The sequence below is a fragment of the Papaver somniferum genome, unplaced genomic scaffold (assembly GCF_003573695.1).
Source record: "Papaver somniferum cultivar HN1 unplaced genomic scaffold, ASM357369v1 unplaced-scaffold_114, whole genome shotgun sequence".
Lineage (NCBI taxonomy): Eukaryota > Viridiplantae > Streptophyta > Magnoliopsida > Ranunculales > Papaveraceae > Papaver > Papaver somniferum.
In genome coordinates, this window is record NW_020620381.1 from 97725 (window position 1) to 169813 (window position 72089).

General features: G+C 37.0%; 3 protein-coding genes and 1 pseudogene across 8 annotated transcripts; 3 read left to right on the top strand and 1 right to left on the bottom strand.

Annotated features, from left to right (window-relative positions):
- Positions 1-17833: 17833 nt before the first annotated feature.
- Positions 17834-22009, top strand: LOC113328906 (serine/threonine-protein kinase rio1-like). Of its 6 annotated transcripts, none has more exons than XR_003349599.1 (14): positions 17834-18032; positions 18340-18456; positions 18730-18822; positions 18925-19004; positions 19270-19383; positions 19651-19724; positions 19898-19974; positions 20125-20208; positions 20294-20386; positions 20476-20583; positions 20679-20735; positions 20818-21197; positions 21433-21670; positions 21772-22009. XR_003349599.1 is itself a non-coding variant. In XM_026575899.1 (14 exons), the coding sequence occupies exons 1-13, from the start codon at positions 17847-17849 to the stop codon at positions 21566-21568; spliced, it is 1599 nt and encodes a 532-aa protein (XP_026431684.1). In that variant the 5' UTR covers positions 17834-17846; the 3' UTR covers positions 21569-21571; positions 21772-22009. The 6 variants fall into 6 exon arrangements, 4 of the variants coding, with proteins under 4 accessions (XP_026431684.1, XP_026431683.1, XP_026431685.1 ...); XR_003349600.1 differs by having other exon boundaries at positions 21446-21571; XM_026575899.1 differs by having other exon boundaries at positions 21433-21571.
- A 10976-nt stretch (positions 22010-32985) lies between these two features.
- On the top strand, positions 32986-42974 carry LOC113328683 (annotated as a pseudogene).
- Positions 42975-43249: 275 nt separating this feature from the next.
- On the top strand, positions 43250-44104 carry LOC113328951. Its single transcript, XM_026575951.1, has one exon. It carries the CDS (start codon positions 43300-43302, stop codon positions 43813-43815), a length of 516 nt encoding a protein of 171 aa, XP_026431736.1. The 5' UTR covers positions 43250-43299; the 3' UTR covers positions 43816-44104.
- A 183-nt stretch (positions 44105-44287) lies between these two features.
- On the bottom strand, positions 44288-51088 carry LOC113328903 (beta-amyrin synthase-like). The gene is made up of 18 exons (XM_026575896.1): positions 50882-51088; positions 50605-50799; positions 50425-50514; positions 50124-50321; positions 49910-49994; positions 49632-49798; positions 49343-49534; positions 47060-47173; positions 46833-46955; positions 46451-46573; positions 45701-45799; positions 45559-45615; positions 45381-45427; positions 45120-45263; positions 44848-45025; positions 44687-44761; positions 44502-44585; positions 44288-44413 (listed from the first exon to the last, which is right to left on the bottom strand). Exons 1-18 carry the CDS (start codon positions 51086-51088, stop codon positions 44288-44290), a joined length of 2304 nt encoding a protein of 767 aa, XP_026431681.1.
- Positions 51089-72089: the final 21001 nt, after the last annotated feature.

The window sequence follows — 72089 nt, forward strand, 5'->3', positions numbered from 1 at the left end:
TAAGTGATACTTAATTCTTCGCATTTTCAACTGTTAATTGATATGTGTTTTAGAATCATTTCATCATTAAATATTAAAAACATTTTTTTTATGAATTTCTAGTTAGAACGGAACCGGAACAAGTTTTAACTTGAAATCATTTTTGATTAGTCTACGTGGATCTATTACAGTACTACCTCATAAATTGGTTAACTAACTCTGACCTATTTCCCATATCTATTAGTTCGGACATTCTTCATAATTGACCGGAAATCACAAACATGACATTGGCTTAATTCCTTTGTTTTCGTTCAGAATCACTGTCGCATTATCCTAAGGCGTATATGACATCAAGTAAAATCCTAAAATAAGGTTTGGAAAAAATTTCAATATCAGATAATGATGAAATTGGATAAGCTTTAGATTGGTTAACTTATTCTTTGAAAGATAGAGCAATTGATTTGTATTCTAGACGACCTAATGCTCATGGGAGTCATCTATAATTATCAATAAATTTTTGACTTATCCCTCATCGAAACCATACATTTACTAACCATCTCCTACCTCCCATATGAGAGGTGTTTTTTTCATATGAGAGGTATTTTTGTTTAAGGAAATCGAATGAGCTAATAATTATATTTTATATAATTTGCATATGCAAGGATTGCATATATTTTTTTGGTTAAAATTTAATGAATAAGTTAAACCCATTTTACAACACTTCTTAGATAAAATCGCGACATTTATATTCCAGTCGTGTTTTTAATGCATGGAACAAATTATCCTAATTAATTTTATCTTTTTTTAAGCAAGATTTATCGGTATACGAATATAGTAAATACATTTGGATAAATATTTATAAGAATATAGTAAATAAATTTGGAATTTTTTTTTCTCAATCGTATATACCACCATGATATATGAAAATCGATTGATTAAGTATCTTGGTTATTGTATACTGTATTAGATTAGATTATTTATTATTAAATAAAACTTAAAGGAGAACACAATACATGTACAAATAATTCAAAAATTAATATTTTACCTATCGACAGGGTAATAGATTTTCTTTTTGAAGAGCGTTATGCAACTAATCAATTTAGCACACGTACGACATTCTTAAGTTCAGAACTAGAATTGCTAACAATATGATTATTTAGTATCTTACTTAGCTGAAGTAAATGGTGTTTTACATATTTTGGATCCTTTTATTAATAATGGTGTTCGTATTACTGACATGTACAATTTGTAAAGTCAGTGTGTTTTATCATCATTGTCAACAAATAGTTTCTCTTGAACAATGTTTTTTGGAAACACCATTTTGCATTGAGATTGATATTTAAGTTTTCTTTTACAATGTAGCTAGTTAAAAATATATTTGATGAGTATTATAGATTAAGTGTAGGGAAGACTCGTTGACATTTTATTGGATCCACAATTATCGTTGTAAATAATTCATCCGGATCTTACATGGCTACATACAAGTTTGTAACTTAATGTAATAAAGATTTAAAAAGAAAAAAAAACTAAACAACGCATATGAAAAACACACTAACAACCCGTTTGAGAAATTTTTGGATAACATATCCAATCTTTTTTTTTTTTTTGATAGGCTAGTAATTTCTTTTACTGGACAACATTTCCAATTATAAGCAATGCCAGGGATAACAAACAGCGAGAAACTCGGGAAAAAAAATTTAAGTCCACTCTTTGCGGTGTATATTAACTTTAATATTTTAGAACTAATTATTCATTAGACATAAACTTATAATGTGATGCAAAAGACTAGTACTTGAGAGTGACTATCAATAACTAGTTAGCATCTTCAACTTCTAAATATTGGCTATCCCATGGAAAACTCAATTAGTTTGCATCTTAAACTTTGAAATATCGACTATTGCATGGAGAGTTTTACATATATTTGAGGATATTCAGATCGGTAAGTACCCTTACATCAAACGAGATGCCAATGATATGGCATGCATACGTGTGTTCTCAAAAATCAATGTAGAGTTTTCTAATCATTAAGCTACAAAAACAAATATCTTCATACGTACCATCTCATTCAAATAACTGAAGTTAAAGGGAAAACAAGTTTGCAAATCATTCCAATGGGTTGCTCAGTGGAAACAATTTCTCACATTTTAAGAACAACATTATAACAAAGTAATTAATACCTTTTTCACCAAGCACTCAATTAATACAACATTGAAATATGACATTTCATAGGAAAAACCCGATTGCAGTACATACCACAATCTGTGCATACGATATCCCAGATATAATATAGTATAATAATTAATATTGCATGAGATCCAGTGCTATTTATAATATTGAAAATCCCGCTAATAATAATAATTCCAATTTCCCTAATGATAAATTTGCCATATATAAAATAATATTGCACGATCGCCAGTGCTACTTACAATATTTCGAATCCTGCTAATAACATATAATATTGTTAATAAAAATGAGCATGCATTAGAGCATGAAGTTGAATTCACTGAATAATCCTTGAAGATTAAAGATTGAATAATATCGAAGACATATTTGTGAGGTGATGAGTGCTAAAAAGTGCATATTTCTATATATTTTTCTTGGCATTTAACTCATCTTTTGTGCATTAATTCTACATTTTATCCCATATTCTGTGTTTTCGTTGTTTTCAAGAATAAATACTTTTCTTAATTAATTTTGCATTTTTAGGTACTAAATAAAGCCTGGTTAACTCACGGAGCGAAAAGAGCAAAGGAACGGCAAAGACTCTCGATAGGAGGAAGCGAAGAATGATGTTTGCAAGAGCCGGATCAACGAGAAGTGGGATTGAAGAGGAAGAATTGTTCTTAAAGAAGATATGGTCTTGGCATACCCAAGACCCAAAACCCTTACCCAAATCCATTTCCATTATCCATACCCATTTCCATGAGAGCCGTCAGATTGGATCCATCTCATCATCCAACGGTCGCCTCATCATTGTGCATCAAAATCCGAAGCTCCTGTCAAACACTATAGTACCTAACTCCATCTGAAGCCGTCAGTTTTGTTATATCTCATCATCCAACGGTCGCTTCTATCGCGCCGTTGGATCATTCCATCACCTTTTCATCCTACGCTTTCGCTTCGCTAAGCATCAACCTTTGATACACCCGCCTAACACCCTAGCATCGGAACCTATACCCTTCACCCAAACACTCCCTTCCCTTCTTCCCATCGATCTTATCTTCCTCAAAAACCTTCTTCTTCCCCCGACAGTTGCAGTCGAGCTCTGCTCCTGCCTCTCTTCCATGTCCACTGCCACCCTGTGCCTCACTACCATCTCCATACCCCGACACCACCTCAATCACCATCACTTTCCCCAACTCTCTAGCCTAGTTGCTTCTTCAAACCCACATCTCTCTGAACCCTAGGTGTGGAGTTGATGAAACAACTCGAGCTAGGGTTGCAGTACATCAATTGGAGCAGGAAGAGCATCAGAGGGACATCAACAAGCATGGGTCGAGTCTATTTGCATCAGAGGGTGAGTTAATTTTATTTATCGAAACCCTAATCCTGCTGATTTGGGGATTTTCAAATTAGGGTTTGTAGAAAATTTGGGTATTTTGTTGTAAGCTATAAAAGGGAAACGATGTAGTGTGTTGTAACCAGGCTGGATTAGCCAGAGCTTCACCCAAGAGGACTGGACTAGCCAGTTCCTCAACTTTTGGTTCATTTGTTTTGTAAATTTTCAGTCATGTTTTGTTTGATTTTGCTCTTATTATCATATGTGATGAATGTTAATGTTGTTTATATGTTGAGCATGAGCTAAATTGTTGCAGCTGAGGTTTAGATGAAACCTCAGTGCACTGTCTGATAGTGAATGCTAGTTTAGAGCCTTAGTGCATTGTTTTGATTGAGCAATGGGAAGAGACTAATGCTCATAGTGCCTGTGATTGATTGTTCTGTCAAAAGACAGTCAATACTAGGGGCAAACTAGTGAGCAAATTAGTTTTCCTCCCATTCTAGATGTATGCATAGGATATTCAACTCAACCTAGGATCACATTGTTTGGCTAGGACACAAAGGTGGACTCTAAGCCTTAGCTTAGACCACAATACCTTATTTCAGTCACTTACAATTTCAGTCTTATTTTGCTCCCTGCTCAACTAAATTTCTTAGCTATCTTGCTGTTTATTTCTTGTATTTTGAAGCCTGTTGTGCATTGAAATCAGTGCACAAACTCACCCCTGCCCTTGGCTCACAGCCTTGGTTCCATGCTGTTTTGTCATCTTTGCTTTGTTAACTGTTTTGGTTCTTTGCAATTGCCATATTACTTTGCCTTGCTCACTGCCATAGTGCCTTGTCTCCATTGCTATCTTAGGAAAATTTCTTGTATGCTCCCACTCCCTGTGGACTAATCCCTTGCTTACTCTCTGTACTAAAACTTGGCCTTGTATACTTGCAAGTCTTTTGTGTGTCGTTCCCAAGCACACCAAGTTTTTGGCGCCGCTGCCGGGGACTTGGCTGCCATGTTTTTGAAGTTTTTCTTGCTGTTCTTTGCATATAGTCATACCTGCTGTGTAGTTCTTGTAAGCATCTGCATATTAGTGTAATCATCTGCATCTTAGTATAAGCATTTTTTTTGCATTTCTTGCTGTGAACTGCTGTGAACTGCAGCCCATTTGCACCTTTGTTGATGGTTCTTCCTTGAACCTGGTGTTGCTGCTGCTGGTGCCAGAACTGCTGCCTGAAGTCCTGCTCTGAACTTGTGGTGCTGCTGCTGTGGAGCTGGTGCTGCACTATTGTTGCTAGAACTTGTGCTGCTGTGGTGCTCCTGCTGGTGCCAGGCCAAGTCTGCTGCAATCTCTGCTGAAGCTGCTGCAGCTGGTGTAAGATAAAGCCCAACTGGGCTTGTGAAGTGAACTGATTTGAACCAAGCCCAACTGGGCTGTAAGCTGCTGAAGGAGAAGAAAGACCAAAGCCCAACTGGGCCTTGAGTGTTGAAGCCAAAGCTTAGGATGATCCAAAGCCCAACTGGGCTTTTGCAACCAAACTGAGCAGCTGGGCTGTGCTTCAAAGGTAAGCCTAAACCCATTAAGAGAACCCAACCTGTGGGCTTCCATTTTTAATCTGTGGGCTTGTAATAATTTTTTTAATTTTATTTCTTTCTTTATTTGGGATTGTAATAATTTTAGTTTCATTTTTATTTTCTTTTTTTGTGGGTTTGTAATAATTAGTTTTATTTTTATTTCTTTCTTTATTTGGGCTTGTAATTTAGTTGTTTGTTAGGCTTGTAGTTTCTTTTAAACTAAAATTTGGGCTTCAAAACCCAACCAAAAAAAAAAAAAAAATTGCTCCTAATTTCAAAAACCAAATTTTTAATCCCATAAAAACCAAAGTTTTCAAAACCCATAAAAACCAAAATTTTCCCATAAAAAACCAATTTTTTAAAAACCCTTTAAAACCAAATAGTGGGCTTTGTGTCTTTTCAATATGGGCCAACCTAGTGCTCTCCATGAATACATGTATCCCACAATAAAAATTCCATAATCATGTATTGTCTTACCTCAAACCAATAACCCTTTTAAAATAAATGCAAGCATGATACAAATACTTCCTATATTTCGAGGGTTCGATACTGAGAACCCCTATACTCATGTAAGAGAGTTTGAACAAATTTGTCGGACTATGCAACCTGGACATATGTCCGAAGACTCTCTGAAATTGTGTTTGTTTACATTTTCTCTAAAGGAAAGGGCCAAAACATGGTTTTACGGTTTGAGACCACAATCAATCAACACTTGGGACCAACTCACAGATCTATTTTTTAAAAAATTCTTTCCACATCATAGGACCATCTCTATTCGTCGAAGTATTAATTTTTTTGTCCAGTTAGATGGAGAAACACTTTTTCATTATTTGAACGATTTAATGATTTGTTGTTTGAGTGTCCTCATCATGGCCTCGAGAAGTGGAGACTGGTCGCCATTCTTTATGAGGGACTAGACTTTAAGTCTCGAGCCTTGGTTGAATCTATGTGTAATGGTGAATTCATTGATAAAACTGTGGACGATGCATGGTTATTTCTAGCTGAAGTTGCAGAGAAAACCCATCAGTGGGAAACCTATAGGGAAACTAGGACCATGCCACATGATATGGGTAATCACCATGAGTCAGATGTTGATTTTCCCAATGAGCTTAATTCTGGATATAGTGTTTCATACCCTATTGCTGAAAATGTCAATCCATGTTCACCTATTTTAGAGGCAGATGTATGGACGAAAAACACTAATGGTCTTGACAAAGTAGGATCTTCATGTATTTGTGATGATGATGATTATGATGATGTTATATTAGAATAACATGTCTATGCTGAAAATGTTATGGAACCTTTGGGTTCAAATACATTAGGCTTTTATGCCCCGACCTTCATGAATGATGTTTCTTCTAGTATTCCATATACATGTGATGAGGCTACTAATTAGATTGTGCAGTTATCCTGTGAAGAGCATGACTTAGGTAATGTTCTTCTGTTGACACTAATGATCCTATGCATGAAAATATAGTTGATGTGTCTGATTCCATACCTAAGCCACAATATATTGCTTGTTTTGATGTTAATTTGGATATTTCGGATAACCATGATTCTGAATTTGGACTTGTGAAATTGTGTTGTGATGATGAGCATGCTACACAAATTGATTATGATTTAGAAAAATGATGATGTGACTGAATATTGGTACTTTTGATCTCATGCATGTGAGAAACTTAGATGTCACCTTCTTTCCTAAGTCACAGATTGAGATTATTCCACCCAACCTAGATTTGGTTTGTAACAAAATTTTAAACCAACTTTTCTGAAGATTCCCAACCTAGGATTGGAACTGTGTGCCTCTCAAGTCCTCTGGACTATTTTGCATCTAAATACAATACTTTTAAGGAGCCACAGTTGGAATATGCATGTTTGTCCATCCCAAACAAAGTCCATTTTGAGTTAGACCTTGTGAATCCTGCACCCCTAAAATGGAAAGATTTGTGCTTAAAAGTAAACCTGCTGAAAATTACAGGTTTGGGGGTGATTCATCCGGTTTTTCACTCTCGCTCTCATTTCAGTCCAATTTTAGTGTTTTGAAACTGTCTATGTTTCAACACTTTGTCTTTTGGGTTGATCCTCAACTCTTTAGATTGTTAGTGTATGGTGAATTTTTGTATATAATCCAGTAGATAAAATTTCTTAAAAACCTTTTTGTTCCTTTTGTATATTTTGCTAATCCAATATGATCTCGGCTGACATATGTTGGATTCTTGCCTTGAATAACGGAGTTCTATATTGCTTTCGCCGAAATCGGGTATTCTCTTTCCTTTTTCTCTACTCAACATGATCCTCTTCATATGTTGTATTATAATTTTGTTCATATTTTGAAACATTGAGGACAATGTTTAGTTTAGGTTTGGGGGTGAAAAGTAGATACTTTGATAATATGCCATAATTGAAAACAAGAACTCCTTCTTTTGAAAAAAATTAAAAATGAAAATAAAAAATTAAAAATTGAAAAGAAAAAAAAAACATCAAAATGGAGCCTTTACCTTGAATGTTGACTCTTGTGCAAATATGTAATTATTATGAGTCTTAGTCTAGATATTTAGGCACCCTGATTCTAGCACAATTCACATAGTGATAAGAAATTTGCACGCGCACGATCTACCAATACATATTAGCCTCGATCTTCAAGGTGTTTGATAGGAAGTCACGATTGCCAATCACTTTAGAATACTGAACGAAACTTGACTAGCTTGTTCTTTGGTTGGTTGGGATAGAAGGTGGAGGTTACATTAAGAAAGACAACCATCGAATTTAACTGGGTGCATCAAAAAGGGCTACCTCTTGCAAAGTGTCATGTAATCTTTTGTTTCCTTTTGTATATGTATCAAAAGTGTTTCTTTATCAAAAAAAAAAAAAAAAAAAAAACGATGTATATATTCAGAAAAAAATATCAGAAAAATACAAAAAAAAATCAAGTATTTATCAATTCCATCATCTCTTGTTCCAAAAATAAAAGAGAGTAGTCAATGTAAATAAGAGTCATGTAAATAGTCATTTTGTTGTTTCATTGTAATAAGCAAGGAGGGTGTATGACATTGATGTACAACGCGAGTAATTGTGAAATACCTCCAACTCATTCACAATCCTCGTAAAGTCCGGACAGCTAGCTAGATTTCGACCTTGGTTCTTAGCCTGAGAAACTATCTCTTGGTGATTAGTAGTCATAACATCCGATCTTTCTTTACACATGTGTAGATACAATTTACACTCTTATCACATGTCTTTATTTGTTATCAGTGCTAGGATTGTGCCTTGGATAGCTAGATTGACATCTCCATTTTGCTGTGAGCTTAAACTGACTTGCACACGTCACATTTGATGGAATCTGAGCTTATATTTTGACCTAGAACTTTGTAGGTACGTTCTAAGCAAACCTTCACGAGACTTCACTCGTCCACTAGGGACACTTAGTGGTTTAAAAGGCTTATTGCATTCGCTAAATGCAATCGAGAGACCAGCGACAGTGGTATAGGTAGGATTTCCTTAGTTTTTTTTACTTGAGGACAAGTAAAATTCAGGTTTGGGGGTATTTGATGAGTGCTAAAAAGTGCATATTTCTATATATTTTTCTTGGCATTTAACTCATCTTTTGTGCATTAATTCTACATTTTATCCCATATTCTGTGTTTTCGTTGTTTTCAAGAATAAATACTTTTCTTAATTAATTTTGCATTTTTAGGTACTAAATAAAGCCTGGTTAACTCACGGAGCGAAAAGAGCAAAGGAACGGCAAAGACTCTCGATAGGAGGAAGCGAAGAATGATGTTTGCAAGAGCCGGATCAACGAGAAGTGGGATTGAAGAGGAAGAATTGTTCTTAAAGAAGATATGGTCTTGGCATACCCAAGACCCAAAACCCTTACCCAAATCCATTTCCATTATCCATACCCATTTCCATGAGAGCCGTCAGATTGGATCCATCTCATCATCCAACGGTCGCCTCATCATTGTGCATCAAAATCCGAAGCTCCTGTCAAACACTATAGTACCTAACTCCATCTGAAGCCGTCAGTTTTGTTATATCTCATCATCCAACGGTCGCTTCTATCGCGTCGTTGGATCATTCCATCACCTTTTCATCCTACGCTTTCGCTTCGCTAAGCATCAACCTTTGATACACCCGCCTCACACCCTAGCATCGGAACCTATACCCTTCACCCAAACACTCCCTTCCCTTCTTCCCATCGATCTTATCTTCCCCAAAAACCTTCTTCTTCCCCCGACAGTTGCAGTCGAGCTCTGCTCCTGCCTCTCTTCCATGTCCACTGCCACCCTGTGCCTCACTACCATCTCCATACCCCGACACCACCTCAATCACCATCACTTTCCCCAACTCTCTAGCCTAGTTGCTTCTTCAAACCCACATCTCTCTGAACCCTAGGTGTGGAGTTGATGAAACAACTCGAGCTAGGGTTGCAGTACATCAATTGGAGCAGGAAGAGCATCAGAGGGACATCAACAAGCATCGGTCGAGTCTATTTGCATCAGAGGGTGAGTTAATTTTATTTATCGAAACCCTAATCCTGCTGATTTGGGGATTTTCAAATTAGGGTTTGTAGAAAATTTGGGTATTTTGTTATAAGCTATAAAAGGGAAACGATGTAGTGTGTTGTAACCAGGCTGGATTAGCCAGAGCTTCACCCAAGAGGACTGGACTAGCCAGTTCCTCAACTTTTGGTTCATTTTTTTTGTAAATTTTCAGTCATGTTTTGTTTGATTTTGCTCTTATTATCATATGTGATGAATGTTAATGTTGTTTATATGTTGAGCATGAGCTAAATTGTTGCAGCTGAGGTTTAGATGAAACCTCAGTGCACTGTCTGATAGTGAATGCTAGTTTAGAGCCTTAGTGCATTGTTTTGATTGAGCAATGGGAAGAGACTAATGCTCATAGTGCCTGTGATTGATTTTTCTGTCAAAAGACAGTCAATACTAGGGGCAAACTAGTGAGCAAATTAGTTTTCCTCCCATTCTAGATGTATGCATAGGATATTCAACTCAACCTAGGATCACATTGTTTGGCTAGGACACAAAGGTGGACTCTAAGCCTTAGCTTAGACCACAATACCTTATTTCAGTCACTTACAATTTCAGTCTTATTTTGCTCCCTGCTCAACTAAATTTCTTAGCTATCTTGCTGTTTATTTCTTGTATTTTGAAGCCTGTTGTGCATTGAAATCAGTGCACAAACTCACCCCTGCCCTTGGCTCACAGCCTTGGTTCCATGCTGTTTTGTCATCTTTTCTTTGTTAACTGTTTTGGTTCTTTGCAATTGCCATATTACTTTGCCTTGCTCACTGCCATAGTGCCTTGTCTCCATTGCTAGCTTAGGAAAATTTCTTGTATGCTCCCACTCCCTGTGGACTAATCCCTTGCTTACTCTCTATACTAAAACTTGGCCTTGTATACTTGCAAGTCTTTTGTGTGTCGTTCCCAAGCACACCATGAGGACTTCATTAACAATGGTATGTGAAGACCGACTATCCTATTTACTCATTATTTTTATCATTATATTTACTGAGAGAATGTCGTACGGATTTACTATAATTGATGAATTGCAACGAAGAAATTTTTTTGCACTAGATTAACTCAAAGTATAATTTAAAGCAATAATGTTCATAGCTTTATCACTTTGTGGCCTAGTTCATGCAGGAATTGTAGCAAGACATTCCTAGTTCATGCAGGAATGTCTTGTTGTAGCGAAAAAATTGCTAGATATTGTTAGGGTGTTGGAGTTGATTCTCCAATCTGTGCGTGTATGGTATAAATGATACTATGAAACACCTTTGAGCTTGCTAAAAGAGTTTGTCGGGATTTCGACACCAACTTAAAGTCAGGTTGTTTATAGTGTCGATTTTTAGGAAAACATGTAAATTAGTAATTTGTAAAACGGAAATTTCTCAAATGCTTGCTTTTCTTTCAATATATTGAGAAGTTTAGTTTTCTTAGGATCAAAGTAATTCGTAAAACATGTAAATTAGTTCACGATTTGCCTTGTTTGTAAGAAACCTATCCTTGTTATCATTATAAATAAATGACTCTCTGTAACCTAGAATCTCAATCCTGTCAGTTTGTGGACTAATTGTGTCTTGATACGTTCTCTACAAACCTAGGTTTCCTCGAGAAATATATTTAGGATACGACTTCTGAAGTCTTCAATGAGGGATACCTTTTAAAAATGCATGCGGGAGTGTCTTCCCATGAGTGACAAACTTGCTAAATATTGTCAGGATGTTGGAGTTGGTTCTTCTTTCTCTGCGTAAATGATAATGATACTATGCAACACCTTTTCATTGACTTTGAGCTTGGAAAAAGAGTTTGTCGGATTTATAATGTCGATTTTTAAGAATCAATGATCTTTTTTTCCTGATTGGAAATCCTGGCAATAAACCCGACAATTGTCAAATTATGAAAATTGGTTTTACTCTATGACATTCATGAACAGTTAATTAACCATGTTTTTGGAAAGGTGCAGATGCAGGTGAACACAGTGATTATACATTTTCATAAATAATGGTCACACTTAAAGGTAAGAACTCATCATACTTCTGATGTTGTTTATGCAGTAACTAATCAAACAATACCCTGAAACCGTCCCATTAATCCTTTCATAATATATAGAAATTAATTTTAATGCACCTTATGTTTTTGATGCATCTTATAAGTTTAGGTACAAAGTTGCTTTTCCAATATTGTGTTGTTAATAAATTTACCTTTAATAAAAGAAGTCGATCAGTTTAGTATAAAATTTCAAAACAATTTTGTGAAGCAATGGTTCTGATTTCTGTTTCTGACATTTATATCTATTATTCAAATATGTTACAGGCTATAACAATTTCTATTTCAAAACGAGCGCGAAATTTTAAAATAAATAAATATAAAGAAATCAAAAAATAAAATAAAATAAAATTAGAATAAAAATAAAATTACTTTCGAAAAAAAAAGAAAAAAAAATCTTACTTCTCCGAACTTCATACATACATACACCCCCGTTTGAAGGAAAAACCCCCAAACACCTCGTAGTTTCTCGTTATACTTTCGCCTCGGCTTAGGTTTATGAATCCTCTCAAGATCCTCTCATTTCCATCTATTTTCGCCCATCAATCCTCATTATCAACAGCATTTGTTGGTTATATGGTTGATTTTGATGGAACCAATTTTGGTTTCACTCTTTAGGAAGAAGAAAATGTCAGAGCAAAAGCACTTGCATGTCTGTCACTCATTAGGAATATGTTTTCTTGGACTTTTTCAGACATGTCAAGCACTAGGAATGAAAGGTGGTAGTGCAATTGAAGCGTTCATCGACAAAATGGAGTACGGTGTACAATTTTTATTCGTTCCGTTGCTGACAGCAGTTGGAGATGGGGTATACCATTGGACACTGCTAGCTTTTGATACTGAAACCGCACAATTTTCTTACTACAACTCCTTGGCTTCCACTGAAGAAGAATGCAGGAAAAGTACTGAAAGCATGAGACAAAGAATAATATCAGCATTTTCACAGCACAATACAAAACTCCCCCGTGACGAGCAGACAACTCAGCCACTACCATACATTATGCACACACCTTCATATTGTCAACAAATATGGTAAGCTAGACCAATCATCACTTATGTTTTGGAAGTTCGGTAAAAAAATTTATTTATTTATTTGTGGAAGTTTTAAATATTAAATATTGAGACATTTTTTGGTTGTTTCAGGAATGATTGTGGTCTTCATGTTTGCTATTACATGAACAACCTCTTGAAGGGAAACATGGCATTTCCTGGAGATGATATTTCAGAAAAGGTGCATGAGATGAGACCAAAGTTGATGTGTAAGATCCTCCTTGATGCATGAAGTTTCATGAGGAGAATATTTCAGAAAGGGTGGAAAGCATGAGAGCAAAGTTGAATGGTGAAAGTTCCTTTTGATATTCCAGAAATGGTTTCAAAAGACATAAAAATCAGTATAATCTATCGAGTATTTGTAAACTTATAATAGTTTTTAAAAGGTTTAAATGTTGAATGAATGGTGTCAATTAGAGTATTTTTTTTTTAATGAAATCCACTTTAGCAGTAAATTTTGCCTATAAACCAAAAAGGGTTCCACCATATTTTGATGGAAAATGGGTCATACCACGGCTTGGTTAAAAATTTAACGTTAAATTTCCGAAGACTTGTTAAAAATTTAACGTTAAAGTATTTTGAAGTAAAGGAGTCTAATTACATTAAAGTATTAAATTATAATAGAAAACACACCAAGGATAGCCTAGCGTTTCGACAATCTACGCAATGGTAACAAGTCTTGGAAATAATTTATAACACAGCAAAGTTAAAGGAAAACAATTGGGAAAACTCAACAATGCACAATTACAAAAAGCAGTGATCTTACCAAAAAAAGTTCCAACCTGTTTTGGTTATAAAATAACAGTAGAAATGATGAAACCAAAAAGGGCTCCAACCTGTTTTTGTTACAAAACAACATTAGAAATGATGAAACCAAAAAGGGTTCCAACATGTTTTAAATACAAAATAATAGTAGAAATGATGAAACCAAAAAGGGTTCCAACCTAATGCAGGTGGAACCTTCAAGGAAAACTTAATATAAATGAAACAAAATAAAAGTAGAAATCAAACATGTTTGAACTGTAAAAAAAATGTTGACAAGAAGATAAACGAGCAATAACAGTCAAATACTCAAAATGAATTCTCAAAATGTAGACTAAAGCATATTGTAGTCTAAACTAAAACAGATACTCGAAGTTTACGAACTGTATGCGAAATGCTAATAGAATAGAAGAAGTCTGAACTAAAAGTAAAAAAAATCAGTCTCAAAAAAACTTCACATCTGCTTCTTAGGGCACGTCCTTCGATTATGAGTACTCAATTCATTATACCCACCGCAAGTTCTCATATTCTTCTTGGAAATTGAACCTGTATTAGGAATCCTTTTCTTCTTACTTGGACATCCTGATTGTGGTAAAACTTTAGGTCCATGAACAACATACTTGGGTGAAATTGTCGCAGGCCTTTCAACTGTGTGAACTGGATGGATTGGTCGTGAGTACGACTCTCGATAGAACTTAGTGGTGAAGTAGTCTTCGACATATTCATAAGGATCTTCTCCATTCCCCATTATACACCTAACATCATGGGCGCAAGGGAAGCCATTGATTTTCCAGCAGTTGCAAGAGCACGTCTTTTCTTTCAAATCAACCATTTGTTTTAGTGAGACATGAACTTCATACACAAATTCTCACGACTTGGTAACAGTGTAATCACGGCTATGTATCTTATTGTTATAGAGTTCAGTTTCCATTTTTGGACACAAAACTCCTCGCCAATCGAACGATTTCACAGATTCTTCACGACGGGTGCACATCATTTCCATAAGCTTCGGTCGTAACCATGAAAACAATAGGCATCTCCCTCTCTTCCTTAACCCAACCATTCATACATTCAGAAACATTTGAGCACAACTCCCCATATAGACAGCCCGCGAAAAAAAAACTAACCCATTTATCAACTGGAGCTCTACTAAGATATTCTTGTAACTTCCGATTTTTAACTAGCATCAAGTCATCCCAACTCTCCTTAAACTCTACATGTGTATTCGCATATGCACATTTTTCAAAAAACTTCAATACATAATTGTTATATGTCTTCGCTGACTTAGACAAGCATGCATTAACATTGTTTGTCATGTGCCAGTAACACCACCCATGATATGCACCTGGAAAAACAACGGGAATTTGGTTGACTAAACGACTACCTCGATCACTCACAAATGTAAGTTGTCTTTGATGAGAAACCACTCCCCTAAGTTGCTCCATAAACCATTTCCAGTTCGCATCAGTCTCAAATGAAACCACGGCATAAGATAAAGGGTAAATTCCTGCAAAAATCAAACAAAAACAGAAGAAAAAAAAATGACAAAAAAACACAGCAAAAAAATGATGAAACCAACAAGACAGAAAAAAGGTTTCATCAAAAAAAAAAAGATAAAAGAAACCAACAAAAAAAAGTTTAAGAAACATTACCATTATCCCTGTTTAGTCCAGTTGCTGCCATCATGTGACCGAGATATTTACTCTTTAAATGTGATGCGTCCATGAATATCAAGGGCCGGCAGTAATTAAATCCACGGATACATGCTCCGAAGGCAATGAACAATCTCACAAACTTTTGACTCGCGTCAGTTTCCAAAACAACATAGGATCCAATATTGGTTTCAGACAATTGCTTTGTAAACCACTGCAAGTAAGCAAATGACTTCTCATCCTCTCACCATGCCATATTCAGTGCATATCTCTTCCCTGCGTATGCATAATAACGACTTATGTCAAAGACATATTCTCTTCTAATTTGTTCCATAATATCCTTTGTCTTCTTCTTTGGGTTCTGTTTTATCTCATCCTTGATCAAGGAACTTATTAGCTTCTTCGATACATGTGGTACGTTAATAAATCCACCGTCACAAGTATGCTGATTATTTAACTCCTTGATAATAAATGGACTTCCTTCAACACCGTCGCAAGAAACAACATACATGTGCCAATTACACTTGTTCTTCTTGTTGTTAGCACAACAAGCAGCGATCCACAACTTCTCGTTTCTTGTTACCTTATATGCATAGTCATTTGCAGCATGGTACTTCATCAAATCTTCACACACTTGGTTCACACCTCCTGGAAACACTTGTTCAACACTGTGAAAAAAACCTAGCCAACGAGCGGATTTCAACGGTTCTTTAACTACGTTAGGGTCATCATAATCAGTGACACTGGTAACTACTGGTGATTAACAGGTACAACTTCTGACCTATGGCATGTGAACTTGAACTCTCACCTATGTGGCATGTAGAAATTGAACTTTCACCTCTATGATATATAAGTCTAGTGTTGGCGACTTGTTAAACAGAGAAAGCACAACAGCTGATTGGAGATCAAAATCAGACTGAAGAACCTTTTGCTGCTCACCAAATTTTTGAATGATTTCAATAGTGAATGAAGATAGTTGAACCCAATTTAAACAAATATTATCCTTCAAATCCATAAGAGTTGATCGTAAACCAATACAAAACGACAATGAAGCTTCATTGTGACATACAGATGCAATAACAGAGTCCATATCTACAAGAAAAAAAGTATGGAACCAAAAAAGGTTTCACTTAATTTAAACTGAAAACTATATGACAACTTAACAACAAAAAATTTCCATTCATACAGATTTCACTATTAACAACAGAAAACAAACAAAATCAACAGAAGCAAATCTATTTCAACACGAACAACAAATAAAATTGTAACATTATTGTATCTTCTCTATTGAAATCAACTAGAAAATTCAAAACAAATCAAATGAATAAAAATACCTGGAAGTTGAAATCGTGATCCTGGTGAATATGATCAGACTACTCCAACGGAAGATTACAGACTCAAGATGACAAATCGAAGGATTAAATTGTTACTTCTCTTATTTTTTCGAAGAAGATGAGAACCTAAAACCAAAATAATTGAATTTCTTCAACAATACATATCAATCTTCAGATTCGAAGGATTGAAATCTATGATCTCTTCTGTTATTCAACTAAATTGAAATAAAACCGAGCTCGGAAAATTGGTTTCTGAAATAATCAGAATCGAACCGGAGAAAGAGATAAAAATATAGATCTGGTTTTGATTTTTCTAGATATCTCTATAAAGATTCTGGTAGAGAATATACGAAATCAAACCCTAAAATCTAATTAGAGGAAGATTATGATAGAGAAGATCTTCAGTCCTCACCTCCGATCTTCTGAAATTGTATTTCCCCCGAAAATTTCTATTTTGAAGAACAAACTGTATATATGGTTAAGGGTACGATTGGAATTATCAGATCTGTTAAAAACTAAATTTAACTAATTTGAATTGAAATGGGGTTTTTGTTCCATTTTCAATGGATACGGTTTTCATTTGGCCCAAATAATATGGATGGTGTTTGTGTAACTCTAAGAGTATCACCCTGGTTTTTTAGAGCTTAATATGAATTAAAAAAGAAAAAGAAAAAGAAATCTTACTTCTCCGAACTTCATACATACATACACCCCCGTTTGAAGGAAAAAACCCCAAACTAGAGGTGGCAACGGGCCGAGTTAGGGTCAACCCGTGGCGGGTTAGGCGGGTTCCGGGTTGTCCTATATCAGCCCTTACCCGACCAGTTTATTCATACGGTTTCACTATCTAAAACCCTAGCCCATTACGGGTTAACCCGCGGGTTGCCGGGTCAGACCTAGGAAATTAGGTGCAACTAGTTTGAGCTATTTAATTGCCAAAAAAATTAAGAATTTCACGAGGATCGAACCGCACGTACCGATTAGATGTACAACATAACAACCACTGCGCTACAACTTAGTTGTTGGTGTTATATTTACAAATCTCAAGGATATGAGTGAATCCGTAATTTAAATGTAGATTTAATTAGATAATCTTCTGAATTTGATGGATGGTTGAGTGGATTGGGAGGAATTAGATCCAATATGTTTTTATTTAGTATTAAGCCATAACAGTGACGATTTCCAAGATGTACTACAGTATTGACGGGTTGGCGGGTCAACCCGCGGGTTATGCGGGTCAGACGTTGATGGGGGGTCCTAAAAGCTCAACCTAACTCGGCCCTAGTAACCAACAAGGGTTAGGGTCGGGTTTAGACGGGTCGGGTTAGGTCCAACCGCGGGTTGTGACCCTAATTGCCAGGTATTATGAAGCCTCTCCGAAGAAGCCCCTAAAGCAAACTGGTTCAAGAGATAGATTAGAAGAAACCCTAAAATGGATTTGGAGGAATTTTCAGAAGCTTTAGATTTTTTGGATTCTGCTAAAGATGATGGAGCTGCAATTCATCTATACTCTAGAAGACCTAATTCTCATGGAGGTCATCTTCTACCAAGAACTTTTCAGCCCCTCTCTAATCGAAACCAGAAGTTCAACAGACATCTTCGCCCTTCACCGTTAGAGGTACTCAAAGTTTGTTCAATTTTGATGTTTAAGGATGGAATTGATTTGAATTTGGTGAATAAAGTATGGAAAAGAAAATTGGGTGAATTTTTTTTTGATGAATAAAGTTAGGGTTTTAGTTCATTTTTTCAAATTTTACTCTGGTTCAGCTGGAATTTTGTGAATTTGGTGAAATTTTGATGAGTAAAGTTAGGGTTTCGGTTTAATTTATCATAATCTACTCCAGTTCAGCTGGATTTGGATTTATTTCCTTACTCTGGATTATAATGTCGTGATATTTTGTTCTGTTCATAATTTGTGAATTTAGAAGTGGGAAGACAAGGAAGATATGATCATTCCCAATTCTGCTACAACTGCTAATCGTCAAAGTCTCACTTGTAAAACTAAAACCACCGACAAGAGAGACCGTGCTACTGTTGAACAGGTTAAGGATTTCATCTGTTTCATGTAATTCTTCTGTTTTGCTTTGTTTTCCCATAATGAAATTTATTATTCGCTATTCAAAATAACCTGACACTCATATGTCTGATTAACTCTATCAACGTTCAAATGTACTGAAGATTAACTTTACTATGTTTCAACTATCATTGTTACACAGGAAACAAATATATCCTGAAGGTTAACTTTGCTATTTCTGCTTAACTCTTTCAGCCTATATCAGATCTAACGTTTTGTTTGGATTTGTTTAAATTAACAGGATATTGATCCAAGAACTCGTATGGTGTTGTTCAAAATGCTGAATCGTGGTATATTTGATGACATAAATGGCTGCATTTCTACTGGGAAAGAAGTAGGTGTCATTTACTATCAACTACCACACATTTCTTTTTTCTAATATTCTCAATGAAGTTCTTCTCCTTGTAAAGCAATTCGTGATCCCTTTTATTGACAGGCCAATGTTTATCATGCGACAAAAGATGATGGACAAGAATTTGCAGTAAAGGTCTATAAAACTTCAGTTCCAGGATTCAAGTAAGTCCACTCATCTTTTCAGCTTGGTTTCACTTAATCATGAGTCCTGTGCCACAATCGATTTTAATCGACCAACCAAAAGAAAAATAAAAAATTCTTGGGCCTAAAAATGTCGTAAACTGAAGATATTTGTTCGAATTTTGAAGTAAAGTTTAATTGATTATTATTATTTGTTTACTAAACTGCAACTTTTCGTGATTTATGGAAGAGTGATAAGAAATTTATGATGATGATGGTGATGTGATCTTTTACATTGCCACTTCAGGGATGGGGATCGTTATATACAAGGGGATTATTGTTTTCGGCGTGGATACTTGAAGCACAATCCCAGGCAAACGCCTAAGAGTTGGGCAGAAAATGAAATGAGGAACCTTATGAGGTAAAGCTCACTAAATTTTTGCTGTGATATGGTTGTTGGACAGAGGCACTTTTTATAGCCTACAAAAAATGATGTGTAGTTGGTTTTCCTGTGCCTTAGACTTGAAATATTAGTTATAAACTTGATCTCTTGAGAATCGTAATTGTGAGGCCTAATATTGCATGCTTAATAGGGAAAAGAAAATCTTGTCTTAGTAAATGTGAAAATGTGATCGCAGTTCAGAATTTGTGATGCTACTTGTTAAAGCTCTCTATTTTCTGAATCCAGGCTAAAGGCAGCAGGGATCAGGTGCCCAACTCCAATATTTTTGAGGCTTCATGTTTTGGTTATGGAATTTATAGGTATGATTTCTTATTCTTAAATTCCTCGTGAGTTAATATCTGATTGAAGTCCTTGAGGGGTAACCTTTCTTCCATCCACTTTGTTAAGTTGAAGTGTCAAATGCATATGATTCTCGTCTCCTCGAACGGTTTTAGTGTTTCTGGAGATTTAATTTGAAGAAATTAATTTACAGGAAAATCAGGGAGGGCTGCTCCTTGTCTCAAGGATGCAAATCTATCTGAAGACAAGATGGGTGAATGCTATGTACAGGTGCATCAACATCCTTGGAAATTCTAGAAAGAATATTGCTCTTCAGAGTACAACAGCAGACAAAATTGACTGTGTTTCACTGTTTTTGTTGCTATCTTATTGCCACCAGAGATGATGTAAAATTAAGTTTGTATTCTTTATAATGATCAGTTGATTATGGTGATGCGAAATTTATACCAAAAGTGCAACCTGGTGCATGGAGACTTGAGCGAGTATAGTATACTCTATTACGAGGTGAGTCCAATACCCTATGTTCCATTGATCTTTTTTTTAAAAAAAATTCTTGATCATCAAGCAACTTTTTGTGATTTCTCTGCAGGGTAGCTTGCGCGTTATTGATGTTTCCCAATCTGTGGACCTTGACCACCCTCTTGCCTCATACTTCTTATGTTTAGATTGCAAACATGTTTCTGTAAGTTGGTTTATGTTACAATTATGCACTGTTCCCTTAGATTTTATCTTTAAACAAACTGATGATATCAACCAAATGGTATTCTGCAGGATTTTTTCAGAAAGAATGGTGTGAAAGTTTTGAGCACACGAGAACTGTTCGATTTTATAGTAGATTCATCTATTACTGATGAATCTGTGCATTCTTATTTGGAAGAGGTTTGATTGATTCTCCATCATCCGTATTGTCATGTTCTAACCCCCTAAACGGGGCGAAAGCATCGTCTGTCTTAATGCATTTACAATGGTTACAGGTTCAACGGGAAATTTTGGTTTGGAGAGATGCGATGTCCAGGCTGATCTCTGTGGAGGTAAATAATCTCGCATCAAGTTCATTTTCAAAGTAAAGAAGAAATTCGAAAACCTTACAACTCTTATCTGGTGTCTTTTCAGTCGGACATTCTATGGGGCCCGGACACCGTAGGTTTGCTTTATCTTTCCCCAGCTCCAAAACAGTTATTAAAGCTGCCAGAGAAATCGGGCACGAATGATACCTCTACTGGACAAACGAACAACTTCGGAACCGAATCTGGAACAGATGAAGACAAGGAGGAGAACAATGATGATGATGATTCTAGTGATTCAGAAGGATTAGAGCCATATGATACTAGGAAGGAGGGTACAAGGGAGGCAATAATCCCTGCAGATAAAAAGGCAGCTCGAAAAGAGAACAAGAAAAAAGTGAAAGAAGAGAAGAGAGAAGCTCGCAAGACCAAAACCCCAAAAGCTGAGAGGAAAAAGAAGAAGAAGCTGTCCAAAAACATCAAAGCCAGGTAGTGTTATTAGTAGCTTCAGTCCCCTAATTTATAGAACTGACCAAAACATCAAAGCTGTGTAAAAAAGTTGGGATCTGTATTCACGTGTTCACTATCTATAATTATGCTATATACTTCTAGATAGTTACAATGGCTATGCCAATGGATTTTTTTGTTATTGTGAACGGCAAGGAAAAGATTTATTTCCTTCCACGTATCCAAATCCCCTAACTGATCTTCTTTCCCATGGAAGGATACTTTTTCAGGCCATTTTCTGGGCTACAAATGCACTAGGGTCGGCAGTCATGGTGTTGGCGTCAGTATTGATCATGTTGAAGCACGATGACGAACGACAACAATTGAGTACTCAACAACACCCTATGCCTTGAAAGATAAGCTCTTGACCTCCCTCCGATTCAAGATGCACCTGATTTTTTCCATCAATGTGCATTTTAAACCATGTTTGATTGATTTTAGGTGTAGATGCCTAGGTACTTCTCGTCACTTTGCATTATTCCGACTCCTAGAGTCCCAGTGCAACTGTTATCTCTTGTTGCCTCTCCTTAACACATCCATCTACTGCAATATGCAGATCGTTTGCAGCCCTGACCAACGCGAGTAACCCTGATCATCACATTCTGAAGGGTGTTGATTGTCTGCAAACATGAAATGGCCAACAAGGGGAGCAAACTTACTGAATGGCTGATTCATACTCTGTAAATACAGGAACAGTGCAACAATTCATTCCATAATAACACTACAAAATCACCTATCATTGACTTTGTGAGGAGTAATAGAACAGATTTAACTAATAACAATTTTTTATCAAAGTATTCCCATTTAAATTTTACCTCTGACCACAACCTAGCTTCAATTGTGTACAGCTCTTTTCCTAGCTTCAATATGCCAGTTTGTTGATCTAGATTTAGGTTATCGATCACTGGTTCCCTTGTATATGCCAGTTGTGTTGACATTAGTTAGACCAGTATCTCAATCCATAAGGATAGGTTCGTTTTGGCAGTGGCCTTCAGACAGATATGAGAAACACCGTTCACCTAGTCAACATCAAAACCATCTATGTTTTTCTATATCCATCTCTTAATCTATCCATGTGATTAGTTTGACTCCGAATATGATGTTCATTGTGAAACTATCTTAGTAGAGCTCTGTCACATATATATGAATTTTAGTATGCTTGAGTGAAAACTCGTGTACAACAATTGGAATTTCGCATCAGGGTACTTCCTCTTGTAATCAATAAGTATGCCAACCAAGGAGGTTCTTTAGTGCTTTCCAAGGTTCTGCGTAGATAGCTAGGTTCTGGAGTAAAGATTTTGTGGGTATATCTCTAGTAAGCCCTCCCGAGACTATAACTCGGCCACTAGGGACACTTAGGGGTTTAAAGGCTTATTGCATACGCTAAATGCAATCGACGATGCCTGCGACAGTGAGTTAGGATTTTATTCTGTAGTTTTGATTTGCTCGGGACTAGCAAATAATAAGTTTGGGGGTATTTGATAGACGCATTTATGTGTCTATTTTCATCTCTATTGTGTATATTTTTAGTATCCATTTTTGTACTTATTTTGGTATTTTATCTCTGTGTAGGTGTTTTTGGAGAAATAAGCTTTTGCGGCAAAATTGGCTCGAAAAGTTGTTAAAGGCACATGGGAGGACATTTTCTATTCGGACTCTCGCTTTGGATAAGGGGTAACCCATTTCTTGGCATGTGCTAAAGGGACACCGAGACTGGATAGGGGGAGGTCTCTTTCTTCACGATTTGAAACAGAAATTGGCGGGAAAAGAAGCTTCACGTCTGCAGATTTTGGAATTGAATTTTGGAGCAGTTTTAAAGAGATTAAACACCGGAAATTGATTGGGATGGACTTGATATAGCATAAAATGTTTACTACAACCAACTGGACCGATCAAATTGGGCTGGAATAACCGGAAATAGGTTATTGAGACAAAGAAGGAAACATGTCCCTGTCGAGTTCGTTTTTGGAATTTCAGGCTTACTAAAGGAAATAAACTCTTTCCAAAGATACTACTATATCTAAGGAAGAGTTTGAGATAAGTTGGAAACTCACAGAAGCCGCATAGAAGGATTTGGGAGAAATTATCGTGACTTGGCCGTGAAGAAGAAGAAAGAAATATTGGAAGAATTCGTGGAGATTTAATCTCCCTGTTTAGTATATATATGTTTATTAGGGTCCCTAGAAGCGTTACGAAGAGTTTGGAGTAATTTAGAGCACAACAGAGCTGAGAAGATCGAGTTGCAGGAAGTTACGTTTTCTGCTGCTCCTGAAGAACAAGCGTTGCAAGGAAGAACAGCGTCTCAAATTCGCAACATTACTACAGTATTCTCTGTAACAGCTGAACTGTCCGTCACCTTTTCTTTCAATGTAACAATTTAACAGCGCCTTTGCAATTTTTCTGTTTTATTGTTTCACCTCTTTTAAACACTTTTTGAGCTATAAACATATATTTTGAGCAAGTGATTAATATGAGGAGCTAAACCCCTTAGCCGAGGAAACGGAGGAATCCATTGTTCCATGAAAAGTGGTATAATTCTATTTTAATTATTTATTGCAATTATTTTACATGATTATTTGCATAGAGTTGTTATAGAAAATTGATTTTTATTGAGTAGTTGTGAATCGTTTTGATGGAGCATGTTTGGTTCTAAAACTTTTGATATTTCATGCTTTGTGATTACAACTATTACTTCAAAAATCTATTAGAGGCAAAATATTAGATCACTTTAAAAGAAAGAATTGCATGAATATTGATTAGAATTTATCTCGGTATTTTCTTATTATCTTTGAAACAACTTTATTTAATTTTCGAAAACCCTTCACAAGTTTGAGTTGAACGAATCTTATTACCACTTTTTCTACAACAATTAAAATCACATCAGTACACAATCACCTAAAGGTAGGTAGTAGTTACGAAGTGCATCCCAATGTCCTACCGTGAGAGTTGGTTCATATTTTGGAACAAAATATTTCTCGGTGTTCTTTGTTCCTTGAACCACCAAATTGAAATTTTCATTTGGACACAACAAAGTTGTCTTAGTATTCTCATTGGATTATATATTGCGAACCCATTAGGATACCAAATTGGTTCACAGTAAGCTGAGACGGTAGAGAAACCACTCAGATCTTCTTCATCTACAGAGACATCATCGGGTACGGCGTATGGGTGAAATACCACATCGTTCACCGTAAGTTTATCCAATTTCTCCCTCAACGAAGTCAACTCTCTTCTTTAGACTTCTTTTGCGCGTCCAAAAACAACCATTTTCCTATTGTAGGTTCGTCATAGGGATAACATGGCTTTTCCCTAGCCAATCCCAATGAAGGGAAGTGGTCATAAATCCAAACCTATGCGAAAATACGAAAATATTAACCACATACATGAAAATTGATTTGGAAGCATAAAATCTAGGCGAATAATTTGCTAACTAACAATGTAAAAGGTCACCTGAATAAGACTTAAGTAACATCCAATTTGATTTGTCTTAATCCTCGACCCTTTGCTCATCTATCCTAGAACAAAAGCAAGTACCCTAGTGACCCAATAGTATTTTTTAATCTCATAGAGATTCTCCAAAAGCTGAAGATAATGTGCATCCACCTTATTTCCAAAAGTGTTGGGGAAAATGACGGTTCCTAGATGATATAACCAATAAGCGGTGACATGATGCCTAAGGGTCTCCTGGTCCATCACCAACTTTCCATTCTCCACCTTCTTTATTGTCCCTCCAAATGCTTCCTTCAACTTTACCAACTTGAATTTCTTCTACATCTTCTTCATGGTTCCATTTCTCTCTCTTGGATTAAACTCATCGCCATGTTTAGGCTCCCTCACAGAACGTCTAAACTAAAATTGAGCCTTTCTTGCATCCCATCCTAGACATTTTAGATCCAATCCTTCAAGAGCTTCATAATGCATCGAGGGGTTGTAGCCTTCTCTAAGACATTTACCTTCCACTAGTAAGTCGGTGATTCTCGAGCAATCATCGGGAGTAATTCCCATCTCACCAAATGGAATATGCATTGTATATGTCTCGGGATAATACCTCTCGACAAATGCGGATACGGAAACAACGTCAAAATCCTCATGTGCGTACTCAATAGCTCTCCATAAAACACACTCTTTAACCTTTGCTTGAAACTCGTCAAACTCCAAAGAAAAATCCCATTTGGAAGCTTTTTGACGACGAATAAGACGAACTGCATCATTATGATCCTACAAAAATAGCATAACACTATTAATACTGTACGAAACATGACCCAAAAAAAAGGTTTTAATAGTTAAGAATGAACTTAAAGAATACCTTTGTCGCATAGATCTTCGCAGCCCATGAGTGTTTGTATCCAAACAATGTGGCCCCTCGATCATTTGGAGTACCATAAATTGGGTTCACTGGTGGCAAACACAAATTATCAGGGGGAATGTATGAGTATCTATCACAAGGCGGCTTCGACTTCTTTTTCTCTTTAGCATGAACAATTTCTTGTTCTTCTTCCTCCTCTACCTCCTCTCCCTCCTCTTCTTCCTCTTCATCCTCTCCCTCGTCTTCTTCCTCTTCTTCCTCATCCTTCTCTTCCTCTTGTCCTTCTCCTTCTTTGCACTGTCCTTGTTATTCTTCCTCTACATTTATAACGTGTTCTCTTTGTTGTTCAACCTCTTCATTTCCTTGGTCTTCATTTCCTTGCTCTTCTTCATCATCATTCTCTTCTTCAATAACATTATCAATTGTATTCTCCATCACCTCTTGGTTTACTTCTTGTAACGACCCCCCTCCATGTTTAGTATTTTTAATACCATGGTTTCGGAAATCCAAATATATTCTACGACGAGGGGTGGGAGTTCTCAAATCTTCACCTAGGTGGGGATTAGATTTGTTTCCTTTGTTCCTAATGAATGAAAACCGCATTATTAGATAAACAGAATATTGTCTTATCAAATAAAATTGAACATGGGATTACATCAAACACAAAATGTTTACACACTGAAGTTCGGTTATCTGGTATAAGTTGCGAGGTAACCGAACTACAAGTTTGGTGTTGACAGATTAAAGTTCGGTTACCACATAGATGTTGCGAGGTAACCGAACTATATTTTATCAAAGTTCGGTTACCTATTTAAATTTATCGACTAAACCGAACTCAAATTTTTCATATAAAGAAGGAGTTCGGTTACTTTTTTTTTTTGCGAGCTTACCGAAGTACATAGTTCGGTTACCTAAAAATTCCTAATTTGCCGAACTGTTCTTCATATAAAAGTTCGGTTACCAAAATCTAAGGCTTCAAAAAATTTCCTAGCCGAATTCTATACTGTAACTACCATTTTCTATGGTTTTTAATGATTTCTAATCGATTTCTTCAACAAAAAACGAATTAAAAGGAATGGGTATGAAGGAAATTACCTGTGGATTTTCATTTCACTAGAATCAGACGTCTTGGTTGCTGATGGATGCTTGATTTGGTCTCTCAACTTTCCTTGAAGTTGTTTATCAATTTGTAATTCATTTGGGAGATTCGCTATATTTGCGAGTCCCAGACTCAATCCTGGAATTCTTGGTGTCTGCTTAGAACGCATTGTTTATAAAGATGGACTAATCGACGATGAATTTTTTTTGAATCGACGATTAACGTCGATGTCTGTGAAGAAGAGGAGAAGAAGAGGAGAAGAAGAGAGGAAGAAGAAGAAGATGGAGAAGAAAAAATAAAAAAAGGGTTATAAAACTGATTTTATGTTTTAATTTAGGGGGTTAGATTAGTGGGTTGTTAGGATTAGTTATAACCTTAATTAGGATAAGGACAGATTAGACTTTCCTAATCTTTTAGGACACCCCTTAAAATTTGGGTTGGGCATTCATATAACAAAGTAGTCCCCAAACTTTTCTGGGTAATCCCCAAAACATCGTTCTTTTTGTTTATCTATCTTTAGGAAATTTAAAGTTTAATAATTCAATTAGGTTGGTTTTATAGTCCATTAGCTAAGTCTCATGAATATCTACAGCATTGTACAAGGAATCAAAGGTGAATTCGGACCATAAATGGTCCAATTCATTAAGATAGGGAACTAACTCTAAACCTAAGTCCACTAATCCGGCCCATTAATTCAAGGCCTGATCCAACTGAATCAAATAACGGTCAGACTAACGGTTACAGGTCAACTAACAGTCAACAGTCAAGATCAAGTCAAGTCCAGGGTCAAGTCTGGTCAAAGTCTAAGTCAAAAGAGTCAAAACAATGAGTCTAAACTGATCCACACTGAGTTAACTCAGTCAGACAATAAGTCAGCTAAGGTATGCCAGTCAGATATCTGACTGGGAAAGGGAACACTGACCTAAGCAGTAACCACACTATTGCTAAATCAACTCCAAAGTATATCACCCTATCTTTCTCTAGCCAATTTCAGTTTTGCAAGTTAGAACTATAAATTCTACCACAACAATAATACATTCATTTCAACAGAATCCTATAATTCAATGTACAATAGTAATTTAAGCTTTACCTGCAATTGCAGTACCAAGCCACACTCTATCTACATACACAGCTACATCTTCACTCTCTATTTCATTGGCACTACCTTCTCAGACTTACACCGCAACCAGATTCCATTATTCAGTTCACTACAACCCAATACATCTCCCTCAATTACTAACACCTGCAGCACCAAATATACTTAAACAATACCTTCTTCACAATTACATCACTATCTCATTCCACCTGCACCATTACACAATTACTTCCACCATCCTACAATTGAACAACAATCAGCAAATCTGACTCATACCATAACCTGTAACACAATCTCAATTCCATTTTCATTCCACATGCACAATCAAACTCCAGCTAGCCCTGCACCTGTGACTACTAACACCAACACTAACATTTCTGTGCAATAACACCACCAACACAAACATAATCTCTACTTCAGATTACTAAGTCTTCTTCCCTGTAGACTAGACACCAACTTTGCAGAATTATCATCTTCAGTTCAAACCCCTGCATGCATCCCCATTATCACCACTTTATTTTAGATTTACCTTCTCCTCAACAATCAATACTACCAAACTCAACTACAGCACTTCATAACGACAATCTTCACAGCTGCAACACTATTCATCTAATCTTCTTTAAGTCACAGCCATAGAAACTTTGCTATAGCAACACCATTATCAACTACGCTGCCAGTTTATTACATCAATTTACTAATCATGTAACCTTCATTCTCGGTGTAATATCCTAACATTCATCTAATCCAATCATACACCACCAGAACCTCCATTAGCTCAATTAACTCATCCAATCCCAATTCTTTATTCAATAACAACTCATAAACTCAAAGAACATATAAACTTCAATTCAGAAAAAAAAGAGTTTACCTTATATCAAATTTCTGCCAAAACCCACCTTCAATCACTCCACTAGAGCATCAATTTCGTCTTCAACATCTTTCCTGAGTTACTCTTACAAACCCTAATTCTTCATTTCCTCATGAACAGCTCTGTAATATCCAATTAACTTCACCCCACTCCTCAATCGACTAAACCCACTCCTTAAATCTCCTTATTCATCACTAATCGAACTTCCAGGTCATCTTGAGAAACCCTAACTCATTGATTCATCCTCAAATCAACTTCAGAACAACCCCGAAACTTCATCAAACTCGAATTACTCTTCATATCTAACCCTAATTCATCCAATCGATCAATACCCAACTCTAATTTCTCAATTCCTAACTCAAACAACGATTCACAGAGATAACCTTAGTTCTCTTTTCATAACAGCACCCAAGCTTCTCCTTCCCGAGCTCAAACAACCACAGCATATCACCTTCTTCCTCAAACATACCTTAATCTCTATCCAACCCCCCACAATCTCATCACTTAATTTCGTTTCTCAAACTTTCAGAATCGCCAGAGGCGAAGAACAGAAGAAGACGGAGAGAACGAAGAAAGAGAAAGAAAGAAAAGGAAATGGTTTTCTTCGATCGACGCTGGGAGATAAGACCAATGAAATTGATTAAGGCACCCAGAAGTCGGCTAAACTGCAAAATGATTAATTCTCCCTTGGTACTAATCTCAAGATATTTTCTTCGTCCAGTATTTGAACGACGCGTTAGTAGTCCAATTCGCATAATTTTTCAATACCTATCTAACGATACTAGTTTCTATCTAAATCATTGTTAGATTAATTTCTAAATAATTAACGTTCATGTCAAATTAATCGAGTCATTATTAACTAAAACGTCTCTTAACTAATCTAATAGCGTTGACGAGCTACAGGGTATTTACAGCTGCACCAAGATGGTCCTGCAACCCTGCACCTGCGTTGATATAACCGGCAACCAATATCTCCTGATTCCTGAAGCCAAACTCCACATTCTGTCAGGCCAACTCCATTTCAGTCTCAGCTTCACAATCAACAACACCTGTTCATTTTCCATGTATAGTAGCAGCACAAACTTCCAATAATGACACAGCAACACCCAGATATCAAGAGAAGGCTAAGAAACAAAATCTGAAGACAAAAGTTAATAATAAAATGGTGGCTTTGAAGGTGGTTGTCAGGTGATATGTTAATCATCAGCAATGAATAGCAAATGGTGGAAGTTACAAGTTTGTTATCTGCTTTAGATGAGCCACCAATTCTACAACAAGGAGAGGATTCAGTTGAATGGGAATTAGCTAATAATTTTTCAACAAAGTACTGCTGCTGTAGCTAGTTAATTGCTCTATAGATTTTCAAACCTTTACTACCATGTGCAGTTCACATCTCAATTGGAGTTTGTAACTGGGATTGAACCTGTGACATTGTGGTTAACAGCCACACGCTCTAACCAGCTGAGCTATTCCAGCCTTGTCCTGCACTAGTATAAGTTTTGCAGATGGCTGTAACTTTTTCTCAAAATGTTACCTCATGAGACACAAATTTACCAGTTCCGAGTAACAATGAAAGAAGCTTATGATGTTTGCAGACCTCGAAGACCTGTTGATAAGGATTTTGCTGACTTGTGGGAGGTTCGAACTCCACCCTTGTAATTTGAGTTCTGTTCCTTGCTGTGGAAAAACACAACGACACAGAGCCGATTCTGTGTATATTAGGGCCCTGTGCAAACTTAATCACAGGGCCTTTTTATGGTCAATTTCTTTTTTCCCCGCGATAAATTCGTATTAACGATGAGATACATGAGATTAAAACGATTAGTAATATATATATATATATATATATATGCATAAACATAGCTTTGGATTTTATACACACATCAAAAAGAGCACAAAAAGGGAACAAAAAAGATTGTCGACTAGTTTTTCTAGTATTTACCATTTCCCGTATTCCTGTAAATGACTTCCGTTCCCCTAGCTTTGAGTTAGTTAACCAATATCTTTGCACCCGAAAGACATAAAAAGCTGTTAACAAAATAAAAATACAAATTAAGAAGATTAATATCAAATTTGAGCATGACATACATATATATACCATTCAAAAGAACATCAACGAAAGTTTTGTCGTCTTGAATTCACTGCTGCGAAATCACTAATCAAGGAATCAATGTCAACATCATCAAGAAGACTATGCTCAATCGATATCATAGCCAACCCATGGAGTCTTTTTTGGGCCATGGTAGTACGCAAAAACAACTTCAGTATGTTAAGCTTTGTGCCACTGTAACAGGAAGTGTTAATAGAACTCTATAAGCAATCGATGTAATCGGAAAGCTATCTTGACGCCTTAGAAAATTGAATATACCAACTGCTGTGGTTATCTCCCTTGTTAATACTTCACGTAAAACTTTCAATTCGGCAAACAAATCGTTTGCATCAACATCCGAAGCTTCCCCGTATCTTAGAGCAGCTTCAAGATTATCACAACGATCTTTAATTCAACTGTTAGTTTGCTTCAAGTTATTATTTATTAGTAATTTTTGTTTATGATTCTTGATTAATTGCATGGTTGTAGTTAGGGAACACCACCTTACGTACTTTGCTTCCCATGGTTGAGTTTTTTTGGAAGTGGGGAAGATTAGTTTGAAACTCTTTTGTTTATGAAAGTATGTTCAGTTTACCTGGAAAGGAAAGTATTCTTATCACCGTATATAATTGCCCAGTTCTTAAGGCTACAACTTTACAATCATAAATATTTGTCTGTGCCGGGAGTTGCATCTTATGTTTGGTGGGCATTTAAGAAGTCAATGTTAGTGTATGAAAGTCACAGACAACCAACTCATGTGGGAAAGAAAATGAACAAGTTAAAGCCATAATCTAAAATGGAACTCTCGCCAATTGAAATCGTATTAGTACTTATTTTTTATTAAATCCGTGGTTAATCCGCATCCGACCCGTACAATTCGTTGATCCGCAGAGGTCAATTCCGCGGGTGATTGGGCCGGTCACGGTTCAATTTTCCAAATCCGCAACTTTGACGGTTTGGCTGCGGGTGACCCCTAATCCACGACCGTCCGTCCGTTGCACACCCCTATTTCAAGCACAACTAATATTTGAGCTTCATAAAATTCCTCCAGAAGAATTTGTGAAGATAGCTAATGATCACCTTATTGGTAGTCCACTCAATTGGTATAAGTGGATGCAAGATTATATTTTAGGTTCTTGGAAGAATTTTTGTTTTGCTTTATTAAAGCGTTTCAGAAGTGATGATCCATCTCTTGTGTCTACTAACTTGCAACGAGATTTAGACAACAATCGTGTTTACTGGAGATCCGCATTCCAAGACTTTAAGGAGCGTCAAAGAGCTAAAGTTGTTAAACCACATGCAACTATATCTGATTGTTCCGCTATTGAAACTTCAAAAAATCCAGTGAGCCGATTAAAATTTCAGATACGGTCAATATTCCTATGGAAGCTATCAAAAATAAAACCAGGTTATGGGTGCACTAGAAGCGGACCTTGGGGGAAAGATTCTTTTTAGGGAGGATGGAATGATAAGAACACATGTGGAGCCAGTATCAATATATATAGTGGACTTTGAGGCAAAGTCCCATTTCAGGAGGGTGGAATGATAAGACCATATTTTATGAAACATGTCAACGGTGTTGACCGATACGTCACTTAAGCATATTTGGCATATATGATCCTTTATACGGATCAAGTCTCTCAAGATTGTGGAAGCCACCCTGGCTAGCCAGTGAAGGGCGCAGCGAGTACACAAGTCCGATGGAGGCACAAGGCATTGGATAAGCATAAATTATTTATTATTAGAGATAATATATTTATTTAGGTATTTTATTATATTTTAAGTATTTAATTATTTTATTTAGAGTTTATATTTGTTTGAAATAGTATTTTAGGAGTAGTATTGTTTTCTTATTTTCCAAGTAATGTAGCCTATAAATAGGCCTTATCAGTTGATTAATGATAACAAGAGAATTATTAAGCAAATTGCTACCCTTTGGTTTATTGATTTCTTTGAATCATGACCTTTTGAGCTCGAACTGCTGGCCGATAATCAAGAAACAAGTTTCTCATGAAGCAATTTTTTTTTTTTTTTTTTTTGAATAGGCTCGACTTCTAATACCTCTACTTCTTCTTATTCAAACATCATACTAACATTAACATTGTCATGTCTAAAAGTGTCCTTGATTCTGCAATCCAAATGATTAGACTCAAATTTGTATTTATCTACCTCATGAGAAACTTGGTTGTAATACGTAGAACATCTTCTACCCACGTATATAAGCAGTTGGGTGGAATTATTCTCTTGCTACCAGACCTCCACGTCATAACAAACTCAATACTCCACGTGTCACTCACCCAAACCATCTCCTTCCTTTTCTCTCTGCAACTCTCTTCCTTCCATGAAATGTCTTCAGCTCTTTCTCTTCCATTTCTTCATTTTCTTTCCTTCTCCGCCATCAGAAAAATCCAGTCTTTCCCATTAACACCCACTTCTCCAATTCTCATTTCAAACCATTTCAAAGTCATGAACATTGCTTCTTCACAACCACAACCCAGAGCATTGGTTGTTGTACCAAGCTTAGATCCTGTTGAAACTGATAAAATCACTGATGAGACATTTAGAAGATACTACTCAAATTCTAATGTGACGAAAAGGAATGGTGCAAATGGGGTTTCAATTGTTTGGTTTAGAAATGATTTGAGGGTTTTGGATAATGAAGCTCTTTATAGACCTTGGATGTCTTCTCAATCCGTTCTGCCTGTTTATTGTGTTGATCCTAGGAATTTTGGGACTACACATTACTTTGGATTTCCTAAAACTGGAGGTAATTTTTTTTGTTCTTCGTTTTTCAATTATGGAACATGAGAGTGTATTTTTATAATTTCATCAAAGTAGACCACAAATTGAAGTAGCTAAGAACACATTTGTAGTGATGGGGTGCCCTGTGTAGGTTTTAGGATTTTGTATTTGGGGGAATTTTGGAATTTGGAGTTTGTTGAAGTTGATTGATATCATACTAAGTGTTGGAACATCTAATTTGTAATTGTCTAGAATGATCTAGAAAAATATAGAGAAATGTAGAAAACAAGTATTCTAGAATGTACTAGAGGAGCCAAAGTCCTTCGAGACTTGGCTAAGTTAGAAATGTTAGTCAAAAAGATGTCCTAGTCTAAATGTCTACTAGGCTATTCTAGAGAAAGTCAAGTAGGTCAAATTAGTTTACATTTAGAAAACTCTAGATACAACTAGAGTGAAGTAATATGAAGCCTATAAATAGGCATGTTGTACACCATTTGTAAGCAAGCAAGCAAGATTCAATTCAATAGAAGATAAAGTTCAAATTTACAAAGTCCTTGCTTCCACCTTCACCACTAGAGTTCCTGGAGCTCTATACGAGCAACATAACCATGCTCGTATATCTCCGAAGTTTCTATATCCAAAATTTCTCCGAAGTTTTTATATCCAAAACTCTAACACTAAGAACACAAATTAAAACTAGAATAGGTATAGGAATGGTAAAGTTACTCATTTGGAAGAAACTATGGATATTTGGAAGTTTCGCCAGTTAGCTACATCAGTAATTGAGAAACATACAATGATGGGCAGTCTTTAATGAGGGATATGTTCAATACTCAAATGATGTCTATTTTGGAGAAGAGCTGGAGTGGATAAGAGTTAATTTATGGGATTTTGGCTTCTGATAATGATATGTTCTGAGTGTACAATTGAATGTGTGTATCTATAGGTTTGAGTTGCTAGTGAGGAGGCTGCGAAGTTGTTGTAATGGCTGTTGTTGGGGAATCCAAGGAAATTTCTGAAATTAAACCGATTGACTAGTCAACTGAGTGTGCATGTCTAGATTTTAAAATGTCTAGAGTTGCTAGGACTTCTAAGTCCTTTAAAATGTCAGTCGGATTAAAATTTCATTTCATTTGTAACTATGTTTTGATTTTGGTTTTCGGTTGTCGTACTAGCTTTCTTGACTGCAGGCTTGTACCCGAGTTTCTTTTCTCTTTTAGATTTAGCTCTTTCTAGGTACAAAGGGCAGGGGATCCACTTAACCACCTATGATTGGGATTAACTAGTTAGTAATTAGCTAGGGAATAACGTTAAAATGGTAAAATGGAAGCCTGACATGTTTATATGGGTTTTGGCTTCCACTTTGGGAACGCTGATTGAAATTAATATAGGATATGTTTTAATTTAATCCGGTGAAATGGGGATTGTAGGAAAATAAGTTTGCTTTTAGAAGTTGGATGAATGTGTAAGAGTTTCAATATTTATTTTCTTTGCAGCTTTAAGGGCACAATTTCTGATTGAGTGCTTAGCTGACTTGAAAAAGAATTTGATGAAGCGTGGTTTGAATTTGATTATACGACATGGAAAGCCAGAAGATATTCTTCCTTCAATTGCAAAAGCTGTTGGAGCTCACACAGTTATGAATATATTTATTTTGTTATGAATGACATTGAGCTAGAAGAATTCTATTTTTACTGCATTGTATGATTCGTTACTCGATCTTTCGTTAATTGAGTTGCTGTTGTATTCAGATTTATGCCCATAAGGAAACTTGTAGTGAGGAGCTGCTCGTGGAAAGACTTGTCAAGAAAGGGTTGCAAGGAGTATCTATACTATCAGATGGATCCACATCCACCAGTCAAAATCCTTCAAATGTGAAGCTTGAACTCATATGGGGAAGTACTATGTACCATATCGATGATCTCCCATTTAGTAAGAGTAGTTTGCCCGACATATATACCCAATTTCGTAAGGTACATAAATCTAGTAGTACATTCCAGTATTTCAGAAGTTACATTTGCTTTTGAAGGTAGATGAGAGGTTATAACACAGTATCTTCCATGATGAATCTTGCAGTCTGTTGAATCCAAGTGTGCAATTCGTGGCTGCTTTAAACTTCCACAGTCAATGGGGCCGCTTCCCAGCAACGATCTTGGCAAAATTGGGGGATGGGGAGATGTTCCTTCACTTGGCCAGCTAGGTGTCATTCATGTGGAGGCAAGTCACTGTGCACTTTTTCCGTTATATTGGTTTACTGTCTAATAAGATGCAGTAATTTCTTCATACATTGTTAAACTAAATAGTGTACCTAAATAAATCAGAAAATGTGAAATGTATCAAATCAGTTGAGGATTAGAATTATAATTATAAACATTTATAAATGACTATCTCATCCTCTATTTTGTGAAATGCAGGCGAAAAAAGGTATGTACTTTGTTGGTGGTGAAAGTGCAGCTCTGGGCAGAGTGTACGAGTACTTTTGGAAGAAGGTAAAAATCTCAGATTATGTGTTGATCTGTTGTGTTATTACAGAGATAGAAAAGGTTTACTTTAATCATTTAATGGAACAGAAGATGACAGATAATATGATATGTTTGAAAGAATCTTTAGTCCATTTTTTTAATCTAGTTAGCTAAATAAATTTCAAACTTCTGTAGGATTTGCTCAAGGTGTATAAGCATACAAGGAACGGTATGCTTGGTCCTGATTACTCAACAAAGTTCTCTCCGTGGCTTGCTTTTGGAAACGTCTCCTCGTTTTCTCTATGAAGAAGTTAGAGTTCTCTTCTTCTTAACTAGTCAGCAATCATTTCTATTATTTAGAAAAGGATAATCCTAACAGCTGCCAGTGATTCTATTTAATTTTTTAGGTAAAGAGATATGAGAAGGACAGGCTTGCAAATGATTCAAAATATTGGTATCTTACTAGCTTCGTATATTGGATGTTCTGCTTCGTATTACATAGATTTTTTAAATATAAATCTGAAGGTTCTGTTTTCTTTCTGGTATTGTTGTAATGTTTAGATTCCTCTGGCAATTGAGTTGTTAAACTTGTGTGGTTTCAGGGTACTGTTTGAATTGTTATGGAGGGACTATTTCAGATTCATTTCGATAAAATATGGAAATTCGATCTTCCATTTAGGTATAAAATGGTCTTCGTTCATCTACTGCTTTGCTTTTCTGGATACCTTGATAGGATTTTCCGAACATAGAGGCTGAATGTCTCATAATCACTCTTGTGCACAGTTACTTTATGTAGATGCCTGTGTATGTTGCAAATTGTATGTCATTTGTGTCATTAACTGTATCTTTTATAAACATGTTAAAACTTTGGTAAATTCTTTTCTTATTTTTCATTCATAGTATTTCCATAGATATTTATACATGACCGATAACTTGGAGACTCAAAACTTTCCTAAGACACGGATTTGAGACTTTCCTTATAAGTCTCAAATTCATGACTTACATGGACAATCCTTTCCTAATATATTATCACACTTTCCTATATCACTTACCTTATCGGTCTCAAATTAGTGACTTACATGGACAATACTTTCCATAGACTGACCACTACGGTCTTGGAAAGTATTACGACATTTCCTAATATATCACTTTCCTTAATACCCCCCCTCAGGACGGAGCATGCAGGTCACAAATTCCCATCTTGGACAAAAGACCTTGAAACTGAACTCGGCCTAATGATTTGGTGAAGATATCCGCCAACTGCAACCCCGTAGGCGTATAAGAGGGAGAAATAATTTTCTGTACTATCGCATCCCTGATGAGATGACAATCCACTTCTATATGTTTAGTTCTTTCGTGAAAAACGGGATTCTGAGCAATATACAATGCCGACTGACTATCACAAAGAAGACTCATTCCCTGTGTATGACAAACTCCCAAATCACTTAGTAATTGCTTCAACCACTTTAATTCACAAGTAGCTGCAGCCATAGATCTGTATTCTGCTTCAGCTGAACTCCGAGAAACTGTGTACTTCTTTTTGGTCTTCCAAGACACTGGTGAATCTCCAAGAAGCACAAACCATCCTGTCAACGATCGTCTAGTCAAAGGACAGCTTTCCCAATCTGAATCACACCAGCCTTTTAAACTTAGACTACTATCAGAGCGCAACAAAATTCCTTGCCCAGGAATCTTTTTCAAATATCTAACTACCCGAAGTGCAGCTTCCCAATGTTCTTGTCTTGGATGCTGCATAAACTGTGACAAAATATGCACAGAATAAGCTAGATCCGGTCTAGTCACAGCCAGATAAATCAATCTTCCGATCAGTCGTCGATACCTTTCTGCATCACTCAGCAACGACCCTGTTGCCAAAGCTAGACGATGATTAGTTTCCATTGGAAACTCTGCTGGTTTTGCTCCTAATAACCCCGTCTCCATAATAATTTCCAATGCATATTTCCGTTGACAAACATAAATGCCTTGCTTACTGCGAGCTATCTCCAAGCCCAGAAAATATTTTAATTTTCCCAAATCTTTCATCTTGAAACACTGTCCCAAATATGTTTTAAATTTATTTAGCTCCACTATATTATTTCATGCAACAATCAAATCATCCACATACACCAAAACATTAAGTTGCATCTTTCCTTTGATCATAGTGAAGAGAGAATAGTCTGAATAAGATTGCCGAAAACCATAATTCTTCAATGCTGTTGATAATTTTGCAAACCAACAACGTGGAGCCTGTTTCAAACCATACAACGATTTCTTCATTCTACATACCATATTAGGATTACCTTTCGCAAATCCAGGTGGTATTTTCATATACACCTCTTCATCCAAATCTCCATGTAGAAACGCATTGTTTACATCCATCTGATGTACTTCCCAATTTTTAACAGCTACAACAGCTAGAAAAGTGCGCACTGTTGTCATTTTTGCTACAGGTGCAAAGGTCTCTTTGTAATCTAATCCTTCCACCTGATGATTACCAAAGATCACCAATCTTGCTTTCAAACGAACCAAATTCCCATTTTCATCATACTTCTCTGTATATATCCATTTACTTCCTAGTGCTCTCTTGCCCTCCGGCAATTCTTGCAAAACCCAGGTATCTTGTTCTTCTAGTGCTCGTATTTCTTCTTCCATGGCTTTCCGCCATCCTGGATGTTTCATTGCTTCTTTAAAGGTGCGAGGTGCAGAACCCGCAGTTATAGCTGCAAGAAATTTCTTACTGTGTGTAGAAAATTTATCACAACTAACATAATATGTCAAAGGATACGGCGTACCTGAGGAATGATTGTGATGGATGAAGATGAGATGGACTATTTTCTCTAGTGGTGTGCGTCACAAATCCCTTAAGCCTACTCGATGGAATTTTCGTACGCTTTCCTTTACCCATATCACCTTCTACTGCAACATCAATGCCCGGACTCATAAGTTCAGCAGATCTCTCTGAACTGCTACACGTTTCCTTCCGTGCAGTCACATCTTGAACTGCTACACCTTCTCCTGTTGTCGCAGTCACATCTTGAACTACACCTTCTCCTGTTGTCGCAGTTACGCCTGGTATGCCTACACGTCTCCTGCTGTCTGTTACGCCTGGTACTGCCACACTTTCTCCTGCTGTCGCTGTTACATCTTCATCATCACTCCAGTCAAACTCTGGATTCAACTGATCAGTCTCAGCTGATACACCAGTCACCTCGGTCTCAATAGAATGACCAGGCTGATCACTCTCGGTGCGAGTCGAAACTGTTGGCTGCTGCAACACAGATGTTTCATTTATATGGGAAACTATTCTCACAAAACTGGACGTCTCTTGACACTAGAAATTTTCTTTCATCCAAGTCATATACTTGCCATGCCTTTTTACCAAACGGATATCCAAGAAAAACACACCTCCTTCCTCTACTTGCAAATTTATCCCCTTTATTACTTTGATCATGCACATAACACAGGCATCCAAACACTTTCAACTGATTATACGGAGGTTGCTTTCCAAACAATATTTCATACGGCGTTTTATTTTCAGAATAGGTGTAGGAGTACGATTAATCAAATGCGCAGCTGTCAATGCGCATTCTCCCCAAAACCGTATTGGCAAGTTGGCTTGAAATCTCAAATCCCTTGCCACATTCAATATATGTTGATGCTTTCTCTCCACTCTTCCATTTTGTTGCGGAGTGCCTACACACGATGTTTCAAAAACTATCCCATTAGTCTTAAAATATCCACGCAATGAATTAAACTCGGTACCATTATCACTTCTAACAATTTTGATATCTTTATCAAATTGTAGTTTCACAAGAGCAATGAAATCAAGAAAAGTTCGTTCAACTGCCGTTTTATTTTGAAGTAAATGGATCCACACACCTCTTGAAAAATCATCTACTATTGTTAAAAAATATTGTGCTCCACAAGACGATGTAGCCCTATAAGGACCCCATAAATCTATATGAATCAACTCAAAAATACAACTGGATTTACTTAGACTACTAGCAAAGCTACTCCTATTTTGTTTCGCTCTTGGGAAAATGTCACAAACTTCATTATGCTTCTTCAATCTACTCACACCCGGCAACCTTTGCAATACTTTTTCTGATGGATGTCCCATTTGTCGATGCCACAGCTCGTATGATTCTCCACTGACTGCCATAACTTCAACTTGAGGCACACCACAGAAAATATACAGTCCACCTTGTCGTTCACCCATTCCAATCACCTTCCTCGTCAACCGGTCCTGTATAAGACATAAACTGTTAGTACATTGTACCTTACATACTAATTCATCAATAAGTTGTGTGACTGAAATTAGGTTACAAGTTATTTGAGGCACATAAAGCACATTATCAAGTCTCAAACCGCCCTGCAGAATAATAGTCCCTATTTTCATAGATTGTGCATATTTTCCATCTGGGAGTCCAACAGTACACTTCACAATATCTTTCACATCAATCATGTCATCTCTTCTACACGTGACATGATTTGTAGCTCCCGTGTCAATAATCCAATTCGGTTTAGTTTGCTTACCTTGAAGTTGGGACGTATTTTTCTTTGCATTCAAAAACTCAAGCACCTGTCTGAGTTGTGTTGCGGTTACTCCCATCAAATCTGAGCCGTCTGAGGAATATGTACCATTTGACTGGTTTGTCTCTGATATATTTAGATTATGTGCTCGAACCTGATTTCCCGTTCCTTGTCCTCTACCTCCTCTGCCATTTGCAAAGCCACCACGACCTCTACCACCGGTTCTTCCACCTCGACCATATCCTCTTCCACTTCTAGGTTTATCTCCCCACCATTCAGGGTATCCAATAAGCTGAAAACAACCTTCATCCGAGTGTCCTTGTCTGCTACAGTGCTTGCAATATTTAGTAGGATCATAAGTGTTATTGAAAGTACGTTGATCAGATTGTACCTTGAACGCCATCACATTGTCATGAACTTCCGGTGTGGCAGCTACATCTCCTCTTCTGAGACGCTCCGAGTTTATCATTGTTTGATATGCTACATCTATTGAAGGCAGTGGATCTCTTTCCAACAATTGTTCACGCAAGGAACCATAGACAGCATCTAGTCCAATTAAGAAATAATGTAGTAAATCTTCTTCTCTCAAAGTACTAACCTGTGTTGCAATATCACACTCGCACTTGCCACACTTACACGTTGGTACCTTCATATATGTGATCATCTCATCCCATATCTTATTCAATCTTCCAAAATAAGCAGCCACACTTTCTGTTTGCTTTTGTTTACACTCACTTAAAGATGTCTTTAGCTGGCATGTCCGTGTTCCACTTACAACACAGAACCGTCTCTTCAAGTGGTTCCATAATAAGTTGGCATCATCATAGTCTCCCAAACTCGATCCGAGTGATGGCTCCAATGTGTTGCTGATCCAAGAGACAAGCATTGAATGAATTTCCACCCATTCTTCCAACTGTTCACTTTCTTTAGGTTCTTGGATTGTTCCATCAATGAAACCAAACTTCCTCTTAGCTATTAATGATCTTCTTATGGCTCTAGCCCATTCATCATAGTTATGTCCTTTTAGAACAACCGGTGTGATAATTATATCTGGACCATCACTTGATCCTAGGTGATATACTGGATTCTTCTTTTGCGTATCATAATCTATATTCTTGTCTTTGCTTGATTCTCCATCACCACCCATTCTCAACGATTTTTTTCGGTTTTCAACTGGCTCGTGATGCCATGTTAAAACTTTGGTAAATTCTTTTCTTATTTTTCATTCATAGTATTTCCATAGATATTTATACATGACCGATAACTTGGAGACTCAAAACTTTCCTAAGACACGGATTTGAGACTTTCCTTATAAGTCTCAAATTCATGACTTACATGGACAATCCTTTCCTAAAATATTATCACACTTTCCTAATATATCACTTACCTTATCGGTCTCATATTAGTGACTTACATGGACAATACTTTCCATAGACTGACCACTACGGTCTTGGAAAGTATTACGACATTTCCTAATATATCACTTTCCTTAATAAACATCTTTTCGTGGGAATATATTCAGGTGGACCGAGAAAAGTTGAGGCTAGGTGGAGCCAAGATATCAATCTCTTCGAATCTTGTAGAGACGGCCGTACAGGGTACATCAAGATCCTTCTTTGGATTTTACTGAGCTTGAAGCTTATCATATGCCCGGAATAAATTGCACCAAATCCTGAAAATTTATTTTTGTTACCTTGACATTTGTAGGTATCCTCTTATAGACGCATATATGAAAGAACTGTCAACAACTGGTTTCATGTCTAACCGAGGACGACAGGTAAATACTGAGTTGAGAGCTGAATTTAGCACTAGCACACCAGATAGAGAAAGTCACAATCTTTTTCTTTCTAAGTTGTTTCAACTATTTGGGTGGTTTACTACAGCCCGCAGTTCATATTTGTATAGTCCTGGGTCATTGCAGATAATCAAATAAACTTTCATTACCTTTATACAACAAGATTGTCAGGGTTGGTGAATAATGAACAGAATCTGTATTTGGTACAAAGATAGTTTGCTCGTTTCTTGTTAGAGATATGGACATTGATTGGCGTATGGGTGCCGAGTGGTTTGAAACTTGCCTCTTGGATTACGACCCATGTTCAAATTACGGGAACTGGACATATGGTGCAGGTTAGTTTCTTCCTCGTGGTTCATGCATTTTTGAATGTTTCTGACACTGTTAGTTCAGCTTCTGATTGGTTAAGTTGTTACTTTAGGTGTTGGTAATGAACCAAGAGAGGATCGATACTTCAGCATCCCCAAGCAAGTAAGCACAAAATTTATTTTCTTCCAATTTATCCGTGTTTCATTGTCCAAGATTATACTGGAACTTCATAAATTGTTGCACACTTTAATTTTGATTTGTGGTTATCATTTCTCAGGCCCAGAACTACGACCCAGAGGGCGAATACGTCGCATACTGGTTACCGGAATTGCGAAAACTTCCAAAGGATAAAAGGAATTTTCCACATGAGAAGTCATATATCAAACAAGTTGTACCTCTGAAGTATAGCAAGCCAAATCATGGTCATAGTCACACTAAACCCACTCCAAGAAGAAGATGATATTAGTAATTCGAATGAACTTTTTTTCTTCGAAAAGAGTATCATCGTATTGGGTGTTCATAATAAATTACAGTCCAATCGTTCAAGCCATTTTGCTTGTTATAACCTACAAACTATAGTCATGGAAATTTTTTCAACAATCCCTCTTGAAAGCTCTTGGAAAAAAAATCTGAGATATGTTAAGTCAGACATGAGCCAGATAGAGTAATGTGAGCCACATATATTCATCTGATATCTGGATAGAATACCTACTCAATTTAATTGGTGCATATGAGTCCAATACTTCACAGCCTGTGTCATTTTTGGATTGGGAAACCAGTCAGTTATGCTTCTGCAGTTCCACCACCACCATTACCACCGCAACAATAAAATTGGTTCTTCCACATTCAATGAGATAGTTTTCACCAAAAGAAGAAGGAAGTCTTTGGTATTCTTGAAGCCTGTAAATGCTGTTGAAAATGATTCTGAATTCGAAATTGATAGAAAGAAGAAGGCGCAAGAAGCTCTAAAACAGCTTGACAACCAGCTTCAAAGCCTCACCACCACAACTCCACCGCCAAACATAAGGAGGGTCTCTTCTTCTCGGCCGAGTAACTTGGATTCCAAGGCCGATATAGATAGAGATATGATGAGAGAACCACCGCCGGAGTATTCTGATTCATTTTTTGGGTACTCTGCGTTTGTTCTCCTATTTATCTCCGTTTTCTACAATATATTATTCCTCACAGTTATTAAACCATCTATTGATGGACCAGCACCAGCTGCATATACTTATGTTAACACTAATCAAGCTGTGAAAGAAGCTCCAATTGATTCACCACCAATTGGCAACCCGGAGTGAGATGATATATATCGATTGTTCCGACCAACCTACAAGGGATAATTTCACCCCCGTTATATATTGGTGAGAGCCTCTTCTTTGTTGCAAGTTTTGTTCCAACTGTCGTTAGTTATATCGCCTCGTATAATCTTACTTAGTCTGGGTAACGGTTACAACCAATAAACATCATTTATGATTTTTTTGCCAAAAGCATTCACTTAAGTGTCAGGTGGAATGCTACATTTTTTACATGTATTATATCACCTTCTAAATTTCGTATCCAAATCGACTGAAACATAGCCATTTGAAATACTTATTCTAACATCATCCCAAGGTACCCCAAATGCCTTAATTGCACAAATATGACAAACTTGCCAATCATACCCTTGATGAAACGACAAAACACAAACTTCTGACATATGTTCCCGTTCCAATATTAAATTAAATTGCCACCCAAGACTCAATCTACTTGATAATTAACCGGTAGCTTAATTCATTTGCCGGGCAAAGGATTTTTGAGTACTTTCCGACGATATTCGCCAAGAGCCCAAATTGGAAAAGTGTTTCTAAAAAGTGAGTAGTGCAGCATACATGTCTTCAATGACGCTCCTGTTATTTCCTGCAAAATCATATAAATATCATATTTTAATTTTAGTTTCTCTTATACCGCGGCTTCTAAGTATTGCAAAATTAGTATAGGAATTTACCTGTTGGGGAAAGTCCCCATTTTCCATCTGGTTATTTATCAGTACCCTAGCTGCACGATGCAGAGGCTTTGGATCCTTCTCCGCCTAAACATTGAAAAGGTTAAATAAAAGATAAAATGCAGGATTCTATATCATGTTGAAAATATTCTTCCCTGCCAACGCACACCCGCAAAATAAAGAATCACCTGGCCAGCGTGAATGAGACCCATCAAAGCCCATGATGTCTGTACTAAATTGTTTTCTTCTAAAGGAACAAATTCCTGTTTAGATTTTGTTCAGGAGGTTAGATTGATTGAAACTTTGAAGATCTGAAAGAATTCATCTTGTTTTGTATATACATATATACCTTCTTCATGCATGAAAAATAACTTTCTCCCCAACCGCCAATTGATTTTTGGGTTGAGAGAAGAAAGTTGCAAGCTTTATGAACAGTCAAGCTGTTGGAGTATTTCTTCCCTACAGCTGAAAGGGCTCGTAGAGCGAACCATGTGCCATAGATATAACATATTCCCCAGTTTCCATACCTGTACCGATTTATTTGTATACATGTATTATAATTAAGTCATACATTTTTTATTGTGTAAAACTATTGGTTAACAAAGGGAAGCTTTTACGTACCATGAGCCGTTAGGCTCTTGTTTGTACTCTAAATAGCTTACTGCTTTTTCAATGCAGGTTTCAATTTCTTCCGTGCGATGATGAGGATACAAATTCTTGAACATAACTAGGGCTTCAATTGCTGATGAAGTACACTCCACATATCTATACTTAACATATCAATATAAGTATGAATCAAAATAAAAATTCTTTACCTATCAAAATAATAATAATAATAATAATAACTGGAGATCAAGATAGAAATTAGAGTATGTATCTTACTCATGCTCCACTAAGACATCCTCAAAGATTTCCGTTGGATTGAAAACCTATTTTTGTAGAATCGTAATTTCTCTATCAGGTAATTAAGCTTACACCCATTGAGAAACAACAAATAAGTTCCCCGAAAAATAAATCGACTTAGTTCAAATTTGTGAATATCTTTTCGAATGAACGTTACCTCCAACCATGCATGTGATGTTGCAGGCTCCCACGCAGCGAATCCACCATCTGCACCCTAAAATTAAGAAGCATTTTAGGCGACTATACTTGTACACTATAATTTTGCATGTCAATATATTAGACGAAATTGATCTCCTTACTTGAAGGGAAAGAATGACCTCGGTAGCGTCATAAAAACGTTCCACTGGCAATTTATCTCCAACAATTTCTGATGGCATTTGGGAAAATATGAGACACGCCTGCAATAATATATGACTTCATATCATTGGTTGTATACTTTGTACAGACTACAAAATGACAGTTTTGGTTGCTAAAATACCTTGTAACGAAAAGGTAATTAACTTAATGTTCCAGTAGAACATGAACATCCCAAAACAATAAAGTGTTTCTATCTTGCTGATAGCAAATGCGAATGTTAATAATATTCGGCGATAAAATTTCAAAGTAGGATAAAGCTAGAAATCCGTCCGGTGATCAGATGCCGCAACAAAGCTGTATTTATTCCACATTTTACAAATGTAGAAAATATGATGATGATGAATTTTATTGAAGCTGAGAAAATTTTTTGCTAATCTATTTAAGATTCAACTTTTTGTAGCGTAGTTGGAGATGGTGGAGGTGTTGCATATACTCAGTCGCAGTTACCCAGATGTAAATGATTTTTCTTCTTCAAATTACTTTAGCTTCATTTGTTGTAGTTGTGGTGCAACATTTACCCGGACTCAACGTTGTTACCATCTTTGAGGTTTGTTTTGTTATAAATATTAACTTACTGATCTCAATTATGACAGAAATAGCAGTGATAAAAGAACTGACAACTGTGAAGTTATAAACAACTAATAAATAATTTTCCTGTAACCTTTTAGTGCAGTAGTGGCATAAAAAATTACCATTAGCGCTTCAGACGTACAGTCTGAAACTTGCCAGCCATGATCTTGATCAGAGAAGGTCCACGCTCCTTTACTTATGTGACGGTACATACTTCGGAAATCACCAGATGGATTATCTTTAACCTTCTTTTATGCAAAGTTAAAGTAATCAGAGATAAATTAAAAATTTCACCGATGAAAAGAAAAGACTAGCTTTGAATTGATTTAAGAGTTGTTTCTGGAAAAACATGAGTATAAGAGGCAATAAAAACATATATAGGTATGAGATACGGGTATAACACTCCTTGGCTCGACTCGGCCATGATGATGCCTTATTGCCTTTTGGACCATTACATTACCAGTTATATAAATTTTGTTACCAAAGAGAGAATTAAGGTCAAACCTGCGACACTTTCAAGAAATGGTGTCCTTTCTTGAGGGTAGGACCTATTTCGTCAATAAGATCATCACTTGTTAGAAGCGCATGAAGTGCGAAACTAGCATCCCATGTCTGACTTCCGATATTCTGAAAGGAAAATATTTTAGTTACTTCAAAAGATACATAATACATCTATCTCATTTGAATTGTAATTTACAACTATGTACTAGAAATATGTTAATATGAACAACCTGCATGCGAAGTCCATCTTCGGCAACCCAGATGTAATCCTGTACTCTGGCAACATGTTTCTTAAAAGCATCTGAATTGGGATCCTCTACCCAACAAGCTAGCATGCATAGAGACTGTGGTGCAGCAAAATGCATACATAAATAATGTCGTCCCAAAAAAAGAAAGACAATCAATAGAATGTATTTGGTGACCCATACGATTATCAAAGTGCAATGCCATGTTTGACTTTTCTTGACCCGTTGACCCTCTTCAAAAATAGACGTTTACTAGTTGAACCCGGATGGCCGATATTTTCTCTAAAAACGTGTAATGCATAACTAACCAGACCTAGCAAGATTTGATTAACCTCGGACCAGTAAAAGATCGATATTGAAAAAAAAAAGTTTATATAATCAATGTTTTCCTATTTTCCGCCTTTGATTTCGAACAACTAGCATTATCATTGTAGATTAGTTTGACGAGTCTGAATCTGTTCACACTCCTTTAACGAGTGTATATTTCACATATTTTTCTGATTGATTGGTTATTTCACTGATGGTTCCATTATCCTTCATGTATAGAATCACGACACTCGTTACATAACTTCCTAAATTAAAATTAACGGACAGATGTCACTGTAGTACAGTGGTAAAGTCGTTGGGTGATATTACCAGCAACCTGAGTCTGAAACTCGTCAGCATCGGGGGTGGGGATTTTTCTCTTTCTTTTCCTAGCTACCTGGGCTTGTAGGTAGTAGACCTATTTCAGGTTTAATCTTTAATATAACCTTCATTTTTTTTTTTTGCCGATTTAAACTTGTACAAAGTTTTTGGTTGGCATCCGAGCGACCAGATGGGCACCAACTCCTTTTTGAATAGCAACACCCAATCTATGAAAAATAAAACTACCCAGACCACTACCAACATCATGACTAACTAAACAGTTCTTCAAACGTTTGAAAAAACATACAGTATCTTCACTGAGTTCCCCTAAGGTAGTGAAGGCTAAAACACTCAAACCATAACCATGCGAAACATATTACTTCAAATATTTAGCACGTTTACGCGCAATTGCTTTAGAAATAGCCTGGCCTGGGATGAAAGAACGAACTCCATCACCAGTAAAGGGTGAGACACCTGTGACATCCATACACACATCTTGCCCATTTTCCCAGTTGAGAACAAGGATGTCCGCTGGACGTAAATCCTTGTCCGTATCTGATGAAAAACCCAGAGAAACTTCTTTGCCGCAGGAAACCATCTTTGTAGCAAATATTCGCAATTACATCACGAACTAAATCATGGCGGAACTTCAGCACAACGTCGTTAGCACAATGAAGCGCATGATCACCAAAAATATCCATAGGCCTATTACAGCAAGAGCACAAGCCATCTTCAATAAACAAAGGGATACCTAGGCGATAGAAAACTATTGTTCTGAACTTTCTGGGGCCAAGGCACTGATCCAACCCACTGATAGGGACCGCCAAAAGGTAATCCTGAGCATGTTTGATCTGGTTGCATTGCTACAGAATAGAATCTAAAAAAATCAACGGTAGAGATTGAAATGTGAAATATACACTCGTTAAGGAGTGTGCACAAATTCACACTCTAATTTGACTCTCCCCTCCCCTTCATAAAAATAGAACCATATCCTCCTTTAACCTCTTGCTCAGATCTAAAGTATTCGGGAGTAAATTGTTAGGATTTCTATCAATTTGGGTTTTGTGGCTAGATCTAGTAATTGTAGTTTTTTTTTCTAGCCTTCCTTGTTTGTAGTTGTAGGATTATTTTTATTGTTGAAGTTTTATTTGTGGTTTGACGTTGTGGATTCAAGTATAACGGAGATCGACAAAGTTTATCTTGATTACACTTTGTAATAAGGCAATTTGTTGGGAAAATTACTCCTATTTCATAAGAGCATCTGTTCTTCGCGATGTACAACATTCAAAATAGTTGGATTTAATTTCTAACACCATTCTTTCTCTCCACCTTCCAAAGAGAATGTCGGTTCAATATTCGTGGTATGTTAACTGTTCTCTTCTAGATTACTTGCTTTTTGTATTTTTCTTTGTAATTGGTTTTTGAGTTTCTTGCTATTGAAATTCACCATGTAGACATCTTTCGGTATGAACGAATTTGATAGTTTGGTATATACCCTATTCCGTTCTTTAATAAAATCATGATATTGGACTTATTATTTTTTTTGAAATTGGAAATTTTGAGGACCTGTGTTAGATATGGTTTAGTAAAACAGGAACTTCCGGTTTTTCTTGCATCCAATTAATCTAATAACCTGCATACCTTTTCTACGGCAGCCATGGTGATGTAGCGACTATTTTCATCTTCATAATGAATGTGTTTTATCGTTAGACTCAGAGCCTTCTCTCTGACCAACTTTGCAAATGGCCATCTTCTTAAAAGGGGCTCCACAAACATGTAGACAGAGTCCCAAAGCAGGTTCTGGGCAAAAGAACGTGGGTAATAGAGATCTTCCTGAGAGAGGAAAACAGATTCTAATAAGTAACAGATCACTAGTTAGATCGCGCATTGGTGCATGTGCTTACACTTTATTGCGACAGAAAAAGATTACCTTGCAACAAAGATGGCGCATTCGGCTCCAGTTGATATTATCGTAAAGTTGCACATGAAGTTCCTCTCGTAACGTTATAGTGAGATCCGTAATGGGTGCGACAAATCTTTTACCAAATAGATATGACATCGGCATGTACACCAGCCGACAGAAACACCACATTTTAGCTGTAGTATTCAATACATAAAGAATCATATACATCAGTAGTAAAAGATAGTGTAATCGTCGATCTTAAATGAAATCTAGAGTAAATTCATGCTAAATATCTTGGCACGAACCAGGATTGATAGGGAGAAACGAAGGCAGAAACCAAAACTCTGGGACCATGGGAATGCAACCTGACCAGTCATAAACTCCAAGTACCTTATCAATGAAAAAAGATGAGAAAATAATAATAAAAATGGATGAAGATTAGTTAAAAATAATAATAAAAAACGATCAAGATCTTGAAAATAATCTTTAATTATTTTTTGAAGGATTTATTTATCTTACAGAAAGCCAAGCCTTGCCCCATGTAGGTATCGATGTAACACCACCATGATCAAGGATCCATTTTCTTGCTCTAGCACAAGCATTGTCGTGACCACCGTCTGGTCCTTCTCCGAGAATGCGCATACAAATATAGTTAAGTGCAGTACTGAACATAATACTATGTCCCTCTATATGAAACCCGAATCCTCCGTCTTCATTCTGCAAAAACAAATATGTTTTCTCATTGGTAATGAATTGTTATTATTTTATATATGCAGGCTGTTAACGAAAGCTGTACGTGCATGGCCCAACATACGTATACCTGATGCCAATACATATACCGCAGTGTCTCCTTTTTATGTTCATGCGACAAGATGTTATTAATCGTTCCCGTTATATGTAACGTGAAAACCTGCATATTTTTTGTGTGGCATGAAGGTATCTAGGTAAGCGTACGTAGAAGTTCGACTATATGCAAAAGAGAGAAAGGAAAAAATCTAACCAAAGGTGGCATCAGAAATAAGGGTGCATCAATATTAGCAGCCCAATGGCCATCATCGCCTTGCATGGCAGAAAAGAATCGAATGGCTCTCCTTAACGTATTTGTCGTTGCTTCAAAGGTCACTTCATCATCGTCTCCAATATTCGGCTCTTGTGGTATCCTAAGATCGAATTTATCTTTGATTTTCCTTAATTGCTGTCATTGTATACAAAATTACAGACCGTTTTAATACTACGCAAAGCTTTTAAATTCTGTAAAATTTATCTAACCATACTACCTGCAAGCGTAACAAAACATCCCCACAAGCTCGAACTTTGAAACGATTTTGATAGAATTCCTGACGAGCTTTTTCGACTTCAGCTCGTTCTTCTGAAGTTCCGGCCTCTGGATCGAACTCCCAAGTCTGTCTTCCCACAAAATCGTTGGTACTGAAAAGCCATTCACAAAAAGGACCTCCATTGTCAGCGAATTTGAGTTTCCACATAATTAGTTGAGTCTAATTATTTACTAATTAAAATTTCTTGCTGAAAGTGGAACCGGGGATGATCTATTGTGCCCTTTAACAGAACTAAATATAGTGACCGACGATGATCATATATATATATTCATTCTCAAAAGGGATATGTGTTAAATACATATTATCCACTTTCGAGGACAACGAAAATAAAAGATAAATAAATTAGACTATGATCTTGAAAACGGTAATCATGTATTATTGGGGCTACGTTAACAAGGGTGTGCCAGTGCTCTGCAATGTTATGTGAAATTGATTAGCAACAGACGAACAACACTCTTATGAACCCCAAAAACAAGAAAGCAACAGTCAGACTCAGTTGCTGATTTTAACCCCATAAAATGACCGTTTTTATGAATTGAGCTGGTTCGAATTTTGTTCCGCCAACACTGTGAACACGGTCATCTGGTTTGATTTGATGTTCTCTCGATAGCTGAATGACCGATCAGAGTCCTTATGTGTGTTCACTATAGGGTTAAAATACAATTTTTCTCGATTCAATTAAATATGAATTAGTATTTTTTTTCGAAACTGGTTGGATAATCACAGAGTTATCATGCCCAAATATTCTTAAGCGTCTTAAAACTGACCAAAACTCGAAATGATTATCTGTAACTATGCCCTAAAAACCATGAGAAAACAGTGGCCTAATAAAATTTGCAACAGTTTTTTTACAATTTCATTGAATTCGATCAAATTCAGTTGAAATTGATCATCTATTTCCAAAATTTATTTGATAATCGAACAACTGGGGGTCCCGAATATACATTAACCCTACCGAACTAGATTAACTATCGATTTTTCCCTCAATTACTTCAAATTAAAACCAAAATTGATATATACGTTGCTAAATCATTTCCCTTGTAAAATCCAACGACCGAAATTTGGGTCTTCCCCCACTGCTGATGTACAAAAAACCTTCCTGATGTAAGTTAAGCCACAGTTTTGTTGGATATTTTCAACAAACCCTTTGATTTGCAGGCATTTAGCCTGTTCCCGGGGTTCGACCTTCCTGTAGAAAAACTGAACAGAAATCTCGTTTCACCAATGGACGCATTGAAGGAAGAGACGCGCCTGTTCACTCTGAAAAGATGTCTATAGAGATGAAGAGTTTTCCCAAAGGGTGTGATTTCCTCTTTAAATAGGAGACTTGTTTTCATTCAAAAAACATCTCAACTCTCTATGTTTTCTTTCTTACAAGCATCATCAGAAACAAAACCAGTGTGTTCTTGGTTGGATCAAGGTCGTACAAGCTTTGAATCCAACACTATTGTGGGGATTCAAGTATCCTGACGGAGATATTCATTAACCTGTTTGTACTCGCCAATTCAATTGGGAAAGGGTCGAAAAATTGTCGAAAAGAATCTTTCATTAGAGCCTTGAACACTAATACAACATTCTTTTCTTCATCTTGTTTTAGTGTCAATTTTTCCAACAGTTTTCGACAATTACTATCAACATGGAGGGTGAATCTTCAATGACTGTTGCGCAATCACTGCAAGTCATAAATCAGACTTTTAATAGGTTAGAAAGATTTGAAGGAGAGGGTTTTACTCGCTGGCAGGAAACTCTCAAATTCAATCTTATGTTTCTGAAACTTTGGTACATTCTGGAAAATGGGCTAGAGGCCATTCCTGCTGCTACTGACAATGACGATGAGGAATTGAAGAGAAGGAGAAAGAAGCGTGAAGAAGATGATTTCATGTGCCGAGGTCATATTCTGAATGCTTTGGGGTTGAACGTTTACAATGCCCATCGTACTTATGGAACTGCGAAGGAACTATGGACTGCATTGGAGAACAAATACAAGATTTTAGAGGCCAGTAACAAGAAGTTCCTCATTTTCAACTTTATGGATTGGAAAATGGTTGACAGTAAGTCTATCATTTCCCACGTCAGTGATCTTTTGCTTATTGTTAATCATCTTAAAGATGCTGGTATTGATCTTGTAAGTTCATTCATTGTTGGGGTTATGTGTGCAAGCAAAGATAACTAGGATATCCTTTAAGTCTGTTGTAAGAAACTCTTCCTTACTTGAATTAGTGCATAGTGATGTTGGTGATTTGAAAAGTCATGTTACTCGTGGTGGACACAAATACTATGTCACGTTTATTGAGGATAGTACTACATATGCCTATACTTACTTGATGAAATTTAAAGATGAAGTCTTTGATAAATTTATAATTTACAAAGCCGAAGTAGAAACACAATTAGAACAGAAAATTAAAGTGTTATGTTCTGATCGTGGTGGTGAATATTATCCTATTGAATTTACTGTATTTTGTCAAGATCATGGTTTAATACATGAATTTACTGCACCATATACACCTCAACAAAATGGTATTGCTGAAAGAAAGAATATGACTTTGATTGACATGGTTAATGCTATGCTTATTAGTTCTGGTTTGCCTAATTCTTTGTGGGGTGAAGCCATGTTGTCTGCATGCTATATTTTGAATAGAGTACCTTTGAAAAGGAGGAAAGTTTCCCCTTATGAACCGTGGTTTAATAGAAAACCTAATTTGAAAAGACTTAAAGCATGGGGTTGCCTAGCGTATGTTAGAAAACCTGATCCTAAAAGACCAAAGCTAGGAAATAGGGCCTATAAATGTGCTTTTCTTGGATACTCTCTTAATAGTATTACCTACAAATGTTTAATCCTTGATATTTTTGAGATTATAGAATCTATAGATGTGGAATTTTTTGAATGCATCACAAGGACAAGTTCTCAGACACTACCCACTGAAAACCCATTGTTACCAAGTCTAGAACCAATGGAGACTAATAACAATAATGAACCTTCCTGATCTACACAAAACAATGATATTTCAGTTCCTACTGAAGATATTGAACCTAGAAAAAGTAAGAGAGGAAGAATAGAGAAAAAGCCTGACCCATAATTCAAATATTATCTTGTAGAGGGTGAGAAGAATGAAATTCTTAGCACTACCATGTATAATATGCATGATGAAGGTGATCCTAAAACCTATGCTGAGGCAATAAGCTCCAAAGATGCTAATTTCTGGAAAGAAGCTATCAATGATGAAAAAAATTCCCATTTGACAAATGGAACTTGGATATACTGTGATTTACCTCATGGTGCTAAGGAAATAGGATATAAATGGATATTCAAGAGAAAGTTGAATGCTGATGGTACCATTGATAAATTTAAGGCCAGATTGGTTGCTAAGGGTTACAAACAACAACATGGTATTGATTACTTTGATAAATATGCACCTGTTGCACGAATCACATCTATTCGTTGCTTGATTGCACTAGCTTCTATTCATAAGCTAGTTGTACATCAAACGGATGTCAAAACCTCTTTTCTAAATGGTGATTTAGAAGAAGAGATATATATGGAACAAACTAAAGGTTTCATATTTCCAGGCCAAGAGAAGAAAGTGTGCAAACTAGTGAAATATCTTTATGGCTTGAAGCAATATCCCATGCAATGGCATGAGAAGTTCGACAAAGTAGCTTTGTCATATGGTTTTGTTGTGAATGATGCTGATAAATGTATCTATAGTAAACAATATAAATATGAGTGCGTGATTATCTGTTTGTATGTTGATGACATGCTTATTTTTGGGTAGGACTTGTCTATTGTGGAACAAACTAAGAAATTCCTTAGTTCAAACTTTGACATGAAAGATCTAAGGAAGGCTGATGTGATATTAGGAATTAAAGTCCTAAGAAAGGGAGATGAGTTGGTCTTAACCCAATCTCATTACATTGAGAAATTTCTCAAGAAATATGGTCATTTTGATGAAAAACCAACACTTATCCCTCTAAATCCTAGTGTAAAGTTAATGAAGAACACTGATAGAGCTCATAAACAACTTGAGTATTCCAGTGTTGTTGGCAGTTTTATGTATGCTATGCATTGCACAAGACCGGACTTAGCCCAAGCAGTGGGAGTGCTATGTCGTTTCTCAAATAACCCTGGAATTGAACATTGGAAAGCAATTTCAAGAGTGTTGGCTTACTTGAAGGGAACCATAAATTATGGTTTACGCTTCCAGAGATATCCCGCTGTATTAGAAGGATACAGTGATGTGAACTGAAACAATGTAGAATCCAAATGAAAATCTACCAGTGTATGGATATTTACATTAGGAGGTGTTTTTGTGTCTTGAAGTTCCAAGAAACAGACCTACATTTGTGATTCAACAATGTTGTCAGAATTGATTGCACTTACAAATGCATGTAAGGAGGCAGAATGGCTTAGAAATTTACTAGTAAAAATCCCATTATGGATGAATCCAACTCCTTCTGTTATGATTAACTGTGACAATCAGGCTACGATCTATAAGGTCTCAAACAAGACTTATAATGGAAAGTCAAGACATGCTAGTCTTAGACATCAGATTGTCAGACAATTACTCAAAAGGGGAGTAGTTGCAATAAACTATATTGAATCAAAAAAGAACTTGACAGACCTTTTCAAAAAGTGTCTACAAAAGGATGTGCATTCAATAAAGTGTAAGGCGATGGGACTCAGGTCTATGAAGTAAGTTTGATCACCAATAACGGAAACCCAACTTATGTTATATTTTGAAAAAGATAAACTAAGTTCAATGTGCTACTAACAAGTTATTGCAGTGGTTATGGTACACTAAACTAAAATTTCCCATTGTCCTTCCTAGTGTAGTGATTCTGCATGATCTTAGGGATGGATGAAAATCCTTAATAAGTCTAACTTTTATCACAAGGTGTATCACATAAACATCTTCGAGACTGACCTATATGAGTATTTGGAAATCAGGCCGTTTCTTATGAGAATAAGACCGTTCTCAGAAAAGGACTCATGAATCCCGGAGAAAGCACATGGCCATTAATGTGCGAGCTACGCAACACACTACTTCCTGAAATCAATATGTGTGGAGGTTCCGGCTTTATGACAAGGGGTATTTGGTTCAAGATTAAATTCACCATAGGACCTTGATAAAGCTTAGAATATCTTACAATAAGTGGAGGTTCAAACCCAAAAGGTACCCATCATTTATGTATTGGTATCCACGATGATGCTTTGTCTCAACTTAACTTGAACTACGTTGGCTTGATCCCACTCGGGTACGTTGGCAGTCACTTAGGTGATGCAGCCACTCCAGTTTTAAAACTTTTATTCCTTATTTTGTTTTTTTTTGAAAATAAGGGGAGAATGTTAGATATTTTCAACAAACCCTTTGATTTGTACGCATTTAGCATGTTCTGCTATAGGGTTTCTATTATCAGTTAGAAAAACTGAACATAAATCTCGTTTCACCAATGGACGCATTGAAGGAAGAGACGCGCCTGTTCACTCTGAAAAGATGCCTATAGAGATGAAGAGTCATCTCCAAAGGGTGTGATTTCTTCTTTAAATAGGAGACTTGTTTTCATTCAAAAAACATCTCAACTCCCTCTGTTTTCTTTCTTACAAGCATCATCAAAAACAAAACTAGTGTGTTCTTGGTTGGATCAAGGTCGTACAAGCTTTGAATCCAACACTGTTGTGGGGCATCAAGTATCCTGACGGCGATATTCATTGACCTGTTTGTACTCGCCAATTAAATTGGGAAAGGGTTGAATAATTGTCGAAAAGAATTTTTCATTAGAGCCTTGAACCCTAATACAACATTCTTTTCTTCACCCTGTTTTAGTGTCGATTTCCCAACAAGTTTGTCTAACATAAACAAATGGGTTAATATTTCATAAACATACAAGCTTCTAACCCAGTGCATACGCACCGAATACTCGTGCATTCGGTCGCGATGGTGTTGACTCTTCAATCCGAAAAAGAATAAAATTATCCAAACTATTACGCAAATGACACCTGATATATGTAGAAAATTTATTATTATTATTATTATTATTTTTTTCTTTTTTCGTTTGTCTCTTTTCTTAAGTATCCATTTTATTTTACAAATCCAGTGACTAATTGTGCGTAAAATATAAGGGTTTTTATTAGTAAATAGTCTATATTTGAGTCATGTATTTTAGGAAATCTAGATACGTGCAGTTCACGTTTATGTCTTGATGACCAAGACATATGGATGTATAAATATCTAAACAATGAATGAGAAAACTAAGACTTTTCGAGAACTTGACATGGTCTCAAGAGCCTGGTTAAAACCCTAACCCTAAAATTTTCAAGTTCTCTTATAAGCGGTGGGATAAGGAGATGGAACAAAAGGAAAAGACATAGTCTATGATTCGCCGAAGAAAAATCCGGTGTATCATCTTGGATCAAGTGATGGTCCTGGTATTTTAATTACTACGATTACTTTGAAAGGAACCAATTATGATGAATGGGCTAGAGCCATTAGAAGATCTTTGATAGCTAATAGGAAGTTTGGTTTTGTTAATGGTACTATTAAACAACCTGAAGACCCTGACCAGTTGGAGGAATGGATTTCTGTCCATTCAATGGTGGTTTCCTGGATTAATAACATGCTGCATTCTTCAATCAGATCCACGTTAGGATATTATGATGGTGCGAGTCTTCTATGGACACACTTTAAGAAGAGATTTTGTGTTGTCAGCGGCACAAGAATTTGTCAACTAAAATCTTCTTTGAGTGAGTGTAAACAAGGGAAGTTTGAGACTGTTGCTGTCTATTATGGAAGATTAAACAAAATCTGGGATGAGATGGTGACATGTATGAAAATACCAAAATGTAAGTGTGGTCTTTGTACCTGTAACATTGCAACTCAGGTAACTAGCATGCAAGAAGAAGATTATCTCCACTATTTTTTGATTGGCCTGGATGGTATGTATAGCTCACTGCGTGAACAATTTCTAGCACGGGATACTTTACCAACTACAGATGCTACGTACCAAACTGTGGGGAATTCTAAGATATTAAGAATAGGAAATGGTCTTCTATCCAAAGAAGCGCAGGAGAATGTGATGGCGTTTAAAGTGCAACCTGATCAGACAGCAACTACAAGCACTTATGATGCTACAAAGTTTTGTAAGCACTGTAACAGAGATGGACATTCTAAAGATGGGTGTTTTCAAATCATTGGCTACCCTGAATGGTGGGTTGAAAGATATCATGGTGGCAGAGGATCTGTTAGAGGCGGCAGAGATGGTGGTAGAGGATATGGCAACACCAATACGGTGCGTGTAAATAATCTGAATGTCCCAGCAACACAGCAATATAGTGGTACTTGGTAGGCTTCTAAAAGGTCCTACAAATTATAACCGCAAGTGCACGGTGTCGAAAGTGGCAAATGTGCAAGTACGGGTCGATCCACAGAGACTGGGTGTGTTTTGGAGTTTCTAGCTATTTTGGGTTCTAAATTTGCTAATGGGCTTTGAATACCAAAGGGGTCTTGAATATCAATGGGCTTTGAATACCCTTTGGAACTGTTGGGCTGAACTGAGCTTGGGCTCAGAAATGTGGACTATGGGCTTTAGGTCTTAAACTTTGTTTTGGGCTTTTGGGCTCAATGGGATTGAGCTATGGGCTTGAGTGCACAGCAGAGCAGATGCAAGCAGTAGCAACAGCTTGGCAGAGGCAACACAGCAGCAGGCACCAGCAGCAGCAGTACTGCAGGGCAGAGGCAAGTGCACAACAGCACAAGGCAGTGGAATAAGAGAAGCAAAGCAACAGAAGCAAAGGTGGCAGTAAAGCAAAGATAATGCAATAAAGAAGATGGCTAACAAAATAAACAAAAGGAAACACAAACAGGGCAACACATGGCAAAAGCAAAGAACAAAACAAGATGAACCAAGGCCTAAGGCCAAGGGCAAGGATGTGGTGAAGCTAACAGAGCAAGGCTAAGCTAAGGCAAGATTACAGGAGGTATACTAAAAGAATGGGAAGAGAATTAGCTTGCTCATTGTCACTAGTGAGCACTAATTTCTCCCAATGCTCAATCAACAGTGCAACCTAAGCATACACAAGGAATGGCAAGAAAATCAGCTTGCTATGAGCACTGATTTCTTCCATTGCACAATCACATCAATGCTTCACAGATATCTAGCCTAGCATTCCATCAAACTAACAGCAAATTACACATAACAGTAAACATTACATGGCAGTGAGCTACAACATTTAACATTAACAGGAAACAAATATTAACAATGAACACAAACATCTAACAGTAAATAGTAAACATGAACATAAATGAAATTTGAGCTACTAAACAGAGCAAACATCACAACTGAAATTGACAAGATTTTATAACACTCAAAATTGAACTGTGGACTAAAGTTGAACTGAAATTTAAAACATTAACAGGACATGAAAGTCCTGGATGCTGGCTATTCCAAGCATAGCTTCTCACACCACACCCATTCTCTATTTATAGTTCACAGACACAATTTCCCTAAATTACAAAATTAGGGTTCTTCCCCAAAAATCAGTTGAATTAGGTTTACCTAATTTCTTTGAAATTGATCCTTGAAATCGTCGACCCATGCTTTGTAATTGCTCCCTGACCTCTTCTCATGCGCCAATTGAAACTCTAGGTTACCTAATTTATCAGTTTTTCACGCCTAGGGTTTCAGGCAGAGAAGCGTGAAAAAGTGAGAAAATAGGGAACTAGAGGGCTAGGGGGGAGATGGGTTTTGGTTGTTGGGTGATAGGGTGATGATGGTGGAGGTGTGGTGGTGGCAGTGAGTTGGTGGCAGAGGTGGAGAAGGTGGTGGCGACATGGTGTCTCTGCAGAGGGAGGGGATGGAAGAGGGGCTCGACTGTTTGGGAGAAGGGGGGTGTTTGGTTAGCTGGTATAGGTTCGGTTGCTAGGGTGTTAGGCGGATTCACCGAGTCTTGATGTTCTGTGACTCTGAGCTGCGAGATGCGAAGATGGTAGGTAGATCGGACGGTGATGCGGAGGAAAGCGAGGAGCGACCGTCGGATGAAGGGATACAACGAAACGAACGGTGCTAGATTAGGTTAGGTGCTGTAGTGTAAGGCGGGGATATCAAACGTTGATGAACAGCAAGGGAGCGACCGTTGGATTCAACTACCATCTAATCTGAAGGCTTGGAATTTCAGCGCTGTGGTGCTTGGCAGAGACTTCAGATTTTGATGCTCTATGAAGGAGCGACCGTCGGATGCTTCTGAGAACTGATCTGATGGCTGAGAACGGAGGCGCTTTCGTGTGTAGAAAATGAGGTTGTGCGCACCATTCTTCGCGGCTTCCTTGCGTGATTTCTCCCGGCTTTTCACTACTTTTCTGCTCTTTTGCTCCGCAACTCATCCGAACTTTATTTATTACCTAAAAATGCAAAATTAATTAATAAAAATATTTATTCTTGAAAACAATGAAAATACAGAATATGGGATAAAATGTAGAATTAAGTCATAAAAGATGAGTTAAAATGCCAACAAAAAGGGATAAATATATACAATATTTGGCACTCATCAAATACCCCCAAACCTGAATTTTACTTGTCCTCAAGTAAAACAAAACTAAGGAAATCCTAACTATACCACTGTCGCTGGTCTCTCGAATGCATTTAGCGTATGCACTAAGCCTTTTAAACCACTAAGTGTCCCTAGTGGACGAGTTGAAGTCTCGTGAAGGTTTACCAGAGGTGTGCCTACAAAACCTAAGGACAAAATATGAGCTCAGATTCCATCAAATGTGACATGTGCAAAACAGTTTAAGCTCACAGCAAAATGGAGATGTCAATCTAGCTATCAAAGGCACAATCCTAGCACTGATAACAAATAAAGACATGTGATAAGAGTGTAAAGTGTATCTACACATGTGTAAAGAAAGATCTGAAGTCATGACTACTAATCACCAAGAGATAGTTTCTCAGGCTAAGAACTGAGGTCGAAATCTAGCTAGCTGTCCGGACTTTACGAGAATTGTGAATGAGTTGGAGGTATTTCACAATTACTCGCGTTGTACATCAATGGCATACACCCTCCTTGCTTACAACACAAAAAACAAAAGATGACTATTTACATGACTCTTATTTACATTGACTACTCTCTTTTATTTTTGGAACAAGAGAGGATGGAATTGATAAATACTTGATTTTTTTTTTTTGGTATTTATTTATTTATTTTTTTTTTTTCTGATATATTTTTTTTTTCTGAATATAACATCGTTTTTTTTTTTTTTTTTTTTTTTTTTTTTTTACAACAAGGAAACACTTTTGATACATAACAAAAAGAAACAAAAGATTACATGACACTTTGCAAGAGGTAGCCCTTTTTGATGCACCCAGTTAAATTCGATGGTTGTCTTTCTTAATGTAACCTCCACCTTCTATCCCAACCAACCAAAGAACAAGCTAGTCAAGTTTCGTTCAGTATTCTAAAGTGATTGGCAATCGTAACTTCCTATCAAACACCTTGAAGATCGAGGCCATACATGTATTGGTAGATCGTGCGCGTGCAAATTTCTTATCACTATGTGAATTGTGCTAGAATCAGGGTGCCTAAATATCTAGACTAAGACTCCTAATAATTATACATATTTGCACAAGAGTCAACATTTCAAGGTAAATGAGCTCCATTTTTTATGATTTTTCATTTTTTCAATTTTTTTGGAATTTTTCAATTTTTTCAAAAAGATGGAGTTTGATTTCAATTATAGCATATTATCGTGGTATCTACTCTATACCCCCAAACCTAAACTAAACATTGTCCTCAATGTTTCAAAATATGGAAGGAATTAAAATGCAACATATAGAAAGGGACATGCTGAGTAGAGTAAAAGGAGAGAGAATACCCGATTTCGGCGAAAGCAGAATTAAAACTCCGTTATTCAAGGCAAAACTCCAACATATTCGGAGTCACAATGGATGAGCACAAAAAATATATACAAAAGGAATTTTAACTAAGAAAATTTGGTTTTTAATGGGATTGGACTTTTTGGGAAAAATTTGGTTTTGTTGGGAAAAAGAAAAATTTTGGTTTTTAGGGAAACATTTGGAAAACTTTGGTTTTTATGGGAGAAATTTTTGGTTTTTGAAATTGGGAGCAAAAGATTTTTTTTTTTTTTTTTTTTTTTTAAAAGAAAATAAAATTTGGTTTTTGAAATGGAAGCAAGATGAAAATTTGGTTTTTAAAATTGGGAGCAAGCCCACTGTTGGTCCTCTAATGGAATGGAAGGAAGGCCGCGGCCCACGAAACACTAAGTTTTAATTTTGAAAGTTTAATTTGGCCCAGTTGGTTAAGGCCCGACGTTTGTTTTAAAACTTTGGTTTCGAGGTCCACTCTTGAGTGGAATACAAGTCCACAATCAGTTATAAGCTCAGCTGGGTTTAAACCCAGAATACAAAATACAAGTCCAATGGAAGAATTTAAACAAGCCCACACAAAATAAATACAAGCCCACAAATTAAACAAACAAGCCCAAAAATAAATTATTACAAACCCAAACTAGAAAAATAAAAAGCCCAAAAAATTGGGTTAATTATTACAAGCCCACAATTAAAGAAATTTGGAAGCCCACAGGTTGGGTTCTCTTAATGGAATGGGTTTAGGCTTACCTTTTTAGCACAGCCCAGCTGCTCTGATATTGTTGCAAAAACCCAGTTGGGTTTTGGTTCTTTTCCTTGGTGGCGTCCCAGCAGAGGAAAAACAGGTTCAGAACAGCAGGTCCAACAGCAAATGAAGTGAAGCAGATGCAGATGCAAATGCTATGAAATGAAATACAAAATAGCTAAAGAAAAACACAACACCAATCCCCGGCAACGGCGCCAAAAACTTGGTAGGCTTCTAAAAGGTCCTACAAATTATAACCGCAAGTGCACGGTGTCGAAAGTGGCAAATGTGCAAGTACGGGTCGATCCACAGAGACTGGGTGTGTTTTGGAGTTTCTAGCTATTTTGGGTTCTAAATTTGCTAATGGGCTTTGAATACCAAAGGGGTCTTGAATATCAATGGGCTTTGAATACCCTTTGGAACTGTTGGGCTGAACTGAGCTTGGGCTCAGAAATGTGGACTATGGGCTTTAGGTCTTAAACTTTGTTTTGGGCTTTTGGGCTCAATGGGATTGAGCTATGGGCTTGAGTGCACAGCAGAGCAGATGCAAGCAGTAGCAACAGCTTGGCAGAGGCAACACAGCAGCAGGCACCAGCAGCAGCAGTACTGCAGGGCAGAGGCAAGTGCACAACAGCACAAGGCAGTGGAATAAGAGAAGCAAAGCAACAGAAGCAAAGGTGGCAGTAAAGCAAAGATAATGCAATAAAGAAGATGGCTAACAAAATAAACAAAAGGAAACACAAACAGGGCAACACATGGCAAAAGCAAAGAACAAAACAAGATGAACCAAGGCCTAAGGCCAAGGGCAAGGATGTGGTGAAGCTAACAGAGCAAGGCTAAGCTAAGGCAAGATTACAGGAGGTATACTAAAAGAATGGGAAGAGAATTAGCTTGCTCATTGTCACTAGTGAGCACTAATTTCTCCCAATGCTCAATCAACAGTGCAACCTAAGCATACACAAGGAATGGCAAGAAAATCAGCTTGCTATGAGCACTGATTTCTTCCATTGCACAATCACATCAATGCTTCACAGATATCTAGCCTAGCATTCCATCAAACTAACAGCAAATTACACATAACAGTAAACATTACATGGCAGTGAGCTACAACATTTAACATTAACAGGAAACAAATATTAACAATGAACACAAACATCTAACAGTAAATAGTAAACATGAACATAAATGAAATTTGAGCTACTAAACAGAGCAAACATCACAACTGAAATTGACAAGATTTTATAACACTCAAAATTGAACTGTGGACTAAAGTTGAACTGAAATTTAAAACATTAACAGGACATGAAAGTCCTGGATGCTGGCTATTCCAAGCATAACTTCTCACACCACACCCATTCTCTATTTATAGTTCACAGACACAATTTCCCTAAATTACAAAATTAGGGTTCTTCCCCAAAAATCAGTTGAATTAGGTTTACCTAATTTCTTTGAAATTGATCCTTGAAATCGTCGACCCATGCTTTGTAATTGCTCCCTGACCTCTTCTCATGCGCTAATTGAAACTCTAGGTTACCTAATTTATCAGTTTTTCACGCCTAGGGTTTCAGGCAGAGAAGCGTGAAAAAGTGAGAAAATAGGGAACTAGAGGGCTAGGGGGGAGATGGGTTTTGGTTGTTGGGTGATAGGGTGATGATGGTGGAGGTGTGGTGGTGGCAGTGAGTTGGTGGCAGAGGTGGAGAAGGTGGTGGCGACATGGTGTCTCTGCAGAGGGAGGGGATGGAAGAGGGGCTCGACTGTTTGGGAGAAGGGGGGTGTTTGGTTAGCTGGTATAGGTTCGGTTGCTAGGGTGTTAGGCGGATTCACCGAGTCTTGATGTTCTGTGACTCTGAGCTGCGAGATGCGAAGATGGTAGGTAGATCGGACGGTGATGCGGAGGAAAGCGAGGAGCGACCGTCGGATGAAGGGATACAACGAAACGAACGGTGCTAGATTAGGTTAGGTGCTGTAGTGTAAGGCGGGGATATCAAACGTTGATGAACAGCAAGGGAGCGACCGTTGGATTCAACTACCATCTAATCTGAAGGCTTGGAATTTCAGCGCTGTGGTGCTTGGCAGAGACTTCAGATTTTGATGCTCTATGAAGGAGCGACCGTCGGATGCTTCTGAGAACTGATCTGATGGCTGAGAACGGAGGCGCTTTCGTGTGTAGAAAATGAGGTTGTGCGCACCATTCTTCGCGGCTTCCTTGCGTGATTTCTCCCGGCTTTTCACTACTTTTCTGCTCTTTTGCTCCGCAACTCATCCGAACTTTATTTATTACCTAAAAATGCAAAATTAATTAATAAAAATATTTATTCTTGAAAACAATGAAAATACAGAATATGGGATAAAATGTAGAATTAAGTCATAAAAGATGAGTTAAAATGCCAACAAAAAGGGATAAATATATACAATATTTGGCACTCATCAAATACCCCCAAACCTGAATTTTACTTGTCCTCAAGTAAAACAAAACTAAGGAAATCCTAACTATACCACTGTCGCTGGTCTCTCGAATGCATTTAGCGTATGCACTAAGCCTTTTAAACCACTAAGTGTCCCTAGTGGACGAGTTGAAGTCTCGTGAAGGTTTACCAGAGGTGTGCCTACAAAACCTAAGGACAAAATATGAGCTCAGATTCCATCAAATGTGACATGTGCAAAACAGTTTAAGCTCACAGCAAAATGGAGATGTCAATCTAGCTATCAAAGGCACAATCCTAGCACTGATAACAAATAAAGACATGTGATAAGAGTGTAAAGTGTATCTACACATGTGTAAAGAAAGATCTGAAGTCATGACTACTAATCACCAAGAGATAGTTTCTCAGGCTAAGAACTGAGGTCGAAATCTAGCTAGCTGTCCGGACTTTACGAGAATTGTGAATGAGTTGGAGGTATTTCACAATTACTCGCGTTGTACATCAATGGCATACACCCTCCTTGCTTACAACACAAAAACACAAAAGATGACTATTTACATGACTCTTATTTACATTGACTACTCTCTTTTTATTTTTGGAACAAGAGAGGATGGAATTGATAAATACTTGATTTTTTTTTTTGGTATTTTTTATTTATTTTTTTTTTCTGATATATTTTTTTTTTTGAATAATACATCGTTTTTTTTTTTTTTTTTTTTTTTTTTTTTTTTTTTTACAACAAGGAAACACTTTTGATACATAACAAAAAGAAACAAAAGATTACATGACACTTTGCAAGAGGTAGCCCTTTTTGATGCACCCAGTTAAATTCGATGGTTGTCTTTCTTAATGTAACCTCCACCTTCTATCCCAACCAACCAAAGAACAAGCTAGTCAAGTTTCGTTCAGTATTCTAAAGTGATTGGCAATCGTAACTTCCTATCAAACACCTTGAAGATCGAGGCCATACATGTATTGGTAGATCGTGCGCGTGCAAATTTCTTATCACTATGTGAATTGTGCTAGAATCAGGGTGCCTAAATATCTAGACTAAGACTCCTAATAATTATACATATTTGCACAAGAGTCAACATTTCAAGGTAAATGAGCTCCATTTTTTATGATTTTTCATTTTTTCAATTTTTTTGGAATTTTTCAATTTTTTCAAAAAGATGGAGTTTGATTTCAATTATAGCATATTATCGTGGTATCTACTCTATACCCCCAAACCTAAACTAAACATTGTCCTCAATGTTTCAAAATATGGAAGGAATTAAAATGCAACATATAGAAAGGGACATGCTGAGTAGAGTAAAAGGAGAGAGAATACCCGATTTCGGCGAAAGCAGAATTAAAACTCCGTTATTCAAGGCAAAACTCCAACATATTCGGAGTCACAATGGATGAGCACAAAAAATATATACAAAAGGAATTTTAACTAAGAAAATTTGGTTTTTAATGGGATTGGACTTTTTGGGAAAATTTGGTTTTGTTGGGAAAAAGAAAAATTTTGGTTTTTAGGGAAACATTTGGAAAACTTTGGTTTTTATGGGAGAAATTTTTGGTTTTTGAAATTGGGAGCAAAAGATTTTTTTTTTTTTTTTTTTTTTTTAAAAGAAAATAAAATTTGGTTTTTGAAATGGAAGCAAGATGAAAATTTGGTTTTTAAAATTGGGAGCAAGCCCACTGTTGGTCCTCTAATGGAATGGAAGGAAGGCCGCGGCCCACGAAACACTAAGTTTTAATTTTGAAAGTTTAATTTGGCCCAGTTGGTTAAGGCCCGACGTTTGTTTTAAAACTTTGGTTTCGAGGTCCACTCTTGAGTGGAATACAAGTCCACAATCAGTTATAAGCTCAGCTGGGTTTAAACCCAGAATACAAAATACAAGTCCAATGGAAGAATTTAAACAAGCCCACACAAAATAAATACAAGCCCACAAATTAAACAAACAAGCCCAAAAATAAATTATTACAAACCCAAACTAGAAAAATAAAAAGCCCAAAAAATTGGGTTAATTATTACAAGCCCACAATTAAAGAAATTTGGAAGCCCACAGGTTGGGTTCTCTTAATGGAATGGGTTTAGGCTTACCTTTTTAGCACAGCCCAGCTGCTCTGATATTGTTGCAAAAACCCAGTTGGGTTTTGGTTCTTTTCCTTGGTGGCGTCCCAGCAGAGGAAAAACAGGTTCAGAACAGCAGGTCCAACAGCAAATGAAGTGAAGCAGATGCAGATGCAAATGCTATGAAATGAAATACAAAATAGCTAAAGAAAAACACAACACCAATCCCCGGCAACGGCGCCAAAAACTTGGTAGGCTTCTAAAAGGTCCTACAAATTATAACCGCAAGTGCACGGTGTCGAAAGTGGCAAATGTGCAAGTACGGGTCGATCCACAGAGACTGGGTGTGTTTTGGAGTTTCTAGCTATTTTGGGTTCTAAATTTGCTAATGGGCTTTGAATACCAAAGGGGTCTTGAATATCAATGGGCTTTGAATACCCTTTGGAACTGTTGGGCTGAACTGAGCTTGGGCAGAAATGTGGACTATGGGCTTTAGGTCTTAAACTTTGTTTTGGGCTTTTGGGCTCAATGGGATTGAGCTATGGGCTTGAGTGCACAGCAGAGCAGATGCAAGCAGTAGCAACAGCTTGGCAGAGGCAACACAGCAGCAGGCACCAGCAGCAGCAGTACTGCAGGGCAGAGGCAAGTGCACAACAGCACAAGGCAGTGGAATAAGAGAAGCAAAGCAACAGAAGCAAAGGTGGCAGTAAAGCAAAGATAATGCAATAAAGAAGATGGCTAACAAAATAAACAAAAGGAAACACAAACAGGGCAACACATGGCAAAAGCAAAGAACAAAACAAGATGAACCAAGGCCTAAGGCCAAGGGCAAGGATGTGGTGAAGCTAACAGAGCAAGGCTAAGCTAAGGCAAGATTACAGGAGGTATACTAAAAGAATGGGAAGAGAATTAGCTTGCTCATTGTCACTAGTGAGCACTAATTTCTCCCAATGCTCAATCAACAGTGCAACCTAAGCATACACAAGGAATGGCAAGAAAATCAGCTTGCTATGAGCACTGATTTCTTCCATTGCACAATCACATCAATGCTTCACAGATATCTAGCCTAGCATTCCATCAAACTAACAGCAAATTACACATAACAGTAAACATTACATGGCAGTGAGCTACAACATTTAACATTAACAGGAAACAAATATTAACAATGAACACAAACATCTAACAGTAAATAGTAAACATGAACATAAATGAAATTTGAGCTACTAAACAGAGCAAACATCACAACTGAAATTGACAAGATTTTATAACACTCAAAATTGAACTGTGGACTAAAGTTGAACTGAAATTTAAAACATTAACAGGACATGAAAGTCCTGGATGCTGGCTATTCCAAGCATAACTTCTCACACCACACCCATTCTCTATTTATAGTTCACAGACACAATTTCCCTAAATTACAAAATTAGGGTTCTTCCCCAAAAATCAGTTGAATTAGGTTTACCTAATTTCTTTGAAATTGATCCTTGAAATCGTCGACCCATGCTTTGTAATTGCTCCCTGACCTCTTCTCATGCGCTAATTGAAACTCTAGGTTACCTAATTTATCAGTTTTTCACGCCTAGGGTTTCAGGCAGAGAAGCGTGAAAAAGTGAGAAAATAGGGAACTAGAGGGCTAGGGGGGAGATGGGTTTTGGTTGTTGGGTGATAGGGTGATGATGGTGGAGGTGTGGTGGTGGCAGTGAGTTGGTGGCAGAGGTGGAGAAGGTGGTGGCGACATGGTGTCTCTGCAGAGGGAGGGGATGGAAGAGGGGCTCGACTGTTTGGGAGAAGGGGGGTGTTTGGTTAGCTGGTATAGGTTCGGTTGCTAGGGTGTTAGGCGGATTCACCGAGTCTTGATGTTCTGTGACTCTGAGCTGCGAGATGCGAAGATGGTAGGTAGATCGGACGGTGATGCGGAGGAAAGCGAGGAGCGACCGTCGGATGAAGGGATACAACGAAACGAACGGTGCTAGATTAGGTTAGGTGCTGTAGTGTAAGGCGGGGATATCAAACGTTGATGAACAGCAAGGGAGCGACCGTTGGATTCAACTACCATCTAATCTGAAGGCTTGGAATTTCAGCGCTGTGGTGCTTGGCAGAGACTTCAGATTTTGATGCTCTATGAAGGAGCGACCGTCGGATGCTTCTGAGAACTGATCTGATGGCTGAGAACGGAGGCGCTTTCGTGTGTAGAAAATGAGGTTGTGCGCACCATTCTTCGCGGCTTCCTTGCGTGATTTCTCCCGGCTTTTCACTACTTTTCTGCTCTTTTGCTCCGCAACTCATCCGAACTTTATTTATTACCTAAAAATGCAAAATTAATTAATAAAAATATTTATTCTTGAAAACAATGAAAATACAGAATATGGGATAAAATGTAGAATTAAGTCATAAAAGATGAGTTAAAATGCCAACAAAAAGGGATAAATATATACAATATTTGGCACTCATCAAATACCCCCAAACCTGAATTTTACTTGTCCTCAAGTAAAACAAAACTAAGGAAATCCTAACTATACCACTGTCGCTGGTCTCTCGAATGCATTTAGCGTATGCACTAAGCCTTTTAAACCACTAAGTGTCCCTAGTGGACGAGTTGAAGTCTCGTGAAGGTTTACCAGAGGTGTGCCTACAAAACCTAAGGACAAATATGAGCTATCAGATTCCATCAAATGTGACATGTGCAAAACAGTTTAAGCTCACAGCAAAATGGAGATGTCAATCTAGCTATCAAAGGCACAATCCTAGCACTGATAACAAATAAAGACATGTGATAAGAGTGTAAAGTGTATCTACACATGTGTAAAGAAAGATCTGAAGTCATGACTACTAATCACCAAGAGATAGTTTCTCAGGCTAAGAACTGAGGTCGAAATCTAGCTAGCTGTCCGGACTTTACGAGAATTGTGAATGAGTTGGAGGTATTTCACAATTACTCGCGTTGTACATCAATGGCATACACCCTCCTTGCTTACAACACAAAAACACAAAAGATGACTATTTACATGACTCTTATTTACATTGACTACTCTCTTTTTATTTTTGGAACAAGAGAGGATGGAATTGATAAATACTTGATTTTTTTTTTTGGTATTTATTTATTTATTTTTTTTTTTTCTGATATATTTTTTTTTTCTGAATATACATCGTTTTTTTTTTTTTTTTTTTTTTTTTTTTTTTTTTTACAACAAGGAAACACTTTTGATACATAACAAAAAGAACAAAAGATTACATGACACTTTGCAAGAGGTAGCCCTTTTTGATGCACCCAGTTAAATTCGATGGTTGTCTTTCTTAATGTAACCTCCACCTTCTATCCCAACCAACCAAAGAACAAGCTAGTCAAGTTTCGTTCAGTATTCTAAAGTGATTGGCAATCGTAACTTCCTATCAAACACCTTGAAGATCGAGGCCATACATGTATTGGTAGATCGTGCGCGTGCAAATTTCTTATCACTATGTGAATTGTGCTAGAATCAGGGTGCCTAAATATCTAGACTAAGACTCCTAATAATTATACATATTTGCACAAGAGTCAACATTTCAAGGTAAATGAGCTCCATTTTTTATGATTTTTCATTTTTTCAATTTTTTTGGAATTTTTCAATTTTTTCAAAAAGATGGAGTTTGATTTCAATTATAGCATATTATCGTGGTATCTACTCTATACCCCCAAACCTAAACTAAACATTGTCCTCAATGTTTCAAAATATGGAAGGAATTAAAATGCAACATATAGAAAGGGACATGCTGAGTAGAGTAAAAGGAGAGAGAATACCCGATTTCGGCGAAAGCAGAATTAAAACTCCGTTATTCAAGGCAAAACTCCAACATATTCGGAGTCACAATGGATGAGCACAAAAAATATACAAAAGGAATTTTAACTAAGAAAATTTGGTTTTTAATGGGATTGGACTTTTTGGGAAAAATTTGGTTTTGTTGGGAAAAAGAAAAATTTTGGTTTTTAGGGAAACATTTGGAAAACTTTGGTTTTTATGGGAGAAATTTTTGGTTTTTGAAATTGGGAGCAAAAGATTTTTTTTTTTTTTTTTTTTTAAAAAGAAAATAAAATTTGGTTTTTGAAATGGAAGCAAGATGAAAATTTGGTTTTTAAAATTGGGAGCAAGCCCACTGTTGGTCCTCTAATGGAATGGAAGGAAGGCCGCGGCCCACGAAACACTAAGTTTTAATTTTGAAAGTTTAATTTGGCCCAGTTGGTTAAGGCCCGACGTTTGTTTTAAAACTTTGGTTTCGAGGTCCACTCTTGAGTGGAATACAAGTCCACAATCAGTTATAAGCTCAGCTGGGTTTAAACCCAGAATACAAAATACAAGTCCAATGGAAGAATTTAAACAAGCCCACACAAAATAAATACAAGCCCACAAATTAAACAAACAAGCCCAAAATAAATTATTACAAACCCAAACTAGAAAAATAAAAAGCCCAAAAAATTGGGTTAATTATTACAAGCCCACAATTAAAGAAATTTGGAAGCCCACAGGTTGGGTTCTCTTAATGGAATGGGTTTAGGCTTACCTTTTTAGCACAGCCCAGCTGCTCTGATATTGTTGCAAAAACCCAGTTGGGTTTTGGTTCTTTTCCTTGGTGGCGTCCCAGCAGAGGAAAAACAGGTTCAGAACAGCAGGTCCAACAGCAAATGAAGTGAAGCAGATGCAGATGCAAATGCTATGAAATGAAATACAAAATAGCTAAAGAAAAACACAACACCAATCCCCGGCAACGGCGCCAAAAACTTGGTAGGCTTCTAAAAGGTCCTACAAATTATAACCGCAAGTGCACGGTGTCGAAAGTGGCAAATGTGCAAGTACGGGTCGATCCACAGAGACTGGGTGTGTTTTGGAGTTTCTAGCTATTTTGGGTTCTAAATTTGCTAATGGGCTTTGAATACCAAAGGGGTCTTGAATATCAATGGGCTTTGAATACCCTTTGGAACTGTTGGGCTGAACTGAGCTTGGGCTCAGAAATGTGGACTATGGGCTTTAGGTCTTAAACTTTGTTTTGGGCTTTTGGGCTCAATGGGAT

What these genes read in the sequence shown, in the direction of transcription:
- LOC113328903 (XM_026575896.1), bottom strand. Translation starts at nt 51,088, where the DNA reads ATGTGGAAACTCAAATTCGCTGACAATGGAGGTCCTTTTTGTGAATGG. An exon ending in GTACGTCTGAAGCGCTAATG is followed by an intron (nt 45,800 to 46,450) that starts GTAATTTTTTAT and finishes ATATTATTGCAG; the next exon opens with GCGTGTCTCATATTTTCCCA. An exon ending in GTCTCATTCACGCTGGCCAG is followed by an intron (nt 44,586 to 44,686) that starts GTGATTCTTTAT and finishes TTCAATGTTTAG; the next exon opens with GCGGAGAAGGATCCAAAGCC.
- LOC113328951 (XM_026575951.1), top strand. Translation starts at nt 43,300, where the DNA reads ATGCTTCTGCAGTTCCACCACCACCATTACCACCGCAACAATAAAATT.
- LOC113328906 (XM_026575898.1), top strand. Translation starts at nt 17,847, where the DNA reads ATGGATTTGGAGGAATTTTCAGAAGCTTTAGATTTTTTGGATTCTGCT. An exon ending in TTTGGTTATGGAATTTATAG is followed by an intron (nt 19,725 to 19,897) that starts GTATGATTTCTT and finishes ATTAATTTACAG; the next exon opens with GAAAATCAGGGAGGGCTGCT. An exon ending in CCAGGCTGATCTCTGTGGAG is followed by an intron (nt 20,736 to 20,817) that starts GTAAATAATCTC and finishes GTGTCTTTTCAG; the next exon opens with TCGGACATTCTATGGGGCCC.